Here is a 72,089-nt window from a genome sequence, read left to right as displayed (position 1 = left end):
AGAAGTATGATGAGATGAAAGCCGTCTTGGAAGCCGATCTCATCGGCTCATTCGTGAGGACCCGTTCCCATGGAGTAAGGTGGAAAGGGTTCTCCCCTGATGGTGTTCTTGACGGTGTAGACTTGTCTACCCCTTCGGAGGAACATACCAGAGCTCTGCGCCAGGAAATCAACTACATGGCAGCTCATTCTCTACACCGCTATTCTGAGAGTCTGGTGAATACTCTCGAGCGCGTCGCGGTCCATGTGGTGCAGGAGATCATGAAGCATCAATACTCCCCGTCAGGACCTACCCTAGGGACTCACCAGGGAGAAGTACCGCTCCAGATCAGGCCGCCACTACCATTCGCGCTTGCAGCACCAGAGCCGCCGGGTTCACCGGCGTACGTCGTCTACAAGGTTGGAGGCGATCCTAGTGATTGCCAGTTCCTATATGAGCCGCCTAAGGAGATCCCGCATGGGTACGTGTGCACATACGTGCCGGATCGCAATGCCCGGGCGCGCACGAGCCGGATCGCACCAACAGGGATTTCTGGAGTAGATGCTGATAAACAAGCATGGCTTGCCAAATATGCTACTGGAACGAGTCATGAAGGCTCGGTCCCTACAGCTAATACCATGGAGTAGATCATCACTATCTTGAGAGACCAATTCGGCATCCTGCCGAAGAGGAAGACAATCGGCTATTCCAAGCCGTACCCTGACGAGTATGACCTGATCCCGCTGCCACCCAAGTATCGGCTCCCCGAATTCTCAAAATTCAATGGAGCAGAAGGATCTAGCTCAATAGAGCACGTAAGCCGATATTTGGCGCAGCTGGGCATGATTTCAGCGTCAGACCAGTTACGTGTGAGGTTTTTCGCACAATCTCTCAGGGGTTCAGCCTTTGGATGGTACACGTCGTTGCCACCAAACTCAATCCGGACGTGGAAGCAAATGGAGGAGCAGTTTCACGTGCAATATCACTCAGAAGCTACCGAGGCCGGCATTGCCGATCTGACACAGGTACGGCAGAAGCGGGGGAAACGAGATCCGAATACATCCAACGTTTCAGGACTCGTCGGGAACCGATGTTACACGGTTCGTTTATCCGAGAAGGAAGCGATCGAGCCGGCAGCGATCTGAGCCTCGCAACGCCAATCAAAGATCTGACTTACCAAGCAGAGTACAGTTCATTGTCGCACATGGTGCAGAAACTCACGTCCTATGAGCAGCGGCACCCTGAATTGTACCAAGACAAGTTCAAGCGTCCGGTGGGTCTGGTTGAGATGGAAGAAACTGAAGATCCTGCACCGGACCTAGAGGTGGTCTGTAGCTGAATGGGCTCGGGGCACATCCTGTGTCCCGCAAGTGGGTAAAACCACAAGGGCCTCCAAAAGGGTTTGACTTCGATTTGAGCAAAGCTGAGCAGATTTTCGATCTATTGCTTAAGGAAAAACAGCTGAAGTTACCCGAAGGCCATAAAACCCCTACAGCACAAGAAATGAATGGGAGGCCATACTGTAAATGGCATCATTCGTTCACCCATACCACCAATGACTGCAAGGTGTTTCGTCAGCAGATCCAAATGGCAATAGAACAAGGCCGATTGCTTTTCGGACAGTTTGCCATGAAAGTAGACACACATCCGTTCCCTGGCGTCAACATGGTGGAGCCTAACCAATCCGCGAGGCGTCGACTGGATTTCTCGTGCAATGTCAACATGGCAGGGCCTGTGCGCCACCATGGCAAGGATAAAGAGGAAAGCAGTCACTCCCGCAACAAGGAAAAGGAGGAGGCCGATCCGCGCGACCGGCCCCAATATGATGACAAACGGTACCTTACCAAGGAACAAGTGAGAAGCGTGCGATACCAAAAGCCGCTCTCCACGCACCTCCTCAACAAATATGAATATCAGTATGACCGACGTCGGCAGTACTACAGAAACGACGAAAGATACAATCGGTCCGACGAGGATAAAGGAAGGTACCGTCGGCATGACACAGACAAAGGGCGCGAACACCGCGCTAAGGAGAGGTCAAGGGAACAGGAAGATATGGATAAACACTGGGACTGTCCCTTCTTTAAACACTGCTGGGACTCAGGGATGAGCCGATTGCCTACAATCGAAAACTGCCCGGAGTGTAGACGCCGGAAGAAAGATGCAGGGGAAGTTTCAGTTTTCAAGCGTCTAGGACCTCTCCCGCCACAAAATAAGCGTGCTGAGTCCTCTCAAGATGAAGACTTTGAAGAGTCAGAAGATGAAGAAGAGGATAGGTACCACCGGCCAAGGTGGTGCCCTGATGGACTCAGCCATTCCCAGAAGCGTAGGGTTCAGCGCCTACGCAGCTTGGAGCAAGCCGAAGCGCGATACTTGCACACGTTGAGGAAAGCGCGGCCCGATCTGGCCGTGAAAATTCAACAGACTTTGGACGAAGAGACACGTCCACCAAAGAAAGTTTGGCGTCCCAGGCAAGAAAAAGCGATGCGGGTACATCGGCTGGCACGAACATGGTGTTCTTCCTTCCATCAGAGTTTCGGGCCCCAGGAACTGAAGAAGTGCCGATAGCACAGTTTGACTGCGGTCCACGGCCCGTCATCTTCGAGAAGCCACGAGGAAAGGGCTACAAACACATGAAGGCCCTGTACCTCAAAGGTTATATCAATGGGCAGCCCGTCGGCAGAATGTTGGTTGATACAGGAGCGGCGGTAAATATAATGCCATATTCCATGTTACGGCGTTTGGGACGCTCCAGTGCCGATCTGATAAAGACCAACGTCACACTAAACGACTTCAACGGCCAAGCATCAGGGACGCAAGGCGTCCTGAACGTGGATCTAACCATAGGACGAAAGACAGTCCCAACGACATTCTTCATCATCGACATCAAAAGCACCTACGCTGCCCTGTTAGGAAGGGATTGGATTCACGCTAACTGCTGCATTCCATCTACAATGCACCAATGCCTGATACAGTGGGATGGAGACGATGTAGAAGTCGTGCATGCAGATGACTCGATCGACGTCTCGATAGCCGGCATGAACATTTGGGACTCGGAAGACCAAGAGCCGCTCTCTGGAATCAGTTTAGACGGCCGTGATCGCATCGAGGTGACAAAAAACGGGGTGAGGCTGGTCTTATCCACCGGCCTGATAGAGTAGCAAGAGCAACATCCATCGACACACGTGGCAAGGCCGATCCCTGCGATCGGCCCCAAAAAATAAAAAGCAAGGATCTCACGTCAAACATGTCACGTAGTCGTGGTAGGGAGGCTTCCCCCTGTAAGGGAGCGCATACAAGTTGTAAACCTTCATTGATCAATTCAATCAACATGGAGGCCGATTCCAGTAATCGGCCAAAATTATCCTCGCCATACGTTCTGCCTGTGTTCAACGTCGATCTAACGGGCGATGGAAAGCTGGGATATGGGTTTACATCAGCTGATGAGCTAGAAGAGATCGACATTGGTCCTGGGGATAAGCCACGACCAACATTTATCAGCAAAAAGTTAGATCCGCATCCGAGGGGCCCGATGATAGCTCGTTGAAAGAGTACCCGGATTGTTTCGCCCGGGATTATACGGAGATGCCCGGGCTAGACAGGAGCATCATTGAGCATCGGCTACCTCTCAAGAAAGGATTTCGGCCGTTCCGAAGAACGAGCACAGCAGATGAAGGCCGAAATTCGGAAGAAGTCAAGAAGTAGATTGAGAAGATGTTGAGCGCCGGGTTCATCAGGCCATGCAGGTATGCCGAGTGGATATCTAGCATCGTACCTGTGGAGAAGAAGGACGGCCGATGGCGCGTCGCCATAGATTTTCGCGATCTCAACAGAGCCACTCCGAAGGATGAGTACCCTATGCCGGTAGCTGAGACGTTGATCAATGCAGCAGCTGGTCATAAGGTTTTGAGCTTCATGGATGGCAACGCCGGTTAAAACCAGATTTTCATGGCCCCGGAAGATATACACAAGACTGCCTTCAGAGTACCAGGTTCGGTGGGCTTGTTCGAGTATGTGGTCATGACATTTGGGCTGAAGAATGCCGGTGCAACGTACCAACGAGCCATGAATTACATCTTTCATGATCTGATCGGCAAGTTGGTAGAAATCTACATCGATGACGTGATGGTCAAGTCTGTCTCAGTGGAAGGACACCTGGAGGATTTGCGACGTATCTTGGACCGAACTAGAAAGTTCGGACTTAGAATGAATCCAAAGAAGTGTGCTTTTGGTGTGACGGCCGGTCAATTCTTGGGCTTCCTAGTTCATGAACGTGGGATTGAGATCGGCCTGAAAAGTCAAGAGGCAGTGCGAACAATGAAGCCACCAACGACCAAGAAGGAACTCCAAAGTCTCATCGGCAAAATCAATTTTGTCAGAAGATTCATCTCTAATCTGTCAGGACGAATTGAGCCGTTCATGGGATTGGTAAAAATCAAACCTGATGAGGAGTTTCATCGGGGGCGGAACAACGACGAGCGTTTGATGAGATTAAAGAATATCTAACGAAGCCGCCCGTGTTGGTTCCGCCTCCGACAAGACAGGCCATTTTATATTTACTGTCGAGTAGCCGATACTTCTATCGCCTCGGTGGTAGTGCGGATCTATGATGGCATGGAAAGAGTTGCTTTCTACCTCAGCAGAAGGATGTTGGATGCAGAGACGAGGTACCCGGAGATCGAGAAGTTGTGCCTCTGCCTATTTTTTACCTGCACCAAGCTTCGCCACATCTTTCTGACGGCAGAAATCATCATCATCTGCAAATCAGACGTCATCAAGCACATGCTGTCGGCTCCCGTGTTGAAAGGCCGACTCGGTGATACGTCTCCGACGTATCGATAATTTCTTATGTTCCATGCCACATTATTGATGATATCTACATGTTTTATACACATTATATGTCATATTTATGCATTTTCCGGAACTAACCTATTGACGAGATGCCGAAGGGCCAGTTCCTCGTTTTCTCGCTGTTTTTGGTTCCGGAAATCCTAGTAAGGAAATATTCTCGGAATCGGACGAAATCAAGGCCCAGCATCCTATTTTTCCACGAAGCTTCCAGAACACCCGAGAGTCGCCAGAGGGGGGCCACAGGCCCACCACACATGACCCTGGCGCGGCCTAGGGGGGGCGCGCCCCCCTAGTGTGTCATCGCCCCGTCAGCCCTCCGACTCCGCCTCTTCGCCTATATAAAGGTCCCTGACCTAAAACACGATACGAAAAAGTCACGGTACGAGAAACCTTCCAGAGCCGCCGCCATCGCGAAGCCAAGATATGGGGGACAGGAGTCTCTGTTCCGGCACGCCGCCGGGACGGGGAAGTGCCCCCGGAAGGCTCCTCCATCGACACCACCGCCATCTCCATCAACGCTGCTCGTCTCCCATGAGGAGGGAGTAGTTCTCCATCGAGGCTCGGGGCTGTACCGGTAGCTATGTGGTTCATCTCTCTCCTATGTACTTCAATACAATAATCTCATGAGCTGCCTTACATGATTGAGATTCATATGATGATGCTTGTAATCTAGATGTCATTGTGCTAGTCAAGTGGGTTTTACTTATGTGATCTCCGGAGACTCCTTGTCCCACGTGTGTAAAGGTGACAGTGTGTGCACCGTGTGGGTCTCTTAGGCTATATTTCACAGAATACTTATTCACTGTTATGAATGGCATAGTGAAGTGCTTATTTATATCTCTTTATGATTGCAATCTGTTTTGTATCACAATTTATCTGCGTGCTACTCTAGTGATGTTATTAAAGTAGTTTATTCCTCCTGCACGGTGTAATGGTGACAGTGTGTGCATCGTGTAGTACTTGGCGTAGGCTATGATTGTGATCTCTTGTAGATTATGAAGTTAACTATTGCTATGATGGTATTGATGTGATCTATGCCTCCTTTCGTAGCGTGAAGGTGACAAGTGTGCATGCTATGTTAGTACTTGGTTTGGTTATGTTGATCTGTTGTGCACTCTAAGGTTATTTAAATATGAACATCGAATATTGTGGAGCTTGTTAACTCCGGCATTGAGGGTTCGTGTAATCCTACACAGTTAGTGGTGTACATCATCCAACAAGAGGGTGTAGAGTCTAGCATCTATCTATTTATTCTGTTATGTGATCAATGTTGAGAGTGTCCACTAGTGAAAGTATGATCCCTAGGCCTTGTTCCTAAATACTGCTATCGCTGCTTGTTTACTGTTTTACTGCATCTTTACTTCCTGCAATATTATTACCATCAACCACACACTAGTCCTGGACAGCAAAGCACTTTTCTGGTGCCGTTGCTACTGCTCGCATTTATTCATACCACCTGTATTTCACTATCTCTTCGCCGAACTAGTGCACCTATTAGGTGTGTTGGGGACACAAGAGACTTCTTGCTTTGTGGTTGCAGGGTTGCATGAGAGGGATATCTTTGACCTCTTCCTCCATGAGTTCGATAAACCTTGGGTGATCCACTTAAGGGAAACTTGTCGCTGTTCTACAAACCTCTCGCTCTTGGAGGCCCAACACTGTCTACAAGAATAGAAGCACCCGTAGACATCAAGCTATTTTCTCGGCGCCGTTGCCGGGGAGGAAAGGTAAAAGGCACTCATACTCCGGTCCCGTGTAAAAGTACTTTTCTCGTTGCCGTTGTGTGTGTCCTCGAAGCTATTTCCTTTAGATCCTGCAATTGCATCTTTTTGTTTCTTGTTTACACTAGTTTGGCATAATGGACAACAATGAGCTTCTTATTCTATTTCCTGATTTAAGACATGGATGGTTTGATCCAAAAATTAAAAAACCCATGGAACATATTAGCATGAATACTTTGAATACCATTGTTGCTAATGATATGGAAAATTCTAAGCTTGGGGAAGCTGGTTTTCACGATCTTTTTAGTCCCCCAAGCATTGAGGAGAAAATTTACTTTGATGATACTTTGCCTCCCATATATGATGATTATAATGATAGTAGTCTTTTGTTACCGCCTGTTATGGAGGATAAATTTGATTAAGATTACAATATGCCTCCTATATTTGATGATGAAAATAATAATGATAGCTACTTTGTTGAATTTGCTCCCACTACAACTAATAAAATTGATTATGCTTATGTGGAGAGTAATAATTTTATGCATGAGACTCATGATAAGAATGTTTCATTTGATAGTTATATTGTTGAGTTTGCTCATGATGCTACTGAAAGTTATTATGAGAGAGGAAAATATGGTTGTAGAAATTTTCATGTTACTAAAACACCTCATATGCTGAAATTTTTGAAGTTACACTTGTTTTATCTGCCTATGCTTGTTACTTTGCTCCTCATGAACTTGTTTATTTACAAGATTCCTTTTCATAGGAAGCATGTTAGGCTTAAATGTGTTTTGAATTTGCCTCTTGATGCTCTCTTTTGCTTCAAATACTATCTCTTGCGAGTGCATCATTAAAACTGCTGAGCCCATCTTAATGGCTATAAAGAAAGAACTTCTTGGGAGATAACCCATGTGTTTATTTTGCTACAGTACTTTTATTTTGTATTTGAGTCTTGGAAGTTGTTACTACTGTAGCAACCTCTCCTTATCTTATTTTATTGCATTGTTGTGCCAAGTAAAGTCTTTGATAGAAAGGTTGATACTAGATTTGGATTGCTGCGCAGCATATGCATTTCTTTGTCTGTCACGAATTTCGACCTGCCTCTTCGTAGGCAGCTCGTAAAAATATGCCAATTTACGTGCGTGATCCTCAGATATGTAAGCAACTTTCATTCAATTTGGGCATTTTCATTTGAGCAAGTCTGGTGCCTAAATAAAATCCATCTTTACGGACTGTTCTGTTTTGACAGATTCTGCCTTTTATTTCGCATTGCCTCTTTTGCTATGGTGGATGAATTTCTTTGATCCATTAATGTCCAAGTAGCTTTATGCAATGTCCAGAAGTGTTAAGAATGATTGTGTCACCTCTGAACATGTTAATTTTTATTATGCACTAACCCTCTAATGAGTTGTTTCGAGTTTGGTGTGGAGGAAGTTTTCAAGGGTCAAGAGAGGAGGATGATATACTATGATCAAGAAGAGTGAAAGCTCTAAGCTTGGGGATGCCCCGGTGGTTCACCCCTGCATATTCTAAGAAGACTCAAGCATCTAAGCTTGGGGATGCCCAAGGCATCCCCTTCTTCATCGACAAATTATCAGGTTTCTTCTCTTGAAACTATATTTTTATTCGGTCACATCTTATGTACTTTACTTGGAGCGTCTGTGTGCTTTCATTTTTCGTTTTGTTATTTTCATTCTCTGAATAAATTCATGCTTGTGTGGGAGAGAGACACGCTCCGCTGGTTCATATGAACACATGTGTTCTTAGCTTTTAATGTTCATGGCGAAGGTTGAAACTGCTTCGTTAATTGATATATGGTTGGAAACGGGAAATGCTACATGTAGTAATTGATAAAATGTCTTGGATAATGTGATACTTGGCAATTTTTGTGCTCATGCTTAAGCTCTTGCATCATATACTTTGCACCTATTAATGAAGAAATACATAGAGCTTGCTAAAATTTGGTTTGCATATTTGGTCTCTCTAAAGTCTAGATAATTTCTAGTATTGAGTTTTGAACAACAAGGAAGACGGTGTAGAGTCTTATAATGTTTACAATATGTCTTTTATGTGAGTTTTGCTGCACCGGTTCATCCTTGTGTTTGTTTCAAATAACCTTGCTAGCCTAAGCCTTGTATCGAGAGAGAATACTTCTCATGCATCCAAAATCCTTGAGCCAACCACTATGCCATTTGTGTCCACCATACCTACCTACTACATGGTATTTCTCCGCCATTCCAAAGTAAATTGCTTGAGTGCTACCTTTAAATAATTCAAAATTTATCACCTCTTATTTGTGTCAATGTTTTATAGCTCATGAGGAAGTATGTGGTGTTTTATCTTTCGATCTTGTCATTTACTTTTGACAGACTTTCACAATGGACTAGTGGCTTCATCCGCTTATCCAATAATTTTGCAAAAAGAGCTGGCAATGGGGTTCCCAGCCCCAATTAATTAACTTTCATTAATAATTCTCTCCACATGTTTTGCTCTGATTCATCAGTAAGAAACTTAATTTTGCAAATAGACACTCCTCCATGGTATGTGAATGTTGGAAGGCACCCGAGGATTCGGTTAGCCATGGCTTGTGTAAGCAAAAGGTTGGGAGGAGTGTCATCCATAAATAAAGAAAACTAAACTAAAGTACATGTGTAAACAAAAGAGAAGAGGGATGATCTACCTTGCTGGTAGAGATAACGTCCTTCATGGGAGCCGCTCTCGAAAGTCTGGTTGATGAGGTAGTTAGAGTGCCCACTACCATTCGTTGACAACAACAAACACCTCTCAAAATTTTACTTTTATGCTCTCTTTATGTTTTCAAAACCAAAGCTCTAGCACAAATATAGCAATCAATGCTTCCCTCTTTGAAGGACCTTTCTTTTACTTTTATGTTGAGTCAGCTTCACCTATTTCTCTCCATCTCAAGAAGCAAACACTTGTGTGAACTGTGCATTGATTCTTACATACTTGCATATTGCATTTGTTATATTACTCTATGTTGACAATTATCCATGAGATATACATGTTACAAGTTGAAAAGCAACCGCTGAAACTTAATCTTCCTTTATGTTGCTTCAATACCTTTACTTTGATTTATTGCTTTATGAGTTAACTCTTATGCAAGACTTATTGATGCTTGTCTTTAAGTACTATTCATGAAAAGTCTTCGCTTTATGATTCATTTGTTTACTCATGTCATTACCATTGTTTTGATCGCTTCATTCATTACATATGCTTACAATAGTATGATCAAGGTTATGATGGCATGTCACTCCAGTAAATTATCTTTGTTATCGTTTACCTGCTCGGGACGAGCAGAACTAAGCTTGGGGATGCCGATACGTCTCCGACGTATCGATAATTTCTTATGTTCCATGCCACATTATTGATGATATCTACATGTTTTATACACATTATATGTCATATTTATGCATTTTCCGGAACTAACCTATTGACGAGATGCCGAAGGGCCGCTCTCGTTTTCTGCTGTTTTTGGTTCCGTAAATCCTAGTAAGGAAATATTCTCTAATCGGACGAAATTAAGGCCCAAGATCCTATTTTTCCACGAAGCTTCCGTAACACCCGAGAGTCGCCGCAGGGGGCCACAGCCCACCACACATGACCCTGGCGCGGCCTAGGGGGGGGCGCACCCCCCTAGTGTGTCATCGCCCCGTCAGCCCTCCGACTCCGCCTCTTCGCCTATATAAAGGTCCCTGACCTAAAACACGATACGAAAAAGTCACGGTACGAGAAACCTTCCAGAGCCGCCGCCATCGCGAAGCCAAGATCCGGGGGACAGGAGTCTCCGTTCCCGCACGCCGCCGGACGGGGAAGTGCCCCCCGAAGGCTCCTCCATCGACACCACCGCCATCTCCATCAACGCCGCTGTCTCCCATGAGGAGGAGTAGTTCTCCATCGAGGCTCGGGGCTGTACCGGTAGCTATGTGGTTCATCTCTCTCCTATGTACTTCAATACAATAATCTCATGAGCTGCCTTACATGATTGAGATTCATATGATGATGCTTGTAATCTAGATGTCATTGTGCTAGTCAAGTGGGTTTTACTTATGTGATCTCCGGAGACTCCTTGTCCCACGTGTGTAAAGGTGACAAGGTGTGCACCGTGTGGGTCTCTTAGGCTATATTTCACGTAATACTTATTCACCGTTATGAATGGCATAGTGAAGTGCTTATTTATATCTCTTTATGATTGCAATCTGTTTTGTATCACAATTTATCTGCGTGCTACTCTAGTGATGTTATTAAAGTAGTTTATTCCTCCCGCACGGTGTAATGGTGACAAAGTGTGTGCATCGTGTAGTACTTGGCGTAGGCTATGATCGTGATCTCTTGTAGATTATGAAGTTAACTATTGCTATGATGGTATTGATGTGATCTATGCCTCCTTTCGTAGCGTGAAGGTGACAAGTGTGCATGCTATGTTAGTACTTGGTTTGGTTATGTTGATCTGTCGTGCACTCTAAGGTTATTTAAATATGAACATCGAATATTGTGGAGCTTGTTAACTCCGCATTGAGGGTTCGTGTAATCCTACACGCTTAGTGGTGTACATCATCCAACAAGAGGGTGTAGAGTCTAGCATCTATCTATTTATTCCGTTATGTGATCAATGTTGAGAGTGTCCACTAGTGAAAGTATGATCCCTAGGCCTTGTTCCTAAATATCGCTATCGCTCGCTTGTTTACCGTTTTACCGCATCTTTACTTCCTGCAATATTATTACCATCAACCACACACCAGTCCCGGACAGCAAAGCACTTTTCCGGGTGCCGTTGCTACCGCTCGCATTTATTCATACCACCTCGTATTTCACTATCTCTTCGCCGAACTAGTGCACCTATTAGGTGTGTTGGGGACACAAGAGACTTCTTGCTTTGTGGTTGCAGTGTTGCATGAGAGGGATATCTTTGACCTCTTCCTCCCTGAGTTCGATAAACCTTGGGTGATCCACTTAAGGGAAACTTGCTGCTGTTCTACAAACCTCTGCTCTTGGAGGGCCCAACATTGTCTACAAGAATAGAAGCACCCGTAGACATCACTCGGTAAATGGATGTTTGTGTTATCGGAATTGGATCTCCGATATCAACCTGCGAAAGCAGTCAAAGGACAGGCCTTAGCCGATCTAATCGCTGAACGGATCAACACTAATATAGCAGCACTATCTATACGTGCATGGGCCATGTTCTTCGATGGATCGGTTTGCGACGGTGGCTGCGGCATAGGCATCCTACTCGTGTCGCCCCGGGGGGCAACCTACACCTTCTCCATCAGGCTATCTACCCCTTGCACCAATAATGTTGCTGAGTATGAAGCAGTACGTAAGGGGATGGAGTTGCTAATTGAAGCCGGGGCAGAAGCAGTGGAACTCTTTGGAGACTCGAAGTTGGTGATCTCCCAGCTTACGGAAGAATACAAGTGCGAGAGCGAGTCACTCTTCCCATTATGGATGCATTGCCGCGAGCTGATGACACAGCTCGTGTACATAAACTTCAACCGGGTCCCGAGGTCGCAGAACACCGGAGGCAAACGATCTCGCACGTATGGCGTCGGCTATAAGGAGACGGTGGAAGGAGCCGATGTCCAGATACATTTCATGGAGCCGGATCGATTGGAGAGCCGATATCTTCAATTACTTGAAAGATCCGGCTCGGGGCACCTAAACGGATAAGGTACAAGGCTATGAAGTATGTCCTTATCGGAGATGACATGTTCTATAGGACCTTGGAAGGGTTACTTCTCAAATGTTTGGGGACAGCCGAGGCAAATCGGCTCTTACACGAGGTACATGAAGGCGCCCGTGGAACTCATCAATCGGCTCATAAGATGAAGTGGTTGATCGGGCGATCAGTGGTTTTATTGGCCCACCATGCTTGAGGACTGTTTCAAGTACTACAAAGGGTGTCAAGCATGTCGAGGTTTGGGAGCATTCAGATGGTACCCGCATCAGCAATGAACCCCATCATCAAGCCTTGGCCATTTCGAGGATGGGGCATGGACACGATCGGCAAAATCCATCCTGCATCGAGCAAAGGCCACGAGTGGATCTTGGCCATTACAGATTATTTTAATAAATGGGTGGAAGCCGTCCCTATGAAGTCAGTAAAATCAGAAGATGTTATCAACTTTGTGAAAGAGCATGTCATTCATAGGTTCGGGATTCCCCAGACTATCACGACCGATGGAGGTTCGGTCTTCATCTCTAAAGAATTCAGAAAGTTCTGCGATGACATGGGAATCAAGTTGATCCGATTGTCTCCATACTACGCTCAGGCGAATGGGCAGGCCGAAGCGTCCAACAAAAGCCTTATCAAGCTGATTAAGAGGAAAATCGACGAGTACCCTAGGCGTTGGCATGAGGTATTATCGGAAGCTTTGTGGGCTTATCGTATGTCATGTCATGGAGCAGTGAAAACCTCACCATACCATCTGGTCTATGGACAAGAAGCCGTGTTACCCTGGGAGATCACGGCTGGGTCGAGACGTGTCACGTTTCAGAATGACTTGACAACTGAAGAGTATGCAGCCCTGATGAGTGATAGTGTTGAGGATCTGACAGAACTCAGACTTTGGTCACTAGAGAAAATTAAGGAGAACAAGGCCAAGGTGGCTCGTGCATATAATAAGAAGGTGAAGCCAAAGGAGTTCCAGGTGGGTGATCTGGTGTGGGAAGCTGTACTGCCGTTGGGGACTAAGGACAAGGCATATGGTAAATGGTCTCCAAATTTGCACGGGCCGTACAGGGTTGACCAGGTCCTAAAGGGCAATGCATACATGCTCGAGCAATTGGATGGTGTAAAATTCCCAGTGGCCGTCAATGGCCAGCATCTCAAGAAGTATTTCCCAAGCATGTGGGATGATGGGCAGTGAGATATGGGGGGGCGATTTTAGATCGGCCAGTAAAAAAAAAATTACATCATTTTGAGCAGTGGAGTATGGGGGCCGATGTATGCAATCGGCCGATAAAAGAAATATATGTGCGAAGCAAGAGCCGATGCATGGTCATCGACTTATGAATAACACAGCCGATGTGTAGTGCTACAAAAATGTTATGAGCAGGCATCAAGTTACAGTCTGAATTGAGGAATGTTTACTTGAATCTGTCTAATTAGATCTTTGATTTGGGCCGTATGAGCATCTATTGGGGGAAGACCGATACTCGCTATCGGTCCTTGGTGCGTTGACCTACTTTAGCAATCGGAATGATTAAAATTGGAGAACCAAATCGGAGGAATATTTTTCATTGATTAACAGAAAGATCTTACAAGGTAGAGCCGATGGCTCTCAAAAGGATCATCCGATGTCTAAAGCACTACTACTACTGGTCCTGCACTACTTCCTAAATCTACGGGCCGTTGCTGCCCTCGTCATCGTCATCGCTGCCGCCGGCGCAGCTGCTGGCGGGCTCCTCGTCGCTGCTCCCGTAGCCCTCTACGGGAGCCTCGTCCTCCTCGTCGTCATCATCGTCGCCGTCGTCCCACCAGGCGCGGAAGCGCTTTGCTGGCGGATATTCGTCGGAGGAGGTGTCGTCCTCCTCTTCCTCCTCCTCGTCGGAGGAGGTGAAGTCGTCCCAGGAGAAGCGGTCGTCCTCGCTCTCCGCCTCCTCCTCCCCGTCGACGAGGAATTGGAGGTCGTCCTCTCCGTCGGTCAAGGACTTGTCATCCTCGGACCAGACGGAGGAATCGTGGTCCTCCTTGTCCCACGTCGTTGGGGCGAGGATGTCGTGCGCCGCCAACGAGCCCCACTCTGGCGTCGGCTCACGAGAGGGAGACGACACGTAAGAGAGACCTGATGTGGCCGAGGAGGAGGAGGAGGAGGAAGAAGACATGGCTACAGAAGAAGGGGTTTTTTTTGCCGATGTCTAGTACTGAGGAAGGGGATGAAGAAGCGAGTTGCTCGACGTGGTTAAATAAAAGGGGATATAGTGGAGATTTAATGCCGCGACGGTTTTCGAGGACATGGTGCCGAATCTATCAATTCACGCAGAGAAGCTGAGAAGGCAAGGCGTCATGATGAAAGATTCTGCGGCAGCTCTGTTCTGTCACGACATGACCCTTCGAAGGAAAAACAGAGTGGTTTTGAAATTATCATTGCCAAAACCAGGGGGCATGTGTTACCACCAGAATTTAGCCAAGTCTGGAGATGGGCCGTGATTAAATGGGCTTAGAAGACATACATAGAAAATATTCCCGAATCGGCCTTGTACAAGAAGTTTGGGCAAGATTGCCCGTGTATCTGTAAATATAGTAGGATACGTGTCGGTTATGATTAAGAGATAGAGTTTAGCTCGTACACGGTTGGGTTTATTCCCAAGTTAGAGAGTCTACGGACTATAAATATGTATCTAGGGTTATTGAGAAAGGAGGACAATCACGTTCACAACAAATCAATCTAGGCGCATCGCCACCCCTTGTTTCGAGGGTTTCTCCCGGGTAAGCAACATGCTGCCTAGATCGCATCTTGCGATCTAGGCAAGTATCGCTTATTCGTTCTTGGTGTTGCTCGTGCCGAAGCCTTTTTGATGGCGAGCAACACCCTTATCTTAGGTGTTTTGGGGTTGATCACAATGCTTTCACGATGCACTTGTTTAGCTATGCTTCCCCTCGATATCTAGCTGCCCTTACACCTATTTTAGGTGTAAGGGCAGCACCTTGCTTGTTCGTTATTTAGTAGATCTAATCCGTTATAGTCGCTCCTTGTTCTTCAAGGATTGGTTTGATATCCGTATGGTTAGGCCTTATAAACGGGTTGAAGGATCCGGTAGTGCGTAAGGTGTGGTTTACTAAGCTCTAGAGGGATTGTTCCGGGGATCAACTCCACATTGGTTTTTAGGCCTCTTTAGGGTTGGTTTTCCATCATCTTACGTATCTGCTAGGCTCAATTACGCATAGGATGTTCCGATTATACGGTGAAAACCCTAGACTATCGTAGATTAGCTTAGCTTGATATTGATAAAGCATGATCCCCATGTCCTTATAAATCTAACATGAACCATGGGGCAATCGGCTCTTTGAGCCGATCCACGGAATCGGTTTAAGAGCCGATCGGGGCTCGTATTTAATGTTTACGTGTTTGCCATGCAGGAAACTAGTCGAAGCAATCCATCACCTTCCTGACCAGGTATAGGTCAGGTGGCACGCCCTCGTAATCACCAGGACGCGTGTACCAGAAGGCATTGCGGGCCGTCGCCCGAGGGACCAGGGTCAGCCGCAATCCTGGGAGCCTCCCGGCTCTACGGTGTTGCCCGTCGATACTCGCCGGTGGGTTTTTGACCGCAACAGTAGGTTAAATAACGCTGCTAATATTCAAAGTGGTGCAACATACACAAATTACATATAAAAAGTTCGAAAAATATAAACAAATTTTTACACATAAAAATTTAAACTACTTCTTCTTTGATGGCCCCGTCTCGTCGTCCTCACGGTAGTGCTTCCTGCTCGTCACCTCTTCCGAACAGGCGGTGTCATCCGACGCATCGGAGGAACTTGTGTCCTCCTCCTCCTCCTCGTCGACGGAGCTCGCCGGCTGCGCCTTCTGCTTCGCTTTCGCCTCCGCCTTCGCCCGGGCCGCCGCCGCCTCCTCTTCCTCCTCCTCGGCCTCGGTCTCCTCCTCAGCCTCCCATTCCTCGGCGCTGTCCGGCGGCGTGGAATCATTGCCGCCGCTGGGCGTCCGAACTCTATCCCACCAATGGCGCCATCCTGGAGACTTGCCCTCGCTGTCGGTGTCTGATGGAAGCCCGGAGAGGTCGCTCATCGTGAGAAGCTTGGATGAATGGCGGCCGGTTGAAGATTCGAAAGCGCCTACGTACGGGTCTTATTGAGCGCGGATGAACGGGGGCACAGATATCCAAGAGACCGGCGGTTGCTCTTCCACAGAGTTCGCGCTCCATTCCGGAGGTTCGCGCGTCGATCAACGCGGTTGCCAATGTGACGGTTCCACTTCCCGGCAACTGCATCGTCCCTACGTAGGCGGCGGTTGAGCGTCCGTCCGTGAGTCGCTGACGGGTCGGCCCCGCGTCGCTTCGCCTCGCTTTTCGTTGTATCCGGCGTGCCCGGAGCGTCCCCTGTGGGGCGGGGACGGGCTCGGGGCGCCGGACACCGTAGGCCGCGCCGGACAAAAATCGGCTTTGGGAACGTTTTTTTATCCGGCGCACCCCAAACCCTTTGGGGAACGCGACTGGAGATGCTCTTATATATTATACTTCTAAGAGCATCTCCAGGAGCTCATCCAAATTTGGTCCTCTATATCTCCATATAGAGGATCATCTATAAAGATTCCTTTTTAGATGTCCCTAGTTTTCCAGCAGATCATTCATAACCAGGACATCTATATTCTCTCTCCTATATTTTAATACTATCCTATAACTATCATTTAACAGATTTCCTGACCTCACCTCCTCCAAACCTCACCTCCGCCTCCTCCATCGGCACCGGCAGGGCGACCTCCCTCGCCGTCCTCCTCTCACCACGGCCACGCCCCCAACTCTCCTCCGCGGCGGCGCCCCGGACCACAAATCCGTCCACCCCGCCCCCATGCCCTCCGCCGGCCTCTCGCTCCCCCGCTTCCTCCCGAGCCACGGCGCCCGACGGCGGCTCCCTCCCATGCCCTCCGACTCTCTCCTCGTCGCCTGCAGCTTCCGATTCGCGCGGTAGGCGAGCGGAATCGCGTGGTAGGCGAGCGGAATCGCGCGGGAGGCGCACGGGCGAGGGAGCAATGATCCTGGCTTGGTCACCCAGATGTGGAGGACGCACCCAAGAGCTGGATGGACATCTATCGACCCATGTCCATATACATGTGCTGCTGGAGACGGTTTTTTAGACTCGGTCCTCTATATGTCGTATAGATGTCCATTTGGATGATCTCCTGGAGATGCTCTAAAGGGGGAACTCATACTACTTGGTGTAAGCTTTTTGCCTTTAACTTTCCCTCCTTCCACCGAAGTCAAGTGTGAGTTCCTCTCAAGTTTTGAACATATATTTTATTTATGGTTAGATGTGGTGCCGTAAAAATTTATATTTTTGTCTATAATACTCAACTATTATATGAGTCAATGTTTTCAATATGGATGTATCTCGAACTAAAATGTGTCTAGATACATCCATATTAGAGTCAACCAGAGGGAGTATTATATCGTTAATCTTTCGTTAAGTTTGTACGCCTTATTCAACTGAACGGCGGTTGTGATTACTATAGGTTGGCAACTCTCCCTCCAGCGCAGCCCGGCTGCTAACATTTCACGAGGAGAGGCACATCTTTCATAGAGAGGTGAATGTACAAGTTCTTTGTGTCTGCCAACAGTTATTGGGCCGTCCTTCCGAATACGATGTGTGCATTGAAGATTTGGACACTAAAAACTAACTCGAAGAGGTCCCAACTGGAACTTCGTTGAATTTCTCAGAAAATAGTAGATATACAAAAAGCAGATGTTGTTATTAATATAATCTCACTGAAAAATGAGCCCGAAGAATTGGTCGAGCAGGAGTATTCTATGCGTGCAAAGACTTGTCGAGATTCAATGTTTCTCTTTCCTTCGAGAGTGGCATAGTCCCATCAATTAGTGGTAGCATATCGACAGAGACTTGCTTGACTTCAAGCATCTAGAAACTTTGCACTGATTCAAGGTTTCAAACTCCCTCGCAGAAAGAAGAAAAAAAAACAAAAGTTCAAAGTTCCAAACAGGAACGGCCGAACGGGGGCGATAAGAAATGTTTTTCCTCGCATGAGTTGCCACCGAAGTCAAGCGTATCAAACGCGGCACAAAACGAAACGAAACCAAGCTGCAATGCGCAGACATTGACCCGCCGGAGCTGCACTTATAAGACCAAGATTGTAAGACCAAGAATTGCCGTACCGAACAAAGCAGCCGCGAAAACTTGACTAGTCCCCCCGGGAAGCTCTCCCTTCTCCCTCAATGGCGTCCGCCGCGTCGTCGAGCAGAGCGGCGGTGGAGGACAAGAGCGAGCCGACGAGGCCACTGGCCATCTGGTCCCCGTCCATCTATCCCGCGGCCGGCGACGTGGATGAGGCGGAGCAGACGGCCAAGGGGTGGCGCTCCGTGCAGTACCTCCGGAAGCGCCGGCGGTGCCTCCTCTGCTGCGGCGGCTGCTGCGTCCTGACCGTCGTCATCGTCGGCCTCATCATCCTCATCCTCGCGCTCACCGCGTTCAAGGTGAAGGACCCGCGCATCACCATGAACAGCGTGTCCCTCACCGCCATCAGCTCCGGCGCCGGCGCCGGGCTCTTCGACCCGGTCGCCACCAACGCCACCTTAACCGCCGACGTCTCGATCAAGAACCCCAACATCGCGTCGGTGAGGTTCTCCCCCAGCGCGACGGAGGTTAGCTACCTGGGGCGGACTATCAGCGTGGTGTACGTGCCCGCCGGCCGCGTCGGCGCCCGCCGGACGACGCGCATGAACGTGACGCTGGACATCCTCGGCGACCGGATGGCGCGGATGTTCAACATCACCGGCCTGGTGCTCGGCGAGGTGTACAACCTGACCACCTACACGGAGATGAATGGCACCGTGAAGGCGCTGGGGATCTACAAGAAGGACCTCGAGATGAGGATGAACTGCTCCATCAGCGTCGCGGTTGGCGGCATTTTCAATGCGTCAGGGACGCCCACCGGCGCGCAGGGCGTGAGTTGTGTTGCGCGTGTGAAGCTGTGAGCTGACTAGAGTGTCTTTGCGATTTGCATGGTGGCTTTGAGGATGTTCCTTCTACTCTGCATTTTGTTTCTATCGCCTTCTTTTCTTTTGCATATAGAATTATAGATTATAGTCATGTTATATGTATGTTCTGATTCTCCATGCTCATGGTTGTTACTGACACTGCATGGAAATTGGCTCAAGTCGCTGGACGGCAACAACTCTGCAATCGATATAAAAATTGAGAAAAGAACAAGCAATTCAGAAAAAACCAAGCAACAACTCTGCAATGTTCTGATTCTCCATGCTCATGATTGATTGGCAGTTGATACATATCCAGTTCACACAAGATTGATTACCAACACTACGCCAATTTGCAGTAATTTGAAGCTAGACTCAGGGATAACAGAACAAATCAAAGACCCTACGGAAGTATCGTTGATCCAATTGATTCAATAAATAATGACAATGGTCAATCCAATTCACCCAGAAAAAACAAAGATCAAATGAAGCAACTTGCTATGACATAATTTCAAGATGTTCACAAATATAATATGAAATATGATGGGGAAACTGAATCAAAGCATGAAACACAAGACGCTGCAAAAGTAGGCTATCAATTTACTTATTATTGATTCGTCCAAATAGGTTTCTACTTGGGTCCCATAATATTCAGAAAAAACATTTCAAACTTCAACGCTATAAGCCTATAACCATAGGTGACACACTTATATTAATAATAACCAATTCAGTCTTACTAGCAATCACTGTCAGAGGAAGCTTCGGTGCCGGTTCAATGAAGTACAATAATATTACCAAAACACAGAAAGCAATCAGTGAAGAGGTATTCATTGTTAAATCAAGGATGAGTAGATAAGTAGAACACAGACCATTCCTTCCCGCCAAAACCCGCCTAAACACAAAACAATCAGTGAAGATGATGTTGTTGTTGTTCTACCACACATTTTAATCGACTTTGGAGAATCAACTTCATATGGCATAAAAAATATGCTAGTTGTCTAACTCAAATACAAATAAAGCAGTAACAAGTGAGAAATAATAGAAATAACTTATAACTCATGTCCAAAGAAAGAGAGGAAAGATTACAGTGTCATCATGAGGTGCATAGTTGTAGAAGAGATGACTCGAACTCCAGTTGCCCTGTCCAGTGGAACTGTTTTTTTTTTTTTTTTTTGCCGTTATTGGTTAGGTGGTTGTTTAAATATGCAATCAAACTGTGGCAGACCACAACTTTCTATTCGAATAATACACAAATGACTTCCCTTCTACACATCGACTTCCCGTGATACATTAAAAAACAGTTATCAATCATTATGCATGGTTGAAACTTGGTTTAGTTAAGGAAAACAGCAGTGCAGATAAACATCTTGGTACACAGAGAAGGCCAGTTCACTAACAAAAAACGTAAGAATGGCTAAGGTAGGAATCCACAGACAGAGAGAACTGAGAACAACTGAACCAATAAGGTAACATTTCAGAATCCAAGCTAATTAACAACATTACAAGTTACGCGCAAACCGAAAATAAGTACAGTTGCTCGGAATTGAATGGACATACTCCAAAGCCAGCTGTTCTGTGTACCAAGAACTGCATTATTTTGGGTCGTTATCCATAAGTAGTTGTTCAAATCTGCAACTCCCAATCAAACTGTAGCAGATCACACCTTTCTATTCAAACTATACCTTGTACATGCAACTTCCATGAGATACCAAAAAACAGATATACTAGCATGGATGTCAGGTAACGATATCAGTTATTCACAGTTGAAACTTAGTTTAGTTCAAAGAAAAGAGCAGTGCAGAACTGCAAATCAATATCTTGGTAACATGAGAAGGCAAGTTCACTAGCACAAAACATGGGCAGGTTAAGATCGAAATCTAATGACCGGAGAGGGCACTTGAACCAATCAAGGTAACATTTCAGAATACAAGCTCATGAACACCGTCACGAGTTTGTATGGGTATCAGGCAAACTGAAAACATATAGAGTCACTAGAAATTGAATGGATATAGTGTCGATGGAAACTTAGAGATATACAGCTGCACATCAAAATCATCTCGAATTAATTCTCTTGAAAGTTTAAATAACGGAACTAACGCGTTGAAAAGTCGCAATTTAAAGTAGGCAAACTAGGCATTTTAAGCAAATAACTGAAGTTGATTTCGAATGCCGACAACAACAATAATTCATTTAGACTGAAGAAATCAATGCTCTGAATTAAGAGTCAATCATCCAGGAATCAGCTGACCTGTCTATTAGCCCCAATAATACCTCGAATAACGACAACATGAGTTGTATTTAACATGGCTAGTATTAATAGTAAGAGCTCTCTTACAAATGCCGAATCAGTATGTTTCTCAAGTGACAACAGGTGTCTTTAGTTACCAAATCAAGTCTATTCAAACACTTCATGCTTTTTGTTACCAGAGGAAGGTAAGCACCAACATAGAAATGATACAGAATGCAGTTTACCATTCAGATAACTGGAGCTCAGTGGTTCAGAGACTGATGAACCACCAGATACTCCCAGATAGAAATCAATATCTTGGTAAACAGAGAAGGGAAGTTCACTAGCACAAAACATGAGCACAGTTAAGATAGAAATCTAACGACTGGAGAACTGAGAGCACTTGAACCAATCAGGGTAACATTTCAGAATACAAGGTAACTAGCACCATCACGAGTTCATATAGGTATGATGCAAACAGAAAACATGTAGAGTTGCTAGAAATTCAACGGATATACTGCCAATAGAAACTTAGGGAGTAACATATATACAGCTGCACATCAAAATTATCTAAAATTAATGTAGCAACTAGTTACTTCCGTTAAGAGTTTAAATCACGCATGCTGCTGAGAAGGTCGCAGTGTAAAGAGCTAAGTAAAGCATGCATTGCAAGCAAATAACTTGATCTAGGATGCCGACAACAACATTAACTGAAGAAATCAATGCCCCGAATTATCAATCATCAAGGAATGAGTTGTGTCTCCCAATAATACCTCGAATACCGACAACATGAGTTGTATTTAACGAGGCTTACCTTGTATTAATAGCAAGGTATGTTTCTCAAGTGACAGCAGGTGTTTTTAGTTACCAAAGCAAGGTAGCAGCCAACATGGAAATGCTAATTGAGAATGCAATTTGTCATTCATATAACTGGGATACAGTTGTTGAGAGACTGATGGATCAGATACATGTACTCTATGACCACAGGTAACATCAGTTGATATATATAGTATTAGATTAGAAGAAGGAAGGAACAATGTATATACACTGACTGTCTGCCTTGGTCCAACGAACTAGTGCTACCATACTGAGCAAAACTTTCTCCTAGCTGAACAATTGGACGATCCTACATACTAACACTTGAGACTAGTCAAACCTCTCTAGACCAACTAAATAATCGAACCCATCCTTGACAAGCAGCAGTAGCAGATGATGATGGTGCTAGAGACGAATAAATATAAGAGGGGGCGAGATGGTGCGACAGTGTATCTCCGTCAGTCACCTGTGTCGGCGCCGGTCGGCTGCGTACTGTGAGAGCGGGACGAGCTCGGAGAGGGGCGTGGCGAGCGGGGTGGAGACGGGTGTGGGGATGGGCGAGGAGCGGCAGACGGGGCATGAGGCGCTGCGTCGCAGCCAGGCGTCGAGGCACATGAGGTGGAAGCGGTGGCGGCAGTCGGGCATGGCGCGCTGCATCTCGCCGTCGCGGTACTCGCAGAGGCAGATGGGGCACGCGGTCTCGTTGGGGCCGTCGGCGGCGCGGGAGAAGGGCGCCTTGGGGTAGGAGGCGATCACGGCGGGGTCGAGGCCGACGGGGGCGGCGCCGGCGCGGGAGGAGGAGCCCGGGGAGTCGTCCTCGGCGACGAAGAGGAAGCGCGGGACTGTGATGGAGATGTGGCCGGAGCTGGAGGCGGAGGAGGCGGGGTGGTGGTGGTTGGGGTTGGGGTGGTGGTTGCGGTTGCGGCGGCGGAGGCAGTAGTGGGAGGCGAGGAGGAGCGCAGCGAGGAGGACGAGGAAGGCGAGCGCGATGGCGATGGCGGCGCCGAGGCCGAGGTTGGAGAGGGAGTCGGCGAAGGACATTGCGGCGGCGGCGGGGAGTGGGCGGTGGGGCGGAATGGCATGGCGCGGTGGGAGGGGAGGGGAGGGTAGAAGGGGAAGATTGTTGGGGTATTAGTCGTGGGTCTAGGTTTTGGGGAGGGGTGGTTGGCGGCATTAATTGCCGGGGAAGAGGAAGGAGGAGTTAATGGCGCTGCGACAGGACGGACGGACGGAGCGAGGCTGCTGCTGCCGTGCTCGTCTCCTCTCCTCTGTTCTGTTCGTCGCTGTTCTCGCCTTATCGGTGTGTGTGTCCGCCGCTGCGGAAGTTGTGTGAATTGGGCGGAGGAAACGCGTGAGGATCTTCGGGGATGGGACTGTGGAGCGGCGGGAGGTGGGCCGGCGTCGGGTCGGTAGAGTCCACGCGCAAGAATTCGCGGGTGGTGTGAAACTGGGTAGAGTGGGCCGTGCTGCTGTTGGGCTATAGAGAGGTCAGGGCATCTCCAGCGGCGTGACGCAAATGGACGCTGAGCGACTGTTTGTGTCCGCCATGACAGGAAATATGTCTGGCACCACCTCTAGCAGAGTGACGCAAAGTGACCGGGCCGTCCGCAGAGACGTAAACCTGGCACAAATATGCGCCAAGTTTGCGTCTCCGCGCACGCTGCGCGGACGCGCAAAGTGTCCGCTCGCATCTTCACCAGGCCCGTCTGGCAGCGAGTCTGCATTGAGGGCATCGCTTCGCGCGGTCAGCACTTCCGCGTCTGCGCCGCAGGCTTCGCCATCAATGGCGCGGCTGCCTGTTCTGCGCCCGCACTGGCGGGCGGCGGCTGGGCTTCCGCGCCGCCTTCAATGGCATCGTATCCCACGCGCGGTCGCCCTTAAAAGTCCACCGGCCGGCGTTCCTCCTTCGCCCACTGATGACCCACAAGTATAGGGGGTGTATCGTAGTACTTTCGATAAATAAGAGTGTCGAACCCAACGAGGAGCAGAAGGTGTTGACAAGCAGTTTCGATGAAGGATTCACTGTAAATGCTCGCAGACAAGTATTCAGGGGGTTTTGATGTAACAGATGAACAAAGTACAAGTAAGTAAAATGCGAGAGAAATAATTGCAGCAAGTGGCCCAATCCTTTTTAGCACAAAGGACAAGCCTGTTTGTTTACTTATAATGACCAAACGTTCTTGAGGACACACGGGATTTTAGTCTAGTGCTTTCGCTACATACAGCTGATTAATTTTCATTGTTTTGATAAGTGTTGTGTGGGTGAACCTATGCTAATGTACCGCCCTTGCTAGGACTAATACATACTTGTGATTATACCCCTTGCAAGCATCCGCAACTACAAGAAAGTAATTAAGATAAATCTAACCACGACCTTAAACTCGAGATCCCGCAATCCCTCCCGCATCGATATACCAACGGGGGCTCGAGTTTCGTCACTCCGGCAACCCCGCAATTGGCAAACGAGTACAAGATGCATTCCCCTAGGCCCATAAAGGTGAAGTATCGTGTAGTCGACGTTCACACGACACCACTAGAAGAATGACACCACAACTTAAATATCATAACATTGAATATTACTCAACCATAATTCACTACTAACATTTAGACTTCACCCATGTCCTCAAGAACTAAACGAACTACTCACGAGACATCATATGGAACATGATCAGAGGTGATATGATGATGAATAACAATCTGAACATAAACTTTGGTTCAATGGTTTCACTCAATAGCATCAATAACAAGTAGAAATCAATACCGGGAGAGTTTCCCCTATCAAACAATCAAGATCAAACCCAAATTGCTACAGCGGTGACGAGGTGCTGCGGTGGAGATGGCGGTGATGATGATGAAGATGATGGTGATGGCGATGGAGATGATGTCCAGCTCGATGGCGGTGACGATGGCGTCGATTTCCCCCTCCGAGAGGGAATTTCCCCGGCGGATTCCTGCCCGCCGGAGAGCTCTTTTCTCTCCGGTGTTCTCCGCCCCGCAGAGGCGGCTGTGACTCTTCGCGACCTACCCTCTGGAGTTTAGGTTTTCGGGACGAAGAGTTTCGCGAAGAAAAGGAGGCGAAAGGGGTTGTGGGGCCCCCACACCACAAGGTGGCGCGGCCAGGCCATGGGCCGCGCCGGCCTGTGGTCTGGCCCCACCTTGGGTCTTCTCGGCTCCCCTTCCGGCTCTCTCCGTCATCCGGAAAAATAGGATTTTTGGTGTAATTTCCTTCCACAGCTTGATCTTCCGAAATATTGCATCCCGACGGTGCTTTTTCCAGCAGAATCCTGGCTCTGGTGCGCGATCTCCAAATAATCATGAAACATGCAAAATAGATGAAATAACATAAGTATTGTGCCACAATATGAAATATATCAATGAATAACAGCAAATTATGATATAAAATAGTGATGCAAATTGGACGTATCACCCACACCTCCACTCGCACCACCACCGCCGCAGTACCATGGGGAAGAAGAAGAACGACTTCGAGGCGTCCTGCAGCGGCAGCAAGAGGGTGCCGCTCCCCGTCACGGTGGGGAGGCTCATGCACGGCAAATGATTGTCGTGCGACGATGCCTGGTCCGGCGTGCAACTTCCTGGCGGCTGGAGGCTCAGCTGCCGCCGGGTGCCCATCACTTCGGTCCCTGCGCGCGAGCCTGATCGGAGCGCGGACATCCGGCGAAGGAGGCGGTACCTACCGCCGGACCTCCGCGCCGATCCGGCGTACGCCATCGACTCGGAAAGTTGGCGTACGTATCTGATGTCTACGGGAGCTTCTATTCTTGTAGACAGTGTTGGGCCTCCAAGAGCAGAGGTTTGTAGAACAGCAGCAACTTTCCCTTAAGTGGATCACCCAAGGTTTATCGAACTCAGGGAGGAAGAGGTCAAAGATATCCCTCTCATGCAACCCCGCAACCACAAAGCAAGAAATCTCTTGTGTCCCCAACACACCTAATAGGTGCACTAGTTCGGCGAAGAGATAGTGAAATACAGGTGGTATGAATGAATATGAGCGAGTAGTAATGGCGCCGTAAAATAGCTTGTCTGGCGTGTGGTTGATGGTGGTAATATGGTAGCAGTAGTAACGCAATAAAACGATGAAACAAGCAGCGATAGCGATATTTAGGAACAAGGCCTAGGGATTAGACTTTCACTAGTGGACACTCTCAACTTTGATCACATAACGGAATAGATAAATGCATACTCTACACTCTTTTGTTGGATGATGAACACATTGCGTAGGATTACACGAACCCTCAATGCCGGAGTTAACAAGCTCCACAATTCAATGTTCATATTTAAATAACCTTAGAGTGCATGAAAGATCAATAAGACTAAACCAAGTACTAACATAGTATGCACATTGTCACCTTCACACTATGTAGGAGGAATAGATCACATTAATACCATCATAGCAATAGTTAACTTCATAATCTACAAGAGATCATAATCATAGCATACACCAAGTACTAACACGGATGCACACACTGTCACCATTACACCGTGTAGGAGGAATAAAACTACTTTTAATAACATTGCTATAGTAGCACATAGATAAATTGTGATACAAACACGTTGCAATCATAAAGAGATATAAATAAGCACTTCACTATGCCATTCATAAAAGTGAATAAGTATTCTGTGAAATATAGCCTAAGAGACCCACACGGTGCACACACTGTCACCTTTACACACGTGGGACAAGGAGTCTCCGGAGATCACATAAGTAAAATTCACTTGACTAGCATAATGACATCTAGATTACAAGCATTATCATATGAATCTCAATCATGTAAGGCAGCTCATGAGATTATTGTATTGAAGTACATAGGAGAGAGATGAACCACATAGCTACCGGTACAGCCCCGAGCCTCGATGGAGAACTACTCCCTCCTCATGGGAGCAACGAGCGGTGATGAAGATGGCGGTGGAGATGGCATCGGTGTCGATGGAGGAGCCTTCCGGGGCACTTCCCGCTCCGGCAGCGTGCCGGAGCGGAGACTCCGTCCCCGGATCTTGGCTTCGCGATGGCGGCGGCTCTGGAAGGTTTCTCGTACCGTGGCTTTTTTCGTATCGAGGTTTTAGGTCGAGGGGCTTTATATAGGCGAAGAGGCGGCGTCAGAAGTTCAACGGGGCGACGACACCATAGGGCGGCGCGGCCAGGGCCTGGGCCGCGCCGGCCTATCATCTGGGGCCCCTGTGGCCCCCTGCGGCGACTCTCGGGTGTTCGGAAGCTTCGTGGAAAAATAGGATGCTGGGTCTTGATTTCGTCCGATTCCGAGAATATTTCCTTACTAGGATTTACGGAACCAAAAACAACGGAAAACGAGAACCGGCCCTTCGGCATCTCGTCAATAGGTTAGTTGCGGAAAACGCATAAATATGACATAAAGTATGCATAAAACATGTAGATATCATCAATAATGTGGCATTGAACATAAGAAATTATCGATACGTCGGAGACGTATCAGCATCCCCAAGCATAGTTCTCGCTCGTCCCGAGCGAGTAAACGATAACAAAGATAATTTCGGAGTGACATGCCATCATAAACTTGATCATATTGTAAACATATGTAATGAATGCAACGATCAAAACAATGGTAATGACATGAGTAAACAAGTGAATCATAAAGCAAAGACTTTTCATGAATAGTACTTCAAGACAAGCATCAATAAGTCTTGCATAAGAGTTAACTCATAAAGCAATAAATCAAAGTAAAGGTATTGAAGCAACACAAAGGAAGATTAAGTTTCAGCGGTTGCTTTCAACTTGTAACATATATATCTCATGGATAATTGCCAACATAGAGTAATATAACAAGTGCAATATGCAAGTATGTAGGAATCAATGCACAGTTCACACAAGTGTTTGCTTCTTGAGGTGGAGAGAGATAGGTGAACTGACTCAACATAAAAGTAAAAAGAAAGGTCCTTCAACGAGGAAAGCATCGATTGCTATATTTGTGCTAGAGATTTTATTTTGAAGACATGCAACAATTTTGTCAACGGTAGTAATAAAGCATATGAGTTATGTAAATTATATCTTACAAGTTGCAAGCCTCATGCATAGTATACTAATAGTGCCCGCACCTTGTCCTAATTAGCTTGGACTACCGGATCATCGCAATACACATGTTTTAACCAAGTGTCACAATGGGGTACCTCCATGCCGCCTGTACAAAGGTCTAAGGAGAAAGCTCGCATTTTGGATTTCTCGCTTTTGAATATTCTCAACTTAGACATCCATACCAGGACAACATGGACAACAGATAATGGACTCCCCTTTAATGCATAAGCATGTGGCAACAATTATTATTCTCATATGAGATTGAGGATATATGTCCAAAACTGAAACTTCCACCATGAATCATGGCTTTAGTTAGCGGCCCAATGTTCTTCTCTAACAATATGCATGCTCTAACCATTAAAGTGGTAGATCTCCCTTACTTCAGACAAGACGGACATGCATAGCAACTCACATGATATTCAACAAAGAGTTGATGGCGTCCCCAGGAACATGGTTACCGCACAACAAGCAACTTAATAAGAGATAAAGTGCATAAGTACATATTCAATACCACAATAGTTTTTAAGCTATTTGTCCCATGAGCTATATATTGCAAAGGTGAATGATGGAAATTTCAAAGGTAGCACTCAAGCAATTTACTTTGGAATGGCGGAGAAATACCATGTAGTAGTTAGGTATGGTGGACACAAATGGCATAGTGGTTGGCTCAAGGATTTTGGATGCATGAGAAGTATTCCCTCTCGATACAAGGCTTAGGCTAGCAAGGTTATTTGAAACAAACACAAGGATGAACCGGTGCAGCAAAACTCACATAAAAGACATATTGTAAACATTATAAGACTCTACACCGTCTTCCTTGTTGTTCAAACTCTTTACTAGAAATTATCTAGACCTTAGAGAGACCAATTATGCAAACCAAATTTTAGCAAGCTCTATGTATTTCTTCATTAGTGGGTGCAAAGTATATGATGCAAGAGCTTAAACATGAGCACAACAATTGCCAAGTATCACATTATCCAAGACATTCTACCAATTACTACATGTAGCATTTTCCGTTTCCAACCATATAACAATTAACGAAGCAGTTTCAACCTTCGCCATGAACATTAAAAGCTAAGAACACATGTGTTCATATGAACCAGCGGAGCGTGTCTCTCTCCCACACAAGCATTTATTCAAACAAAAACAAAAACAAGAAACATACAGACGCTCCAAGTAAAGTACATAAGATGTGACCGAATAAAAATATAGTTTCAAGAGAAGGAACCTCATAATTTGTCGATGAAGAAGGGGATGCCTTGGGCATCCCCAAGCTTAGATAATTGAGTCTTCTTGAAATATCCAGGGATGAACCACGGGGGCATCCCCAAGCTTAGAGCTTTCACTCTTCTTGATCATAGTATATCATCCTCCTCTCTTGACCCTTGAAAACTTCCTCCACACCAAACTCGAAACAACTCATTAGAGGGTTAGTGCACAATAAAAATTAACATGTTCAGAGGTGACACAATCATTCTTAACACTTCTGGACATTGCATAAAGCTACTGGACATTAATGGATCAAAGAAATTCATCCAACATAGCAAAAGAGGCAATGCGAAATAAAAGGCAGAATCTGTCAAAACAGAACAGTCCGTAAAGATGGATTTTATTAGGGCACCAGACTTGCTCAAATGAAAATGCCTAAATTGAATGAAAGTTGCGTACATATCTCGAGAATCACTCACGTAAATTGGCTTAATTTTCTGAGTTACCTACAGAGAATTAGACCCAGATTCGTGACAGACAAAGAAATGCATGTTCTCGCGCAGTAATCCAAATCTAGTATTTACTTTACTATCAAAGACTTTACTTGGCACAACAAAACACAAAACTAAGATAAGGAGAGGTTGCTACAGTAGTAAACAACTTCCAAGACACAAATATAAAACAAAGTTCTGTAGCAAAATAAACACATGGGTTATCTCCCAAGAAGTTCTTTCTTTATAGCCATTAAGATGGGCTCAGCAGTTTTAATGATGCACTCGCAAGAAATAGTATTTGAAGCAAAAGAGAGCATCAAGAAGCAAATTCAAAACAAATTTAAGTCTAACATGCTTCCTATGCATAGGAGTCTTGTAAATAAACAAGTTCATGAAGAGCAAAGTAACAAGCATAGGAAGATAAAACAAGTGTAGCTTCAAAAATTTCAGCACATAGAGAGGCATTTTAGTAACATGAAAATTTCTACAACCATATTTTCCTCTCTCATAATAACTTTCAGTAGCATCATGAGCAAACTCAACAATATAACTATCACATAAAGCATTCTTATCATGAGTCTCATGCATAAAATTATTACTCTCCATAGTAGGTGGCACCAAAAGACCACTATCCTTATAATCATCATAAATATGAGGCAAAGTATCATCAAAGAAAATTTTCTCCTCAATGCTTGGGGGACTAAAAAGATCATGAAAACCAGCTTCCCCAAGCTTAGAACTTTCTATATCATTATCAACAATGGTGTTCAAAGCGTTCATACTAATATTACTACCAGAGCATGCAAATAAGATTCCATAGGTTTTTTAATTTTCGCATCAAACCATCCATGTCTTAAATCGGAAATAGAATAAGAAGCTCACTCGTTGTCCATTATGCCAAACTAGTGTAAACAAGAAACAAAAAGATGCAATTGCAGGATCTAAAGGAAATAGCTTCGAGTACTTACAACGGCGAAAATAGCTTAGTAGCCGAGATCCGGAGTGTGAGTACCTTTTACCTTTCCTCCCCGGCAACGGCGCCAGAAAATAGCTTGATGTCTACGGGAGCTTCTATTCTTGTAGACAGTGTTGGGCCTCCAAGAGCGGAGGTTTGTAGAACAGCAGCAACTTTCCCTTAAGTGGATCACCCAAGGTTTATCGAACTCAGGGAGGAAGAGGTCAAAGATATCCCTCTCATGCAACCCTGCAACCACAAAGCAAGAAATCTCTTGTGTCCCCAACACACCTAATAGGTGCACTAGTTCGGCGAAGAGATAGTGAAATACGGGTGGTATGAATGAATATGAGCAGTAGTAATGGCGCCGGAAAATAGCTTGTTGGCGTGTGGTTGATGGTGGTAATATGGTAGCAGTAGTAACGCAGATAAAAAGTAAACAAGCAGCGATAGCGATATTTAGGAACAAGGCCTAGGGATTAGACTTTCACTAGTGGACACTCTCAACTTTGATCACATAACGAGAATAGATAAATGCATACTCTACACTCTTTTGTTGGATGATGAACACATTGCGTAGGATTACACGAACCCTCAATGCCGGAGTTAACAAGCTCCACAATTCAATGTTCATATTTAAATAACCTTAGAGTGCATGAAAGATCAATAAGACTAAACCAAGTACTAACATAGTATGCACACTCGTCACCTTCACACTATGTAGGAGGAATAGATCACATTAATACCATCATAGCAATAGTTAACTTCATAATCTACAAGAGATCATAATCATAGCATACACCAAGTACTAACACGGATGCACACACTGTCACCATTACACCGTGTAGGAGGAATAAAACTACTTTTAATAACATTGCTAGAGTAGCACATAGATAAATTGTGATACAAACACATTGCAATCATAAAGAGATATAAATAAGCACTTCACTATGCCATTCATAACAGTGAATAAGTATTCTATGAAATATAGCCTAAGAGACCCACACGGTGCACACACTGTCACCTTTACACACGTGGGATAAGGAGTCTCCGGAGATCACATAAGTAAAATTCACTTGACTAGCATAATGACATCTAGATTACAAGCATTATCATATGAATCTCAATCATGTAAGGCAGCTCATGAGATTATTGTATTGAAGTACATAGGAGAGAGATGAACCACATAGCTACCGGTACAGCCCCGAGCCCCAATGGAGAACTACTCCCTCCTCATGGGAACATCAGCGGTGATGAAGATGGCGGTGGAGATGGCAGCGGTGTCGATGGAGGAGCCTTCCGGGGGCACTTCCCCGCTCCGGCAGCGTGCCGGAACAGAGACTCCTGTCCCCCAGATCTTGGCTTCGCGATGGCGGCGGCTCTGGAAGGTTTCTCGTACCGTGGCTTTTTTCGTATCGAGGTTTTAGGTCGAGGGGCTTTATATAGGCGAAGAGGCGGCGTTAGAAGGTCAACGGGGCGACGACACCATAGGGCGGCGCGGCCAGGGCCTGGGCCGCGCCGGCCTATCATCTGGGGCCCCTGTGGCCCCCCTCTGGCGACTCTCGGGTGTTCTGGAAGCTTCGTGGAAAAATAGGATGCTGAGTCTTGATTTCGTCCGATTCCGAGAATATTTTCTTACTAGGATTTCTGGAACCAAAAACAGCAGAAAACATGAACTGGCCCTTCGGCATCTCGTCAATAGGTTAGTTCCGGAAAACGCATAAATATGACATAAAGTATGCATAAAACATGTAGATATCATCAATAATGTGGCATGAAACATAAGAAATTATCGATACGTCGGAGACGTATCCGTATCTATCGACCGAGACGGATAGGAAAAGAAGGGCGGGCTTCATGGGCGACATGGATTTTCCCTTCGCGGCTGCACAACCGACTCGTCCACGAAGACAGGAGGCGCTGACGCGTCGTCAGCATGCGCTGACGCGCGCGCAGTACAACGACGACCGTGACGACCACGACGACGACGCCTACGACGACGAGGACGACTACATCGAGGCCCTCACCTACCACAACAAGGAGGTGAAGGACGACAGCGACGACTACGTCACGGCCGTCTTCCACGAATGGCAGCAGGCCATGGCGGAGGGCCGCAATTTCGAGTTCCCGGAGAACATGACGCACGACGAGATGGTGAAGGTCGGCGTCCTCGTCTCCGAGAACGACGCGCCTGTGCAGCCGCCGCTGCCCCGCTACGCCACCGTCGTCATGCCGCCGGGCCTGTCGGAGGATGAAGCCCTTTGACGGGCGCTACAGGACTCTGCGGCGCAACAACCGCCGCCGTACAACCCCTGGGCTCCTCCTCCACCGCCGCCACAACCGTATCCCTGGGCGCCTCCACCGCCGCCACAGCCGTATCCCTGGGCGCCTCCACCGCCGCCACAGCCGTATCCCTGGGCGCCTCCACCGCCGCCACAGCCGCAGCCCTGGGCGCCTCCGCCTCCACCTCCAGCACCGCCGGCGCGCCCCGCGTACGCTCCCCCGGATGGCAACTGGCCGTGGGTGATACCGGAGCTCATCGTGCTCGACAGCGACGACGCGCAGCAGTAGGCGTTTCATGTTTTAACTATGTAAATTATGTTTCATGTTTAAAAAAAATGATCAGCCAAAAAATGCGTCGTGCCGCTGGAGCCACCCCAACGTAAATGGACGCCCGATCGGTTTCGACCATTTTAACCGACGCAAGCGGACGCTAAAATCAGCTTGTACGATTTGCGTGTCCGTGTTGAAGCTACGTGCTGTGGGCAGGCCTACGATGGGGACAGTACGGGCATGGCGTAATGAAGGGGCAAGAGAGTTTTTAGACTTTAGGCATGCGGTAAGCACAAAAAATAACGCCGTTGCCGGGGATCGAACCCGGGTCACCCGCGTGACAGGCGGGAATACTTACCACTATACTACAACGACTTTGATGCGCTTCCTTTGGCCTGCTCGTATATCATTTGACACAGCAAAAGACTGGCAGCAAAAATACACTACCCAGCAAAACAGAATGAGAACAACGGTTAAGAGTGCTTCTGATTTCTGAACATTCCAATGAGAGCGGAAAAACAACGAAATAATCTCTAACCAAAATTTCCAACATGGAGGTGAGTATATGTAGATACTTATGACTGTCTGCTAATGTACTGTGTTACACGAAAGAAAATGTGTTTAGCCATGTCAACACCGTCCAACAATTCAATCAAGGATACATGTTTCTGTGTGAGAGTACAAGAATGGGGAGAGGTGGGAGAGCCGAGGGGAAAAAAAGAGAGTGGCATCGCCTTCTTAATTGATCCAACCTTATTTTTGGCAAACAGTACATGTATTATACTACCTTTGCTTTTAAATAGACGTCTAAGATTTATCTAAATCTAGATATATGTAGATGCTACTCGATGTTTAAATACATTCAGACACTTCAAGCATCTATCTATTTATAGACGGAAGGAGTATTAAGTATGAAACAGAAGGTGGAACTAGAAAGTCCTACTTACATATTCATCCTCAACAGTAATTATTCGGTCTCTCCTATCTCCGGCACACTGTTCACGCGCGGCACACCGTTCACGCGCGCATATACAGTTTCCCATGAACAATGCACACATGTTACAATAATCTATTAACTTGAATTTTAATTATTTGATGGCAATTACTCGTAGTCACTGTTCAGGAATTCAGTAACTAGTAACAGCTCGGTCGGCCACTGAGTAGCGATTAATCGGTGAATCGGCCGATTAACTGGATTAATCGGTCGACCATTAATCGGTTGAGAAAACAGGACATAGCAAATATTTTGCCAACATATATATAGTTTTTTTTGAATATTATTTCGTACTCCCATGTTCCCAATGCAATTATAATCAAATATGCTACTGTAGACATAAAGGCATAGACAAGACTAAGAGGTGTAGAAATGGTACCAGGACGCCCTAGTCTGGTTGTCGATGCATCCAAACCTACAAAATGATAAACATACGACAGGTCGGGGATGGAGGGCGATGGGGGGCAGCTGAATGGGAGGGAATGGGGAGGAAGAAGGGAGGGCGGCGGTGGGTGGAGATGCCGGAGTTGGCCGGTGGTGGCTGAAGCCGCCGTAGATGCCAGCCGCCAGCAGCTGATACATCTCCGACGTATCGATAATTTCTTATGTTCTATGCCATATTATTGATGATACCTACATGTTTTATGCACACTTTATGTCATATTCGTGTATTTTCCGGAACTAACCTATTAACAAGATGCCGAAGTGTCGGTTCTCGTTTTCTGCTGTTTTTGGTTTCGTAAATCCTAGTAACGAAATATTCTCGGAATTGGACGAAACGAAGACCCAGGGGCCTATTTTTCCACCGGAGCTTCCGGAAGACCGAAGAACATACGAAGTGGGGCCACGAGGTGGCGACACCACAAGGCGGCGCGGCCCGGGGGGCCCGCGCCGCCCTATGGTGTGGCCCCTCGTCCGGCCCCCGACTCTTCCCTTCCGCCTACTTAAAGCCTCCGTCGCGAAACCCCCGATGCGAAAAACCACGATACGGAAAACCTTATCGAGACGCCGCCGCCGTCGATCCCATCTCGGGGATTCTGGAGATCTCCTCCGGCACCCTGCCGGAGAGGGGATTCATCTCCCGGAGGACTCTACACCGCCATGGTCGCCTCCGGAGTGATGAGTGAGTAGTCCACCCCTGGACTATGGGTCCATAGCAGTAGCTAGATGGTTGTCTTCTCCTCATTGTGCTTCATTGTTGGATCTTGTGAGCTGCCTAACATGATCAAGATCATCTATCCGTAATTCTATATGTTGTGTTTGTCGGGATCCGATGGATAGAGAATACCATGTCATGTTAATTATCAAGTTATTACATATGTGTTGTTTATGATCTTGCATGCTCTCCGTTACTACTAGAGGCTCGGCCAAGTTTTTACTTTTAACTCCAAGAGGGAGTATTTATGCTCGATAGTGGGTTCATGCCTGCATTGACACCGGGACAGGTGACGTAAAGTTCTAAGGTTGTGTTGTGTCTGTTGCCACTAGGGATAAAACATTGGCGCTATGTCCGAGGATGTAGTTGTTGATTACATTACGCACCATACTTAATGCAATTGTCTGTTGCTTTGCAACTTAATACTGGAAGGGGTTCGGACGATAACCCGAAGGTGGACTTTTTAGGCATAGATGCGGTTGGATGGCGGTCTATGTACTTTGTCGTAATGCCCAATTAAATCTCACTATACTTATCATGTCATGTATGTGCATTGTTATGCCCTCTCTATTTGTCAATTGCCCGACCGTAATTTGTTCACCCAACATGCTTTTATCTTATGGGAGAGACACCTCTAGTGAACTGTGGACCCCGGTCCATTCTTTTAATACTCGAAATACAAATCTGCTGCAATACTTGTTTTTCTATTTTCTCTCGCAAACAATCATCTTCCACACAATACGGTTAATCCTTTGTTACGGCAAGCCGGTGAGATTGACAACATCAACTGTTTCGTTGGGGCAAAGTACTTTGGTTGTGTTGTGCAGTTCCGCGTTGGCGCCGGAATCTCCGGTGTTGCGCCGCACTACATCCCGCCGCCATCAACCTTCAACGTGCTTCTTGGCTCCTCCTGGTTCGATAAACCTTGGTTTCTTTACGAGGGAAAACTTGCTGCTGTGCGCATCATACCTTCCTCTTGGGGTTGCCCAACGAACGTGTGAAATACACGCCATCAAGCATATTTTCCGGCGCCGTTGCCGGGGAACTGAAGAAAAGCTACACCACAAAGATCTCTAACTCCCACGTCAACTACACGCCAGCATATTTTCTGGCGCCGTTGCCGGGGAGATCAAGACACGCTGCAAGGGGAGACTCCACTTCTCAATCTCTTTACTTTGTTTTTGTCTTGCTTTATTTTATTTACTACTTTGTTTGCTGCACTTATATCAAAACACAAAAAAATTAGTTGCTAGCTTTACTTTATTTACTGTCTTGTTTGCCATATCAAAAATACAAAAAAAATTAGTTACTTGCATTTACTTTACTTATTTCATCATGTTTCCTTTCAATTTTACCACAAAAAACATACCGGTAGGACAAGGGTCTATAATTGGGAGGAACAATATAGAAGAATTTTTCACCCATGTTAGTACCATTGAAGATTTTGAAGATAGACACTTGGTAGAACTTGCTCCTACCTATGAAATTGCTGCTGCTGCTTTAGTTCGCTTATTGGAAACTAAATTTGTTAATCTCAATCCTATAATCCAACACATGTTCCTTACACTTAGTGATTTGGAAGAGGGGGAAAAGAAAGATTTTGTTTTAGAAACCCTTCTTAGAGAATTTGGTGGTCTAGCAAGAGAAGCTAGAAAAGTCTTCGCTAAATTTAATATGCTTGGTTCTCATACTAATTTTGTTAGTCTCCTTGAAAAAATGGATATGGATAGGATAAGGTACACTAATAATGCTAATGATGGTGGGGATATCAAAGCACCAATACCATGTAAACTCCTAGCTATGAATGATGCATTAGAACATAACTATGCTTGGCTTGTTCTCGAAAATTTGTTTGATGAGAGTAGCAAGCCCAAGACTAATGAAAAGGGAGACGCTGAAACTTATGTATCTAATATACTATGCATGGTTGAGAAAACTCCAAACCCCGCTGTAGATGCACCACCCTTTGATAATACTTGATATACACTTTCGCGCCTAGCCGAAAGGCGTTAAAGAAAAGCGCTTATGGGAGACAACCCATGTTTTTACTCCAGATATTTTTGTTTTATATTTGTGTCTTGGAAGTTGTTTACTACTGTAGCAACCTCTCCTTATCTTAGTTTTATGTTTTGTTGTGCCAAGTAAAGTCTTTGATAGAAAAGTAAGTACTAGATTTGGATTACTGCGCAGCTCCGGATTTCTTTTCTGTCACGAATCTGGGTCTATCTCCCTGTAGGTAGCTCAGAAAATTAAGCCAATTTACGAGCATGATCCTCAGATATGTACGCAACTTTCATTCAATTTGAGCATTTTCGTTTGAGCAAGTCTGGTGGCCTAATAAAATCCATCTTTACGGACTGTTCTGTTTTGACAGATTCTGTCTTTTATTTCGCATTGCCTCTTTTGCTATGTTGGATGAATTTCTTTGATCCACTAATGTCCGAGTAGCTTTATGCAATGTCCAGAAGTGTTAAGAATGATTGTGTCACCTCGAACATGTGAATTTTTATTATGCACTAACCCTCTAATGAGTTGTTTCGAGTTTGGTGTGGAGGAAGTTTTCAAGGATCAAGAGAGGAGTATGATGCAATATGATCAAGGAGAGTGAAAGCTTCTAAGCTTGGGGATGCCCTGTGGTTCACCCCTGCATATTATAAGAAGACTCAAGCGTTTAAGCTTGGGGATGCCCAAGGCATCCCCTTCTTCATCGACAACATTATCGGGTTCCTCCCCGAAACTATATTTTTATTCCGTCACATCTTATGCACTTTGCTTGGAGCGTCGATTTGTTTTTGTTTTTTTGTTTTGTTTGAATAAAATGGATCCTTGCATTCACTTTATGGGAGAGAGACACGCTCCGCTGTAGCATATGGACAAATATGTCCTTAGGCTCTACTCATAGTATTCATGGCGAAGTTTCTTCTTCGTTAAATTGTTATATGGTTGGAATTAGAAAATGCTACATGTAGTAACTCTAAAATGTCTTGGATAATTTGATACTTGGCAATTGTTGTGCTCATGTTTAAGCTCTTGCATCATATACTTTGCACCCATTAATGAAGAAATACTTAGAGCTTGCTAATTTGGTTTGCATATTTGGTTTCTCTAGAGTCTAGATAACATCTAGTATTGAGTTTTGAACAACAAGGAAGACGGTATGGAGTCTTATAATGTTTACCATATGTCTTTTATGTGAGTTTTGCTGTACCGTTCATCCTTGTGTTTGTTTCAAATAACCTTGCTAGCCTAAACCTTGTATTGAGAGGGAATACTTCTCATGCATCCAAAATACTTGAGCCAACCACTATGCCATTTGTGTCCACCATACCTACCTACTACATGGTATTTATCCGCCATTCCAAAGTAAATTGCTTGAGTGCTACCTTTAAAATTCCATCATTCACCTTTACAATATATAGCTCATGGGACAAATAGCTTAAAAACTATTGTGGTATTGAATATGTACTTATGCACTTTATCTCTTATTAAGTTGCTTGTTGTGCGATAACCATGTTTCTGGGGACGCCATCAACTATTCTTTGTTGGATATCATGTGAGTTGCTATGCATGTCCGTCTTGTCTCGAAGCAAGAGAGATCTACCACCTTCATGGTTGGAGCATGCATATTGTTAGAGAAGAACTTTGGGCCGCTAACTAAAGCCATGATTCATGGTGGAAGTTTCAGCTTTGGACACATATCCTCAATCTCATATGAGAATAATAATTGTTGCCACATGCTTATGCATTAAAGAGGAGTCCATTATCCGTTGTCCATGTTGTCCCGTATGGATGTCTAAGTTGAGAATAATCAAAAGCGAGAAATCCAAAATGCGAGCTTTCTCCTTAGACCTTTGTACAGAAGTGCATGGAGGTACCCCATTGTGACACTTGGTCAAAACATGTGCATTGCAAAGATCCGTAGTCCAAGTTAATTAGGACAAGGTGCGGGCACTATTAGTATACTATGCATGAGACTTGCAACTTGTAAGATATAATGTACATAACTCATATGCTTTATTACTACCGTTGACAAAATTGTTTCATGTTTTCAAAATAAAAGCTCTAGCACAAATATAACAATCGATGCTTTCCTCTTTGAAGGACCATTCTTTTACTTTTATGTTGAGTCAGTTCACCTATCTCTCTCCACCTCAAGAAGCAAACACTTGTGTGAACTGTGCATTGATTCCTACATACTTGCATATTGTACTTGTTATATTACTCTATGTTGACAATTATCCATGAGATATACATGTTACAAGTTGAAAGCAACCGCTGAAACTTAATCTTCCTTTGTGTTGCTTCAATACCTTTACTTTGATTTATTGCTTTATGAGTTAACTCTTATGCAAGACTTATTAATACTTGTCTTGAAGTACTATTCATGAAAAGTCTTTGCTATATGATTCACTTGTTTACTCATGTCATTACCATTGTTTTGATCGCTGCATTCACTACATATGTTTACAAATAGTATGATCAAGGTTATGATGGCATATCACTTCGAAATTATCTTTGTTATCGTTTTACCCGCTCAGGACGAGCAGAAACTAAGCTTGGGGATGCTTGATACGTCTCCGACGTATCGATAATTTCTTATGTTCTATGCCATATTATTGATGATACCTACATGTTTTATGCACACTTTATGTCATATTCGTGCATTTTCCGGAACTAACCTATTAACAAGATGCCGAAGTGCCGCTTCCTGTTTTCGCTGTTTTTGGTTTCGTAAATCCTAGTAACGAAATATTCTCGGAATTGGACGAAACGAAGACCCGGGGGCCTATTTTTCCACGGAGCTTCCGGAAGACCGAAGAACATACGAAGTGGGGCCACGAGGTGGCGACACCACAAGGCGGCGCGGCCGGGGGGCCCGCGCCGCCCTATGGTGTGGCCCCCTCGTCCGGCCCCCGACTCTGCCCTTCCGCCTACTTAAAGCCTCCGTCGCGAAACCCCCGATGCGAAAAACCACGATACGGAAAACCTATCGAGACGCCGCCGCCGCCGATCCCATCTCGGGGATTCGGAGATCTCCTCCGGCACCCTCGCCGGAGAGGGGATTCATCTCCCGGAGGACTCTACACCGCCATGGTCGCCTCCGTAGTGATGAGTGAGTAGTCCACCCCTGGACTATGGGTCCATAGCAGTAGCTAGATGGTTGTCTTCTCCTCATTGTGCTTCATTGTTGGATCTTGTGAGCTGCCTAACATGATCAAGATCATCTATCTGTAATTCTATATGTTGTGTTTGTCGGGATCCGATGGATAGAGAATACCATGTCATGTTAATTATCAAGTTATTACATATGTGTTGTTTATGATCTTGCATGCTCTCCGTTACTAGTAGAGGCTCTGGCCAAGTTTTTACTTTTAACTCCAAGAGGGAGTATTTATGCTCGCTAGTGGGTTCATGCCTGCATTGACACCTGGGCCAGTGACAGAAAGTTCTAAGGTTGTGTTGTGTTGTTGCCACTAGGGATAAAACATTGGCGCTATGTCCGAGGATGTAGTTGTTGATTACATTACGCACCATACTTAATGCAATTGTCTGTTGCTTTGCAACTTAATACTTGGAAGGGGTTCGGACGATAACCTCGAAGGTGGACTTTTTAGGCATAGATGCGGTTGGATGGCGGTCTATGTACTTTGTCGTAATGCCCAATTAAATCTCACTATACTTATCATGTCATGTATGTGCATTGTTATGCCCTCTCTATTTGTCAATTGCCCGACTGTAATTTGTTCACCCAACATGCTTTTATCTTATGGGAGAGACACCTCTAGTGAAGCTGTGGACCCGGTCCATTCTTTTAATACTGAAATACAAATCTGCTCGCAATACTTGTTTTACTATTTTCTCTGCAAACAATCATCTTCCACACAATACGGTTAATCCTTTGTTACGAGCAAGCCGGTGAGATTGACAACCTCACCTGTTTCGTTGGGGCAAAGTACTTTGGTTGTGTTGTGCGGGTTCCGCGTTGGCGCCGGAATCTCGGTGTTGCGCCGCACTACATCCCGCCGCCATCAACCTTCAACGTGCTTCTTGGCTCCTCCTGGTTCGATAAACCTTGGTTTCTTTCTGAGGGAAAACTTGCTGCTGTGCGCATCATACCTTCCTCTTGGGGTTGCCCAACGAACGTGTGAAATACACGCCATCAGCAGCAACGCAAGGGGCGGGAGGAGAGGCCAAACCCTAGCGATTTGGGAGTGTCGAGCGGGAGGCGCTGGTTGGGGTCACGGGCCAAGATATAAGCCAGCCCATACCCTTTCAGTTAAATGGTTTTGCCGATTATTCGGCCTGACAAGCGATTAATCGGTCTGACAACCAATTAACTGCCATTTAATCAGGGTGACCAGTTAACTCACCGAATACATGCTATTCGCGTCAGTAAGCCTCCGAGTAGCGATTAACTGGCCATTTAATCGGTGATTCGGCCGAATTCGTGAACAATGCTCGTAGTGCACAAACGGTGATTTTTCAGCGGTGTTTCTTCGATGCAAATCTTTAACTTCAACAATAATTCTCTGATTGTGGTTACCCAACAATAGTACTTTACCGAAAAATCCCAACAATGTTCCTTCGACGGTGCATGATCAGTTATCTCTAGATGTATTTTCTCGATGTTACCTCTTTAGCGTTAACTGCCTTCTTCCACGGGTATATTCAGAGTTCTCTTACTGTAACTTGGATACCCCACGTCAAAGCTAAGGCTTAGTCATCCAAAAATCTTCTAACAAACAAGAAGGTAGATAGAGGACTTTGTTGCTCACTCTTGTGGATCGGTTTCCGTCTGGCATACTAGATCACCCATAAGATCACTGCCATTCCTACAAAATCCATGTGATCAAGCGAATCAAGCATGGTAAAGATCCATTGCTTTGCAGCCGGTAACACACATGCTCAAGTGATGTCTGATCTCATCATCGACTAAGGACCAAACACATCTGGGCATAGTGGAGTCAATGAGGAAGTGCCTCCACGAATCCTCTGCACCACAAACATAGTGTCTATTTCTCTCTACAATATTTCTGTGATGGCAAGCATCGCCTTTCGAGAGGGATTGGTGTGCAAGCGCCAAAAGAAAATTCGTAGTTTAGAGGGCATTTCAACCTACCACATATTTGTCCAAAGCTTCTCCTCTTTCCCTTGGGTTGAGATCGCATGCATATTCTCAAGCCAATCTTCTCTTCTTCGTGCTATCTAGAAGACAATACACATATCACATTAAAAGAATGCCCGATCGCTCATAATGCCAAACCCATCATCATCGTGATACCGTAATCTCGACAGGATGCCATATGTTTTCTCAACATCCACCGGGAAACAAATATTCATCAAGAGTTGGTATGTTCCAAGAAGCCGATCCGTTGTTGATAAAAACAATCACTGGCCTGAACCGGAGGATTAATCTTCTTACAACCAGTAGGGCGTAGCATGTGATCACGCTGAATCTAATTATGTTCCAAGCATGTGTATTCTCTCCTGTTCTGATTCTTCGAATTAAACCCTACATGATAACGTCTCTTCTTTCTATCAAAGAATGCCAAGCCTACGAAGGGTGTGATCCAACTTGTGCTTCAAGAATATAGATCGATGGAAAATAGATAGCCTTGAGTATCTTTGCATAGAGAGTGCTTGGGTTTTGTAGAATACACCATGCCTATTTAGCTAGCAAGTCTAAGTTGAAAAGTTCAATACATCACGGAAACCCAATCCTCCAGAAGATTTCGTTGAGCACATGACTTCCCAAGAAACCAAACGTGTTCCCCGTTTGCCATCAATGCAACCCCACTAGAAGTTTCGAGTCAACAAATTAATGTGTAGACATAAACCCCTCGGTAGCATGAAATGTGACAGAGAAAGTCGGAATAGCATGGGCCACCGACTTTATGTGCACTTCCTTTCCTCCTACCGATAGCAATTAATGTAATAGCGAGCCTTGAATTCTTTTCTAAACTATGTCTTTGAGATACTTTGGCGCCATGCATTAAGGGAGCGGCCTACATCCGAAGGCATTCTAAGATACTTCTCATCTAGTGTTCAATTGGCACCTGAAGAGTACTCTTGATAGCATGGGCCACCGACTTTATGTGCACTTCCTTTCCTCCTACCGATAGCAATTAATGTAATAGCGAGCCTTGAATTCTTTTCTAAACTATGTCTTTGAGATACTTTGGCGCCATGCATTAAGGGAGCGGCCTACATCCGAAGGCATTCTAAGATACTTCTCATCTAGTGTTCAATTGGCACCTGAAGAGTACTCTTGATAGCATGGGCCACCGACTTTATGTGCACTTCCTTTCCTCCTACCGATAGCAATTAATGTACCAACGAGCCTTGAATTCTTTTCCGAACTCTGTCTTTGACATACTTTAAAGACGCCATGCATTAAGGGAGCAGCCTACATCCGAAGGCATTCCAAGATACTTCTCATCTAGTGTTCCATTTGGCACCTGAAGAGTACTCTTGATAGCTTGTTGTGTGGCTTCTACGCATCCTTTGCTAAAGAAGACGAATGACTTATCCAGATTCACTTGTTGACCTGATGTTGCACAATATTTCTCTCTGCCGGCTGGTTGTGGGCGCCACCTGTATACTTTCAAGGTGTGATGATTGACGGATTTGTTTTAGGAGGCTTGAAGGGCCATCTACTGCTATCAAGAACAAATAGGGGAGATTAGATCGCCTTGATGAATCCCTCAAGATGGACGGAATTCCTCTAATGGTGTACCATTGAAAAGAATCGAGAAGGAGACCGATGTTACCATTCTCATAAATGTATGTACCCATCGGTTATGAAATCCCACAAGGAGCATAATTGCTTGTAGGTAGTCCCATTGTACTCAATCTTACACAAATGTATGAAAGCGGAATGCTCCTTCAAAATGTTCTTCGGTAGTATGATTTTGAGCCTATTCGCTAACACCTTCGAAGCAATTTTACAGATTACGTTGCATATGCTAATTGGGCGGAATTGGCCAAGATCCTTTGGTTGTGCTACAACATAGTGAAGATTTGGTTGATGTTCTCATGACTGTCTTCTCTTCTCGAAATTTTCATAACAAACCGAGTCACCTCGTGTCCACGCAAGTGACTGGAGACTAGAAAGAAGAGTTCATGCTGTGGCAAGAGGTGTTTCGGCTCGCAGTGTCGATGCTGGTGGGTGACGGCCATAGTGCTGGTGTTTCGGCTAGCAACGACAACAGTGTTGCTTGATTTGGCTCATTTCATCCATACATTTGTGTAAGATTTGTCGCTACTTCTTCTAGACTATGCTGCTTTTGAACCAAGCACTATTGTCAAATTAAATTATCCATGTTCAAAGTTCAAAAAAAGTTGACGCATCGGCTAAAAACCCTAACAAATTGAGTTCTTGTTTTACGACAGTTTATGCATGGTGTGTTGTGCCTTGACAAAAGCTATGGAGTAAAACAAGTCTGATGATGATCGCAAGCTTGTGCTTCCAAGCGTAAAATAAATATGAGACATCTTTTTTAGAACGGAAAGAACATCTCTAGTTTTCCAAAACATGAAAAGTAAAAAAAGAAAAGGAAAAGCGTCTTCGTGTACCCAAGTTGTCATTCACATGTGAAGCAACCGTCTCCCCACGAAACCTTGGCGTGCTACTCACGAAGGTGAGCTATGATGAGCTATCCGAAATCTCCGAGAAAAATCTCTGTGGAAAATTTTCAAAACATGACCAAAGGCCTCGTACTCCAAGAGGAAATTGCACAAACCACCACCATTTGCTGTCTTCGTTGCGTAAAACACCACCTTTACATGTTTGTTGCAGAGAACACCACCTTTTGATGTAATATGTTGCACAGAGGTCCAAATCTGATATTGGAGTCAGATTAAGCTAATTAACTTCAAATTTGACAGCTGGCCCCATAAAACAGAGATGATGTGGCGTCCACCATATCATCTAGTGTGTTTTTAAACTATTTTGAAAAAAGAAAATCCAATAATTAAAAAAATATTAAAGAATAATTCTGGAAAAGTTTGAAACGAATATAACACGCCGTGTGAAATTTGTGTCACATTTTTAGATTCGGTCAACATTTGATGAAATTTTCAAAAAAAAAACAATATAAATATTCTAGCAATTAAAACAATATGACCTGAATAATTTGAAAAATAATGACATAATTTAGAGAAGTAAATCAGGGAGAAGATGAAGTTAAAGGTCTTTCATATTCACATATCTAGGGTCAGACGATAGCGTTTGAACCTAATTATTTACGATTGTGTTCCCTGTAAAAAAGACAAATTGCGATGCTATATTTTCATTACAGACAAGACACTGTTTTATCTTTTTTATCCAAGTCACAAAAATTGTTCTTTCATGCCGAAAATTTAGTGGGCCAACATAGAATATTCAAACATACAGGTGAATGTTTTCTCATATTTTTTTGAAAATTTCATCAAACACTAATCGAATCTAAAAAAATTGACACAAATTTCAGACGACATGTTAGATTCGTTTCAAACTTTCCCAGAATTATTCTTCAATAATGATTTAATTATTGGATTTTCTTTTTTTTAAAAGTTTGAAAACACACTAGATGACATAGTGGACGCCACATCATCTCTGTTTTATGGGGCCAGCTGTCAAATTTGAAGTTAATTAGCTTAATCTGACTCTAATATCAGATTTGGACCTCTGTGCAACATATTACATCAAAAGGTGGTGATCTCTGCAACAAATATGTAAATGTGGTGTTTTGCGCAACAAAGACAGCAAAAGGTGGTGATTTGTGCAATTTCCTCCGTACTCCAAACCTGGAACGGAGCCGACGCTCTTCCAGAAACTTCCAACCCCGTCCTAGACCGACGGATGCCACGGGCCCGCCACGCGTCGGCACGGCGACGGCTGGCCAACCTCGCGATCTCCACCCATCCCCATCCATCACCGCGTACGGGCCCACGACAAGAATGACAACCTCCCTGTCACGGCCGTTGCCCAGCGGCAGTAAACATCCCGTGCACCCACCCCGCACCTCTCCACACTCGCTTACAGGTGGGGCCTCACACGGCCGCGCACAGAACACGCGGCCCCGAACCACGGGAAAGGGGAGCGGCGGGCGACGGCAGAAAAGGCGTTGCTGAACAGAAGCGCTCGAGCAAACCCATAGAGGAGAGAGACGACAGCCATGGCGGAGCACAAGGAGGAGTCGGTGATGGACAAGATCTCGGAGAAGTTCCACGGGTCCTCCTCCTCCTCGTCGTCCGACTCGGACGGCGAGGGCAAGTCGGCATCCGCCGCGGCCGCCGTCAAGGCCAAGATCTACCGCCTCTTCGGCCGCGAGAAGCCCGTCCACTCCGTCCTCGGCGGCGGCAAGCGTGAGTACCCCACACCCCACCTCACCTCACCAGGCCCTTGCTGGTTACCTCTTGTTTTGCGCCGATGGGGTTTTTGTGGGACGCCCGTGTGGTGTGGAATCTGTAGATCCGGCCCGGCCGCATCGGGGTTTTGCCCGGCTTGTCTGAACGTGAAACTGCTCGTCCGTTGGCGAGCTTGCTTTAGTTCCCTCTCGATCGGAAACAGTTCCCTCATTAGCGCACACCAAACGTCCCGATCTGCGATGTTTCCCTCGATTCAAATTTCAGCGGCATTGTAGGAGGCCAGGATGGGGATACTACACTGGCAGATTGCTTCGATTTGTTCATGCCATGTAGCCTCCGTTCCTAAGTTGTTCTGAAGCGATTGTGGGGCTGCTCTCTAGGGTTTGAGCTGCAAAGCTCTATGCTTTCTGCGCTTCAACCTTGGACCAGATTCTTCGTTTGTCTGCTAGATACCCCTCTTAATTCGGGCCTTTTCTCTGCTGTGTGTGCTTATGGGTGTATGCTTTGCAGCTGCCGATCTCTTCCTGTGGAGGAACAAGAAGATCTCGGGCGGGGTGCTCGCGGGCGCCACCTCCATCTGGCTGCTCTTCGAGGTCCTGGAGTACCACCTCCTCACCCTCTTCTGCCACTGCCTCATCCTCACCCTCGGCACACTCTTCCTCTGGTCAAACGCATCTGCGTTCATCAACAAGTGAGCTTCTTTTAACTTCCCCTATTATTTGCACTGGTACTAGATATAGCATAATTCTCTTGTAATTCACACTGAGATCAGATATAGTAATATGATAATGCCTCATTACTACAACCTGAATATCTGTTTGGCTTATGTGTATTTACACTGAGCAGATGATCCTCTTTTTTTGCCTTGAATTAACTTGTTCCTAGTCCTAAATATCTATAAATGGTACAACAGGTTTTAAATCACTGCTTGCATTCAACTTCTGTTGCAATTCACACTAAAATCAGATATAGTAATGTGACAATGCCTTGCCGAACCTGAATATTGGTTTGGCTTATGTGCAATTACGCTGAGCAAATGATCCTCTTTTGCCTGGAATTAACTTGTTCCTAGTTCTAGATATCTGTAGATGGTATACAGATTGATTGTGGCTGTAAATCTCTGCTTGCATCTACTTTCAGGGCCCCTCCTAACATTCCCGAGGTGAAGATCACGGAGGACCTGGCTGTCAATGTTGCCCGCTCGCTGAGATATGAGATCAACAGGGGCTTCGCTAGCCTGAGGGCGATTGGTCAAGGCCGTGACCTAAAGAAATTCCTGATTGTACGTTTAATTGGTTGCATGACTTTGTTCTGTTTAGCATTCGCTGTTTGTGGCTTCGTTATGTGACCAAAGCACTTGCTATGTTGTCTCTTTGTTCTCAGGTGATTGCAGGTCTGTGGATTCTCTCTGCTCTTGGGAGCTGCTGCAATTTCCTGACCTTGTTCTACATAGGTAATGTTCTTCGCTACTACACCCTAAACTTGCAGATGTGCAATAACTGTTCTACATAGGTAATGTTCTACATAGGTAATGCTTTACTCATTATCGCTTTCTTGCTTGCAGTCTTCATGGTGCTCTACACTGTGCCGGTTCTGTACGAGAAGTACGAGGACAAGATCGATGCTTTTGGAGAGAAGGCCATGGTCGAACTGAAGAAGTACTATGCCATCTTCGATGAGAAGTGCCTGTCTAAGATTCCCAAGGGTCCGTCGAAAGACAAGAAGCATTAGAGTGGTGGAGAGAGTATCTGCGCAGATTTATCTTCTCTGCTGATCACTACTCCTCGGTTTTCAAGGATGGTTGTGATTCCATATCTGTAGTTGATAGTAGGTACCTGTTTGGTCAAATCCTGGCACGGTCAGTAGTCAACTAGTCGTGACCGTGCCTGCTTCTACGAACTTATGTTATGCCAGCTTTTGCTCTATAACCTATCTTGGGAGTGGTTTAAGGTAGCATCCTCAATTGCAACTTGTCTGTGTTAGAATGCTACTATCAGTGGGAGTCATGTTAGTGGTATGAGGAGACTTGCTATAATGTGGTTCTTTGGTGCTAGATATGCATGTTACCCCTGGGGTTTAAATTATTCGTTGTTTTTGTGCATCTCTTTGGCTTGACATGTCATGTCTTTGTGCCAAAGCTGCTGGTTTAATTTTCTCACGTCAACATGCAGTCCCTCTGTAGTTATAATACTGACAACGGTATTGTAGCAGAACATTTACGTTTTCATCCGAATTGCAGTCCAAAACTTACTCAAAGATGTGAAGCGCACTTCAAAATGATCTGTACACGTTGCTTGGTGGAGACTCAAATAGCAAACAAAGTATCGAGTGGAAGGCTTGGCGGCTACTTTGGGGTTTGATCACGCTTTTGGTGTGGGAAGCTGTGGTCGTAGTATATCTTCAGAATTACTATCTGTATGAACAGTAGCTCTTGTTCTATTGACAACATCATTGTAGCAGAAGGTCCAAGTTTTCGTTGAGCTTTTCTCCTACTAGTAGTGAATTACAACAGTGCGTCTAAGCATACAACTTAAGAAACCACCAGAAATTCAAATGGTATACAGAGAAGGCTATGACACATTTACATGCCAACTCACTCAACATGAGAATTCCAAAACCGTCTGGGCACATTATCTTCAGAATCACTATCTTTATCATCATTATCGGATGATGAAGATGGCTGATCATGAGCATTCAATATGTAACAAGCAACCTGGCCCGTGAAAGAGTGAAATCAGATTATTAAATGTACAACAGAATATCAGATGAAAGAGCAGAGCAAAATGGTGTAAAAGTAACAATGACTCGATTGATCAATCAGAAAATGGCTATTACGGTTAGCAAGTTTCTAACGCAATGTTTAATGGTAAACAGAAAATAAAATCTATGAACCATTTATGTGTAAACTTAAACCGACCACACAAACAAAGTATTGACCATACAAGGTAGAAACACTTACTGCATAGGGTAATAGAGGCACTACTTTTACTTCATCCTTTCCATTTTTGAGACAATGGTGTGGAGCGGCGCATGTCAAGCTGCTCAGCCAAAGAATTGAACGACATTGTCGACATATTGCTCTATTTGATGCAGAACTCCAGTTTATATATTCTGTAGTAACAATAATTCAGCCATGTTTAGAGGGGATCATTATAAAATCGTGAGTGCAAATTACATCGAGAATACTAGAATAAGAGAGAATCACCTGCATGCTTCTTGTGGAAAACCTCTTTCCAGTTCAAATTGGGATCATGAAATACTGGATCGGCGCTACTCTGCACAACAAGACCATGACTGTTCTGTACACTGGATATAGGCATGCTGCCGGAACTCACGTCGGATATGCTAAAGAAAAGGGAGTAGTTCATTTTCCATAGTTCATTGTCGTTTGCCGATGAATTCCATGACCTTCTAGGAGATAAGAAAGTGTCAATGACAGAATTAGCGAATGTTTGGAAATAGTATATGTACAGGAGAGAAGAAAAGAATACCAGCAAACGAGACCAGCTGCTACCAGAGAACGCATGTCCAGAAAACTGAAGATATGAACAAGTACATCATGTGGTATGTGTGGAGGACCTGTTTATGAGGTTCAACATAAACATCACGATGACTAGTTATTAATAAAAATTTGTAAGCGCATCCTGCTAAATATTGACAGGAAGCTGCAGCTTAAGATACATATAATATGAGGATAATGATCAGCTTTAACTTAAGCTGGAGTTTATACTTGTGAATTATATCATCCTTGAAAAATATTCAAACATAATAGTTGAGTGAAGCACACAGTAGGCGGATGCCATTTTCATTGCAGTATTTCAGCACAAGATAAAATCATAGTAGCCATGTTTCCGGTACGATAGGAACGAGGGACGGGAACGAGGGACGGGATTCGAAGGCTGGGAAAAATAGGAAACGGAGGGGGTAGACATCTCTGATACGTTCGGTTCATGGCCGGGACGCGACTCTGACAGTTCCGGGACGACGACTCTGGAACGATAGACGGGATCGAGCAACTACTAACCGAGGAAAGAAATCAAACTGGGCCTATATTACTCATGCGTGATTCCTATACCAGGGATATTAGTTCTGGACTTCTGACTGAACCTGTACGGGCCTTAACAGCCATACCAAGCCCAGGAAAATAATACATCTGCCATACTTCACCGATCCAATCTCCTTTGACTCTGTTGCGGCCGAACAAGACTTACGTGAATCCCTCTCGTTCCTTGATTTCTGGAGTCAGCGTTCCCGGTAAGAATCGTGCCGTCTCCTGCACCGTCCCCGACTCTGAATCCGGGACGACGATCCCGAGTCAGGGAACGGCCCACCGTACTGCGTTCCCGGCTACTATGGATAAAATAAGTAGCGAGCGCAGTAGTTCCCTACATTTATCTATGGTCCTCTGCTGGTGGTTTCTACTTGCAATTTTACTAAGCAGGGAGACATTAATGCATTTGCACATCTGAGAAGGAACCTAACATACCTGGCTCCTCTTGAACTCTAGCACGTCTTTTGTGTGCAATAACAGAGCACTTGAACTCTGAAACAGCTTGTGACTTCTTTTGCTTTGGTAGTGAAACTTCTACAGCTTGGAGAAGACCATTGGCTGCCGCTAATGCATATCCTGTCTGCACACTATGGGAAATAACGTGTTACTACGGAAAGATAAAGTCAAGTCGAAAACAAAACACACCATGCTAGTAACAATAAATGGCAATGGAGTCATAGAATAAAGTTTGATGTGAGACTTCCACCTCAATTCCATGCATAATTTAATGACACAGATGACTGTAATCTTTATTGTACAATGAGGCAACTATATACTACAATAGAGTAACACACTGATTGCATACCATAGATGACTGTAATCTTTATTGTACAATAAACCAATATATGCAACATATAACACACTGATCGCATACCATAGATTAGATTATGACCATAACAAAGAGAGCCTCATGAATCATAAGATATTTCCAAATTACAAAACATGGATGAAGAGTGACAATATTACCAACTGAACATAATCCAAACTACAATGACACCAAAAAACGTTTTTGAACAGCACAAATAAAATCGAGAAGATAACTTGAGCCAATTTTAGTTATTAAGCCACCTCCCCCCTTCTCATGGTCCATGTGTGTTTTGGGTTTCCGTTCTATTCAGATTGATTCCAAGACAGTTGGGCATGTCTATTCCCTTGGACAAACTTTGCTTAGAATCAATAGTCCATTATGCACCAGACGAATTTAAAAGCCAGTGCAATGTTGTCTACAAAACATAGACTATCAAGTATCAACACTAATGTTGCCTACAAACATAGATTATCAAGTATCTACACTACCTTTATTTTTCATATCACTGTGGGTTCATTTGTTACCCGAGCTCTATAAATTTCCAGCTACAATTTGCTCATGATAAGACATTGCCCGCATAGAAAATTCCACCAACAGTTAATTTTTTTTTTTGAAACGAGGCAAAAGCTTTGCCTTTCATTGATATAGGAGAAAAGAGTTGGCCCGTTTATGAGGAAAACTGGCCGAAAAAACCGTTACAACACGACACCACACGCCAGCCCCGAGGCTGCGCTCCACACGGGTCGACGACCATCCAGGTCGACACCACACCTCAACGCAACAGGCGGAGGCGAAAGACCGGAGCCACCGCTCCAACTACCACGCCGGCCCCAAGGCCGCGCCCCGCCTGACCGAAGACGAACCCGACTCCGCCGAACCACCAAAACACTCCACAAGTCCCTCTGTCCGGTGGACATCCAAAGCGAGGCCCCAAGAGGCAAAGCGACACGAGAGCGCCGCCCACGCCCGATCCCGCGAGGGGTCTAGAGTTTCCCCCGGAGAGCCCGAGTGGAGAACAAGAAACTCCCGCTTCGACGACGCCTTCAAGAAGTATGTGGCGCCCACGGGCGTCACCGTCATCGGTCCTGGCCGGCCGCCAAGACAGAGCTTTCGCCCAGCAAAGAGTTCCAAGACCTCGCGCCCGCCCAACAGTTAATTACAGAGCTATTCGAATGTTCGCACATAATTGAAATATAGCTAAGAGGATAGCCGCACAAAGTTAATCTCAGAGCGATTGCCGAAATTTACGCGCATAAATAGCCCTGGACAGGAGGACAACATCGAATTAGCATGCAGAGTTCCACAATTGGAAGTTTGGAACGGAATCATCCGGGCCTATTCAAGGGAGCAAATCCCAATTTCTCCACGCGATAATCCGCCGTCAATCGCACCGGCGGATCCGCGAGGGAAGAGCGCACGAAATTCGACGGAATTGTGCACATCTGGGGGCGCGAGAAGAGGACTTACACAGGGAGGAGGCGAAACGCGATTAGCACGTCGCCGGCGACGAGGGCCTGGGCGGCCTTGGGGAGGTCCGCGTACCCGTGGCGCAGGAGCTCGGCCAGCTCGCAGCACGCCGTCGGGTAGTCCCACGGCCGCGACAGCGCGGCCGCTATCCCCATCTCCGTGTACCTCTTCACCACCGCCGTCTCCTGTCGCCGCGCCACCAACCGCTGTGGCGCCCGCCTCCGCACCGGCATCGCCGCTCAGAACACGGGGCCCTTGCCTGTGAATCCGCCACGGCACCGGTGGCCTGAACAGTGACACGACCACGGCCTCCGCCTCGCGTGCAGCTGGGCTGTACGCCCGTTTTGGGAATCGGGTAGTGAAACTATATTGGGGTGCCCGTATACCGCGCTCAGTAGCGTGTCCGAAGGACGCATCGCCTTCAATCCCGGTGAGCCGGTCCATTAACTGTTCGCTCGCAAAAGGAGTAGTATAATGTTTATTCGTTTTGTACACTATCTACTCCATCCCTCCGTGCAGAATTATAAGACGTTTAGGATTTCAGGTTCAACTTTTTCCATGTTACGAAATAATATGACTTTCCTGTTTTGTCCTCGCCGCGTCGCGCATGGACGACCACGTTCCCCACTCTCTCCCCTCTCAATCATTCCCCACCCTCGTTTCCACTCTCCTCGCTCGCTCCTCCATGTCGCAGCACCCCATCGCCGGCATCATCTTTCGATCGCGCCCCACCTCATCGCCGGTGTCTTCTTCCTCTTGTGCCCCCGCGGCGCCGCCTTGCTCCCCACCACCCTGTTTCCTCTCGCATCCCACCCTCAACGACGCGGGTAGTCAGAGCTCAAAGGTTGCATTTTTTCTCTGGCTACGTTCTCCTGGGTGAAGAGGCACTACTCCGGCGTAGATCTGCGTGCGCCAGCGATGTATTGCTGGGCGGGAGGCCCTGGATTTGTGTGCGCCAGCAACGTATTGTTGGGCGGAAGGCCCTGGATTTGCGTGCGTCGACGATGTGCTGGAGCGCAAGGATGAGTCTCCTTCGTAGCTTTGTTTCACTTCTCCTATCCAATCCGGCAACAACTTGCTCCTGGATCCGCCTCAGGAGCAACTGGAGCACAACACGTCGAAACCGCAGGAGGGTGGCGGTAGAGGGACTGTGGGAGATCTCAAAGGTGACCCGCATAGCTGAGGCAAGGCGAGGAAGGAGGGAGAGACCGTCGCGGATGCCATCGGCGGCCGCGGAAGATCTGGCTGGTGTTCTCGGACGTGGGGTTCGGTTTCTCGTCCTAGTCGCCGCCGGGTACTCGCCTGCCTTCTCCATGTCGCATGCTGGTGCCGTCACTGCCTGCCGGTGCAGCCTACGACGCCATCCACGCCCATTTGGTGAGTACCTCTGACTCTCTCCCCTCCCACTTCCTTGGGCCCCTTTAGTTTGGTTCTCCTACTTCTTGCGCCATGATTTTAGCATAGTTCGATCTGAGACCTTTTTTTTCCACCATACTTATGTATCGTCTTTGTTCCTACAGTTTCTGCAGCTTCTGATGGTGTCAAGGCGTGGGAAATACTGAAAGAAAAATCATTCAAGATAGACCTTGTTCTAACTGAAGTCGAACTTCCTTTGATGTCTGGGTTCTTGCTACTCTCCACGATCATGGAGCATGACGCTTGCAAGAATATCCCTGTTATAAGTATGTGCTCGATTTATGTCGTGTTTGATGAGGCGTGCTTCAATGTCCCCCCTCCCAACCAAATTTGAAGGGGTAAATGTGCGTTTAAATATAGATGATTTCATCCCAAAAACCGAATATTTCTGAGAAAGGCTGGACCATATAATCCGTGAATTTCATGACTAATCTCACCAATCACCTGAGAATCCATGACCGTCGATGCGACTCTGATACCTGCCACAGTCGTATGTGTGGCTCCCCAGCTCGGCGGCGGCGGCCACCATGTCGCGGCGAGCGGTGGGCTTGCTTTTCCGCGTGGCTCCCCAGCTCGGCATCGACGGCCTCCAGAACGCGGTGAGCGGCGGGCTTGATTTTCAACGTGGCTCCCTAGCTCGGCGGCAGCGGCCTCCATGGCGAGGCGAGCAGGGAGCTTGCTACGTCTGCGTGATACTCAGTCGACAGAAACGACCTCGCTAAATACGTGCGGGCGGTGACCTTGCTAGGCACGGTAGGCGGCAGCCCCGCTAGGTCCGGCCTCCGCCATGAAGGGAAAAGGACCCGTTAATTACATATTAACCGATGTGTTAATGGCATATTTATCCTTTTCTGTTAATCGTTAATTAAACATATTGTATCCCATCACACCCTGTACATGTTTGCTCATGAACCAAACACACACGTTAAGTCAACCCACGAAGGGATATCACCGTCCAAATAGAACAAAGTATACAGGGGGGGGGGACACCGGAGTGTTTGATTGAAAAAGTGGCGGCCGGCAGAAATGGGGAATGCAGTGAACAAGAAAGTTATGCTCAACTAAGTTTCAAAAGTTAATATAATTTTGTCCGAACTTATATATGTGCTTGCTGCTGCTTTGCGTAGACTAAATACTGAGAATTTCCTCTTTGCACAGTTCTTGTACAAGGTCAGAAGTGGAAGCTGAGAGTAAGCATGCCGACAGTTTCTTGGAGTTTAAGCAGATAACAGGAAGACAATCATCTGCAGTCCCCAAGAGTACCAAGGAAAATGGAGGGACCAACACTCAAAGTAATGATATTTCTGGTTGTCGTATTTCTTTAGTAATCATTTTTCTGCTGGTGCTTTTACTAATTATACCTGTTTCTGATTTTGTGGCACTGCCAGGTTTCTGATTTTTTATTAGACACTTAATGGCCCATACTAGATTTCAGATTTTCCTATAAATCTCAAAGCCCACATAGTGGAAGTCTTGTGAGTTTGAGCCCAAGTTGGTGGCAGCTCACTAGGGAGTGGCAAGAGGTGGGAAGTTTAGTCCCACATGGAAAGTTGGGAGTAAGTTAGACCACCTTATAAGGTGGGTTGTTCCACCACTAGTAAGTGAGTGAGAAAAGGAGTGCTACACGCGCGCGCTCCTTCTCCTCCTCCTCCTCGCTCGTCTCGACGCGACGCGACGCGACGCGACGCGCGCGCGCCGCGCTCGTGGTGATGATTTCATTGTGTACCTTGTGGATGATACTCTCACGTCCATTGCAGAGGCATATGCATCTCCAGATGCAAATGACTGGAAAGAAGCTGTCCATAATGAGATGGACTCGATTCTTTCTAATGGAACTTGGGAGCTATCAGAACGACCCCATGGATGCAAGCCCGTGGGTTGCAAATGGGTGTTTAAGAAGAAGCTAAGACCTGATGGTACTATTGATAAGTACAAGGCGCGGCTTGTAGCTAAAGGCTACACACAGAGAGAAGGCGAAGATTACTTCGACACCTATTCACCTGTAGCTAGACTTACCACCATTCGAGTACTACTGTCCATGGCTGCCTCCTATGGTCTTATCGTCCATCAAATGGACGTAAAGACAACTTTTCTTAATGGAGAGTTGGAAGAGGAAATCTATATGGATCAGCTCGATGGGTTTGTAGTAAAAGGTGAAGAAAGAAAGGTGTGCAAGTTGCTGAAATCTTTATATGGCTCGAAACAAGCATCTAAGCAATGGCATGAGAAGTTTGACAGAACTTTGACTTCGTAGGCTTTGTTGTCAATGAGGCCGACAAGTGCGTTTACTATCGCCATGGTGGGGGCGAAGGTGTTATACTATGTTTGTATGTGGATGATATTCGATATTTGGTACAAACATGAAAGTAATACTCGAGGTCAAGTCTTTCTTGTCAAAGTGCTTTGATATGAAAGATCTGGGAGAAGTTGATGTGATTCTGAACATCAAGCTTATTAAGAACGAGAGTGGGATTACTCTAACACAATCTCATTACGTTGAGAAGATCTTGAGCCGGTTCGGCTATATTGATAGCAAGTCTTCTCCAACACCTTATGATCCCGAGTGTGACATTACGCAAGAACCGGAGGATTGCCGTAGATCAACTGAGATACTCTCGGATTGTTGGCTCACTCATGTACTTAGCGAGCGCGACTAGACCGGACATCTCTTTTGCCGTTAGCAAGTTGAGTAGGTTCATGTCAAACCCGGTACTCGATCATTGGCATGCACTTGATAGGGTCATGCGCTACCTATGTGGTACAATGAGTTATGGGATTCACTATTCGGGGCACCCAGCTGTGCTTGAAGGATATAGTGATTCGAATTGGATCTCAGATGTAGCTGATCTGTACGCCACAAGTGGGTATGTATTTACCTTTGGAGGTGGCGCAGTATCATGGAGATCTTGCAAGCAAACCATATTGACGAGGTCAACTATGGAATCAGAACTTACTGCTTTAGACACAACCACTGTTGAATCAGAATGGTTGCGTGAGCTCTTGATGGACTTGCATGTAGTTGAAAAACCTGTTCCGGCAATCCTTTTGAATTGTGACAATCAAACTGTAATTGTCAAAGTGAACAAATCTAAGGATAACGCGAAGTCATCAAGACACGTCAAGAGACGTTTGAAGTCTGTCAGGAAATTGCGAAACTCCGGAGTAATAACTGTTACATATATTCAAACAGGACAAAAACCTGGCGAGATCCCTTTACAAAGGGACTATCACGTAATGTGATAGAAAGTGCATCGAGGGAGATGGGTTTGAGACCCGTTGATGTTACACCATAGTGGTAACCCAACCTTTGTGATCGGAGATCCCGTGAATTGGGACCTGGGAAGAACAAACTAGTGGTTTAATTGAGGAGAGTATTATGTAACCCTCTCTATGTGAAGATGCACAACTCTCAATTGTTGTAAGGCAGGTTGGCAAAAGCCTTAATGTGTTTATGTTGGCTATTTTAGCAAAGATGATGTCCTACAGAGCATTCTTGAAATAACACACCTATATGAGTCCGATTGTTAAACGTCGCAATCTATGAGATTTGGGTGATCTCTAGTAAACTCATGAAGAGACCACGAAGTATGACGCATATGCTTCACCCGCGGGGTAGGCTACCGGCAGCCATGTACCGGTCATGACTTTGAGTGAAACCCTGTTCACGCAAACTTGCAATTCAAGGCTTAGTCTATTGTTCAAGTGTGAATGGATGTAGCTTAAGGTTCTAGGCGGAAGTTCAACTTAACGAGTCTCCGCTGAAACACTCGGTATATAAACAAGCGGTGAGTATTGGTAAATCTCTAAATGGGGATTTGAGATCCGGTGGGGGATTGTTGAAATATTGGGCCTACACTTAATGGCCCATACTAGATTTCAGATTTTCCTATAAATCTCAAAGCCCACATAGTGGAAGCCTTGTGAGTTTGAGCCCAAGTTGGTGGCAGCTCACTAGGGAGTGGCAAGAGGTGGGAAGTTTAGTCCCACATGGAAAGTTGGGAGGAAGTTAGACCACCTTATAAGGTGGGTTGTTCCACCACTAGTAAGTGAGTGAGAAAAGGAGTGCTACACGCGCGCGCTCCTCCTCCTCCTCGCTCGCTCGTCTCGTCTCGTCTCGACGCGACGCGACGCGCGCGCCGCGCTCGTGGTGAGTGGATTGAGCCTCGAGCCGAGACTTTCCTTACTTTTTGCAGCTCAGGAAAACGAACAGAGTCCTAGACGGACGCATCGCAGTTAGTCGGTTCGGGTCGCTCCCGGATCGTGCGACGTGGGCGTGGCCCACGTTGCCTAGGGTTTTCTGAGCCTATATAATCTCTTGCCCGGGTACCACAGAAACATACTGAATACACGAGTTAGGGTTTCCACCTCTCTCTGCTTGCGCCGCCATCGTAGCCTACTCCATCGCGCGCGCCGACGTGCATCGGCGGACGGGAGAGCAGGTCTCCGGAACCGCTCGTCCTTGCGATCCTGTACGGGAGAGGGCGAATTAGGTTTTTGAGAAGCGCTCTGCGCGACTGCTCAAGCTCTTCATCACGGGTCGCCTTCCGTCCAAGTCGGGCGGTGCTGCCTACCGCCGTCTACTACGACCCGTCGTCCCCGTCATCAACAACGTTGTCATCAACAACGTTACTGCTGCAACATCGTCTGCTACACCTTCACCGCCACCTCCACCAGATCGGTACGTGCGACATATCTCGATCTGTTTAGCGATGGATGTTGTACTGTTTGCTCTGCTACTGTTCATGTTGATTACTGCATCTTGTATGTTCGCGTTTCACATGTTAGTAGTTACTTTCGTCATGCTTAATATTCTGGAATTAATCATGGAAATTGTACCTAATTATCCAACAATCCAAAAGCCTAATTGTAGGCAATTTCCTGAGTTAACAATGGCTGGTTTTTCCGATGCACTGAGGCCGGATAAGTTTACCGGTGTACACTTTAAGAGGTGGCGAAGTTAAGGCCATGCTCGGCTTACTCATCCGAAAGTGTTCGAAGTTACCGATGGTTTACCCGAAGGAACTATATCGACCAAGATCGGAACAAGTTCAAGGAAAACAATACTCTCTTCGTCGGATGCGTTCTAAGTATTCTTGCTGACCGTCCGTGCGATGTGTACATGCACATAACGGATGGTAAAGAGCTCCGGGATGCACTCGAATGCTAAGTTCGGTGCAACCGATGCAGCAATGAACTCGTACATCATGTAGAGCTTCCATGACATCAGGATGGTTAACAACCGTTCTGTAGTCGAACAAGCTCATGAGATACAGTGCATTGCGAAAGAGCTTGAACTCCTTAAGTGTGCCTTACCTGACAAGTTTGTGGATGGATGCATCATCGCTAAGTTGCCCCCTTCATGGAGGAACTTTGCCACAACTCTCAAACACAAGAGACAGGAGATATCAGTTGAAAATCTGATAGCATCTCTTGATGTTGAGGAGAAAGCTCGGGCTAAGGATAATACCGAGAAAGGAGAGGGTCAGTCTAGCGCCAACATGGTGCAGAAGAAACCCTACAGCAAGAACAAAGGGAATAACAAGCCCTCCTTCAATAAGCCTATGAAGACTACAACCTTCAAGAAGAAGAAGATGATAAACAAAGCAGATCTGAGCTGCTTTACATGTGGAGAGACCGGCCACTTTTCTAAGGATTGTCCGGAGAGGGCAGACCGCAAGAAAAAGGCGAGGCAAGTCAACACGGTGACCGCTAGCAATGCCGATGGGTACGGTAATCTCTTTACTCGTTCTTTCGGTATTTCAACCTCCATGTTGGTGGATTGATACCGGTGCTAATGTTCATGTGTGTGCTGACATATCCATGTTCACTTCTTACCAGGTCGCCCGGGATTCTTCCGTCTTGATGGGGAATGGGTCACATGCTTCTGTTTGTGGTGTTGGCACGGTAGATCTGAAGTTCACTTCGGGGAAGATCGTGCAGCTGAGGAACGTGCAGCATGTCCCTACTATGAACAAGAATCTCGTTAGCAGCTCCCTTCTATGCAGAGATGGGTTTAAGGTTGTTTTAGAGTCGAATAAAGTAGTTGTTTCCAAGTTTGGACAATTTATTGGTAAAGGCTATGAGTGCGGAGGCTTGTTCCGCTTTTCGCTTTCTGATTTCAGTAATAAGTCTGTGAACCATATCTGTGGCAATGTTAGTGATGATACCAGTGTTTTGCATTCTCGTTTATGTCACATTAATTTTGGTTTAATGTCTCGGCTATCAAGTTTAAGTTTAATTCCGAATTTCACTATTGCCAAAGGTTCTAAGTGCCATAGTTGTGTGCAATCGAAGCAACCTCGGAAGCCTCACAAGGCGGCCGAGGAGAGAAACTTGGCACCTCTAGAACTCATACATTCTGATTTATGCGAGATGAATGGTGTGTTGACAAAAGGTGGATAGAGATATTTCATGACATTGATTGATGATGCGACTAGATTTTGCTATGTTTATTTGTTGCGAACTAAAGATGAAGCTTTAGACTACTTTAAAATTTATAAGGCCGAAGTTGAAAATCAACTAGAGAGAAAGATCAAGCGTCTCGAGGTCGGATCGTGGTGGCGAATATTTTCCTAAAATCTTTGATGAATTCCGTGAGGAACATGGCATTATTCATGAGAGGACGCCTCCCTATTCACCCCAATCAAACGGGGTTGCCGAGAGGAAAAACCGCACGCTGACCGACTTGGTGAATTCCATGTTAGCCACTCGCTGGTTTATCAAAGGCATGGTGGGGGAGGCTTTGTTGACTTCATGTCATGTCCTGAATAGAGTTCCTAACAAGAATAAAGATAAAACCCCTTACGAGGAGTGGGCTGGGAGAAAACCATCACTTTCGTATTTGCGCACATGGGGATGTTTGGCGAAAGTCAATATTCCAATCACTAAGAAGCGCAAACTCGGACCAAAGACAATGGATTGTATCTTTCTAGGTTATGCTCCGCGGAGTGTAGGATATAGATTTTTAGTAGTTCAATCCGAGGTACCGATATGCATGTTGATACTATTATGGAATCTCGTGATGCAACATTTTTTGAGAATATGTTTCCTATGAAAGATATGCATAGCATTGCTAGAATTTCTATCGAGATAATTCCCGAGTCTAGTACATCTAATGAGTATTTTGAACACTCACATGAGAATGTTACTGAGAAGGATGACAATGAAGCTCCTAAACGGAGCAAGAGACGAAGGATTGAAAAATCCTTTGGTGATGATTTCATTGTGCACCTTGTGGATGATACTCCCACGTCCATTGCAGAGGCATATGCATCTCCAGATGCAGATGACTGGAAAGAAGCTGTCCATAATGAGATGGACTCGATTCTTTCTAATGGAACTTGGGAGTGATGCGTGCAGTTGACACACGTCCGTTGGGAACCCCAAGAGGAAGGTGTGATGCAGACAGTAGCAAGTTTTCCCTCAGAAAGAAACCAAGGTTTATCGAACCAGGAGGAGCCAAGAAGCACGTTGAAGGTTGATGGTGGCGGAATGTAATGCGGCGCAACACCGGGGATTCCAGCGCCAACGTGGAACCCGCACAACACAACCAAAGTACTTTGCCCCAACGAAACAGTGAGGTTGTCAATCTCACCGGCTTGCTGTAACAAAGGATTAACCGTATTGTGTGGAAGATGATTGTTTGCAGAAAACAGTAAAACAAGTATTGCAGTAGATTGTATGCAATGTAAAGAATAGGACCGGGGTCCACAGTTCACTAGAGGTGTCTCTCCCATAAGATAAAAGCATGTTGGGTGAACAAATTACAGTCGGGCAATTGACAAATAGAGAGGGCATAACAATGCACATACATGATATGATAAATATAGTGAGATTTAATTGGGCATTACGACAAAGTACATAGACCACTATCCAAGCATGCATCTATGCCTAAAAAGTCCACCTTCGAGGTTATCATCCGAACCCCTTCCAAGTATTAAGTTGCAAAACAACAGACAATTGCATTAAGTATGGTGCGTAATGTAATCAATAACTACATCCTTAGACATAGCATCAATGTTTTATCCCTAGTGGCAACAAGCACATCCACAACCTTAGAACTTTCTCGTCACCGTCCTGCATTTAATGGAGGCATGAACCCACTATCGAGCATAAATACTCCCTCTTGGAGTTAAGAGCAAAAACTTGGCCGCAGCCTCTACTAATAACGGAGAGCATGCAAGATCATAAACAACACATAGGTAATAACTTGATAATTAACATAACATAGTATTCTCTATCCATCGGATCCCGACAAACACAACATATAGTATTACGTATAGATGATCTTGATCATGTTAGGCAGCTCACAAGATCCAACAATGAAGCACAATGAGGAGAAGACAACCATCTAGCTACTGCTATGGACCCATAGTCCAGGGGTGAACTACTCACTCATCACTCCGGAGGCGATCATGGCGATGAAGAGTCCTCCGGGAGATGAATCCCCTCTCCGGCAGGGTGCCGGAGGTGATCTCCGAATCCCCCGAGATGGGATTGGCGGCGGCGGCGTCTCGCAAGGTTTTCCGTATCGTGGCTCTCGATGCGGGGGTTTCGCGACGAAGGCTTTAAGTAGGCGGAAGGGCAACACGGGGGCCACACGAGGGCCCCACACGCCGAGGGCCGCGCGGCCAAGACCCGGGCCGCGCCGCCTGTTGTGGCGGTGCCTCGTGGCCCCACTTCCTTTCCCCCTCGGTCTTCTGGAAGCTTCGTGTGAAAATAGGACCCTGGGCGTTGATTTCGTCCAATTCCGAGAATATTTCTTTACTAGGATTTCTGAAACCAAAAACAGCAGAAAACATCAACTGGCTCTTCGGCATCTTGTTAATAGGTTAGTGCCAGAAAATTCATAAATACGACATATAATGTGTATAAAACATGTAGATATCATCAATAATGTAGCATGGAACATAAGAAATTATCGATACGTCGGAGACGTATCAGCATCCCCAAGCTTAGTTCTGCTCGTCCCGAGCAGGTAAACGATAACAAAGATAATTTCCGGAGTGACATGCCATCATAACCTTGATCATACTATTGTAAGCATATGTAATGAATGCAGCGATCAAAACAATGGTAATGACATGAGTAAACAAATGAATCATAAAGCAAAGACTTTTCATGAATAGTACTTCAAGACAAGCATCAATAAGTCTTGCATAAGAGTTAACTCATAAAGCAATAAATCAAAGTAAAGGTATTGAAGCAACACAAAGGAAGATTAAGTTTCAGCGGTTGCTTTCAACTTGTAACATGTATATCTCATGGATAATTGTCAACATAGAGTAATATAACAAGTGCAATATGCAAGTATGTAGGAATCAATGCACAGTTCACACAAGTGTTTGCTTCTTGAGGTGGAGAGAGATAGGTGAACTGACTCAACATAAAAGTAAAAGAATGATCCTTCAAAGAGGAAAACATCGATTGCTATATTTGTGCTAGAGCTTTTATTTTGAAAACATGAAACAATTTTGTCAACGGTAGTAATAAAGCATATGAGTTATGTAAATTATATCTTACAAGTTGCAAGCTTCATGCATAGTATACTAATAGTGCCCGCACCTTGTCCTAATTAGCTTGGACTACCGGATCATCGCAATACACATGTTTTAACCAAGTGTCACAATGGGGTACCTCCATGCCGCCTGTACAAAGGTCTAAGGAGAAAGCTCGCATTTTGGATTTCTCGCTTTTGATTATTCTCAACTTAGACATCCATACCGGGACAACATAGACAACAGATAATGGACTCCTCTTTAATGCATAAGCATGTAGCAATAGTTAATGTTCTCATATGAGATTGAGGATATATGTCCAAAACTGAAACTTCCACCATGATTCATGGCTTTAGTTAGCGGCCCAATGTTCTTCTCTAACAATATGCATGCTCCAACCATTAAGGTGGTAGATCTCTCTTACTTCGGACAAGACGGACATGCATAGCAACTCACATGATATTCAACAAAGAGTAGTTGATGGCGTCCCCAGGAGCATGGTTATCGCACAACAAGCAACTTAATAAGAGATAAAGTGCATAAGTACATATTCCATACCACAATAGTTTTTAAGCTATTTGTCCCATGAGCTATATATTGAAAAGGCGAATGATGGAAATTTAAAGGTAGCACTCAAGCAATTTACTTTGGAATGGCGGAGAAATACCATGTAGTAGGTAGGTATGGTGGACACAAATTACTTTGGAATGGCGAATGTTGGCTCAAGGATTTTGGATGCATGAGAAGTATTCCCTCTCGATACAAGGTTTAGGCTAGCAAGGTTATTTGAAACAAACACAAGGATGAACGGTGCAGCAAAACTCACATAAAAGACATATTGTAAACATTATAAGACTCTACACCGTCTTCCTTGTTGTTCAAAACTCAATACTAGATATTATCTAGACTTTAGAGAGACCAAATATGCAAACCAAATTTTAGCAAGCTCTATGTGTTTCTTCATTAATGGGTGCAAAGTATATGATGCAAGAGCTTAAACATGAGCACAACAATTGCCAAGTATCAAATTATTCAAGACATTTTAGAATTACTACATGTAGCATTTCCCGATTCCAACCATATAACAATTTAACGAAGAAGATTCAACCTTCGCCATGAATACTATGAGTAAAGCCTAAGGACATACTTGTCCATATGCAACAGTGTAGCGTGTCTCTCTCCCACACAATGAATGCTAGGATCCATTTTATTCAAACAAAAACAAAAACAAAAACAAACCGACGCTCCAAGCAAAGCACATAAGATGTGACGGAATAAAAATATAGTTTCAGGGGAGGAACTCGATAATGTTGTCGATGAAGAAGGGGATGCCTTGGGCATCCCCAAGCTTAGAAGCTTGAGTCTTCTTAGAATATACAGGGGTGAACCACCGGGGCATCCCCAAGCTTAGAGCTTTCACTCTCCTTGATCATATTGCATCATACTCCTCTCTTAATCCTTGAAAACTTCCTCCACACCAAACTCGAAACAACTCATTAGAGGGTTAGTGTACAATAAAAATTAACATGTTCAGAGGTGACACAATCATTCTTAACACTTCTGGACATTGCATAAAGCTACTGGACATTAATGGATCAAAAAATTCATCCAACATAGCAAAAGAGGCAATGCGAAATAAAAGGCAGAATCTGTCAAAACAGTAACGATCCGTAAAGATGTATTTTATTGAGGAACCATACTTGCTCAAATGAAAATGCCCAAATTGAATGAAAGTTGCGTACATATCTGAGGATCACGCAAGTAAATTGGCATATTTTTCTGAGCTACCTACAGAGAGGCAGATCGGAATTCGTGACAACGAAAGAAACTGCTATCAGCGCAGCAATCCAAATCTAGTATTCACTTTACTATCAAATACTTTACTTGGCACAACAAAGCACAAAACTAAGATAAGGAGAGGTTGCTACAGTAGTAAACAACTTCCAAGACTCAAATATAAAACAAAGTACTGTAGTAAAAACATGGGTTGTCTCCCATAAGCGCTTTTCTTAACGCCTTTCAGCCTAAGCGCGTAAAGTGTAAATCAAGTATTATCAAAAGATGATGCATCTTCAGCGGGGTTTGGAGTTTTCTCAACCATGCATTGTATATTATCTATGTAAGTTTCAGAGGCTCCCTTTTCATTAGTCTTAGGCTTGCTATTCTCATCAAACAAATTTTCAGGAACAAGCCAAGCATAGTTATTTTCTAACGCTTCATTCATCGCTAGGAGCTTACATGGTATTGGTGCTTTGATCTCCCCACCATCATTAATATTATTAGTGTACCTTACTCTCTCCATGTCCATCTTTTCAAGGATACTAACAAAATTGGTATAAGAACCAAGCATTTCATATTTAATAAAGACCTTTCTAGCCTCTCTTGCTATACCACCAAATTCTCTAAGAAGGGTTTCTAAAACAAAATCTTTCTTTTCCCCTTCTTCCATATCACCGAGTGTAAGAAACATGTGTTGGATTATAGGATTGAGATTAACAAATTTAGTTTCCAACATGCGAACTAAAGCAGCAGCAAGTAATTTCATAATTAGGAGCAAGTTCTACCAAGTGTCTATCTTCAAAATCTTCAACGGTACTAACATGATTGAAAAATTCTTCTATATTGTTTCTCCCAACTATAGACCCACGTCCTACCGGTATGTCTTTTGTGGTAAAATTAAAAGGAAACATGATGAATCAAGTAAAGTAAATGCAAGTAACTAATTTTTTTGTGTTTTTGATATAGAGTGCAAGACAGTAAATAAAGTAAAGCTAGCAACTAATTTTTTTGTGTTTTGATATAATGCAGCAAACAAAGTAGTAAATAAAATAAAGCAAGACAAAAACAAAGTAAAGAGATTGGGAAGTGGAGACTCCCCTTGCAGCGTGTCTTGATCTCCCCGGCAACGGCGCCTGTAAAAGTAGCTTGATGCGTGCGGCTGACACACGTCCGTTGGGAACCCCAAGAGGAAGGTGTGATGCAGACAAGTAGCAAGTTTTCCCTCAGAAAGAAACCAAGGTTTATCGAACCAGGAGGAGCCAAGAAGCACGTTGAAGGTTGATGGTGGCGAAATGTAATGCGGCGCAACACCAGGGATTCCGGCGCCAACGTGGAACCTGCACAACACAACCAAAGTACTTTGCCCCAACGAAACAGTGAGGTTGTCAATCTCACCGGCTTGCTGTAACAAAGGATTAACCGTATTGTGTGGAAGATGATTGTTTGCAGAAAATAGTAAAACAAGTATTGCAGTAGATTGTATGCGATGTAAAGAATAGGACCGGGGTCCACAGTTCACTAGAGGTGTCTCTCCCATAAGATAAAAGCATGTTGGGTGAACAAATTACAGTCGGGCAATTGACAAATAGAGAGAGCATAATAATGCACATACATGATATGATAAATATAGTGAGATTTAATTGGGCATTACGACAAAGTACATAGACCGCTATCCAGCATGCATCTATGCCTAAAAAGTCCACCTTCAGGTTATCATCCGAACCCTTCCAGTATTAAGTTGCAAAACAACGCACAATTGCATTAAGTATGGTGCGTAATGTAATCAATAACTACATCCTTAGACATAGCATCAATGTTTTATCCCTAGTGGCAACAAGCACATCCACAACCTTAGAACTTTCTCGTCACCGTCCCGCATTTAATGGAGGCATGAACCCACTATCGAGCATAAATACTCCCTCTTGGAGTTAAGAGCAAAAAACTTGGCCGAGCCTCTACTAATAACGGAGAGCATGCAAGATCATAAATAACACATAGGTAATAACTTGATAATTAACATAACATAGTATTCTCTATCCATCGGATCCCGACAAACACAACATATAGTATTACAGTATAGATGATCTTGATCATGTTAGGCAGCTCACAAGATCCAACAATGAAGCACAATGAGGAGAAGACAACCATCTAGCTACCGCTATGGACCCATAGTCCAGGGGTGAACTACTCACTCATCACTCCGGAGGCGATCATGGCGATGAAGAGTCCTCCGGGAGATGAATCCCCTCTCCGGCAGGGTGCCGGAGGTGATCTCCGTGAATCCCCCGAGATGGGATTGGCGGCGGCGGCGTCTCGCAAGGTTTTCCGTATTGTGGCTCTCGCATCGGGGGTTTCGCGACGAAGGCTTTAAGTAGGCGGAAGGGCAACGCGGGGGCCACACGAGGGCCCCACACGCCGGGGCCGCGCGGCCAAGACCCGGGCCGCGCCGCCCGTTGTGGCGGCGCCTCGTGGCCCCACTTCCTTTCCCCCTTGGTCTTCTGGAAGCTTCGTGTGAAAATAGGACCCTGGGCATTGATTTCGTCCAATTCCGAGAATATTTCTTTACTAGGATTTCTGAAACCAAAAACAGCAGAAAACATCAACTGGCTCTTCGGCATCTTGTTAATAGGTTAGTGCCGGAAAATGCATAAATACGACATATAATGTGTATAAAACATGTAGATATCATCAATAATGTAGCATGGAACATAAGAAATTATCGATTCGTCGGAGACGTATCAGGGAGCTATCAGAACGACCCCATGGATGCAAGCCTGTGGGCTGAAAATGGGTGTTTAAGAAGAAGCTAAGACCTGATGGTACTATTGAGAAGTACAAGGAGCGGCTTGTAGCTAAAGGCTACACACAGAGAGAAGGCGAAGATTACGTCGACACCTATTCACCTGTCGCTAGACTTACCACCATTCGAGTACTACTGTCCATGGTTGCCTCCTATGGTCTTATCGTCCATCAAATGGACGTAAAGACGGCTTTTCTTAATGGAGAGTTGGAAGAGGAAATCTATATGGATCAGCCTGATGGGTTTGTAGTAAAAGGTGAAGAAAGAAAGGTGTGCAAGTTGCTGAAATCTGTATATGGCCTGAAACAAGCACCTAAGCAATGGCATGAGAAGTTTGACGAACTTTGACTTCTGTAGGCTTTGTTGTCAATGAGGCTGACAAGTGCGTTTACTATCGCCATGGTGGGGGCGAAGGTGTTATACTATGTTTGTATGTGGATGATATTCTGATATTTGGTACAAACATGAAAGTAATACTCGAGGTCAAGTCTTTCTTGTCAAAGTGCTTTGATATGAAAGATCTAGGAGAAGCTGATGTGATTCTGAACATCAAGCTTATTAAGAACGAGAGTGGGATTACTCTAACACAATCTCATTATGTTGAGAAGATCTTGAGCCGGTTCGGCTATATTGATAGCAAGTCTTCTCCAACACCTTATGATCCCAGTGTGACATTACTCAAGAACCGGAGGATTGCCGTATATCAAATGAGATACTCTCAGATTGTTGGCTCACTCATGTACTTAGCGAGCGCGACTAGGCCGAACATCTCTTTTGCTGTTAGCAAGTTGAGTAGGTTCATGTCAAACCCGGGTACTGATCATTGGCATGCACTTGATAGGGTCATGCGCTACCTATGTGGTACAATGAGTTATGGGATTCACTATTCAGGGCACCCAGCCGTGCTTGAAGGATATAGTGATTCGAATTGGATCTCGGATGTAGCTGATCCGTACGCCACAAGTGGGTATGTATTTACCTTTGGAGGTGGCGCAAGATCATGGAGATCTTGCAAGCAAACCATATTGACGAGGTCAACTATGGAAGCAGAACTTACTCGCTTTAGACACAACCACCGTTGAATCGTAATGGTTGCGTGAGCTCTTGATGGACTTGCCTCGTAGTTGAAAAACCTGTTCCGGCAATCCTTTTGAATCGTGACAATCAAACCGTAATTGTCAAAGTGAACAATTCTAAGGATAACGCGAAGTCATCAAGACACGTCAAGAGACGTTTGAAGTCCGTCGTAGAAATTGCGAAACTCCGGAGTAATAACCGTTACATATATTCAAACGGACAAAAACCCGGCAAATCCCTTTACAAAGGGACTATCACGTAATGTGATAGAAAGTGCATCGAGGGAGATGGGTTTGAGACCCGTTGATGTTACACCATAGTGGTAACCCAACCTTTGTGGTCGGAGATCCCGTGAATTAGGACCTGGGAAGAACAAACTAGTGGTTTAATTGAGGAGAGTATTATGTAACCCTCTCTATGTGAAGATGCACAACTCTCAATTGCTGTAAGGCGGGTTGGCAAAAGCCTTAATGTGTTTATGTTGGCTATTTTAGCAAAGATGCTGTCCTACAGAGCATTCTTGAAATAACACACCTATATGAGTCCGATTGTTAAACGTCGCAATCTATGAGATTTGGGTGATCTCTAGTAAACTCATGAAGAGACCACGAAGTATGACGCATATGCTTCACCCGCGGGGTAGGCTACCGGCAGCCATGTACTGGTCATGACTTTGAGTGAAACCCCGTTCACGCAAAACTTGCAATTCAAGGCTTAGTCCATTGTTCAAGTGTGAATGGATGTAGCTTAAGGTTCTAGGCGGAAGTTCAACTTAACAGCCTCCGCTGAAACACCGGTATATAAACAAGCAAGTGAGTATTGGTAAATATCTAAATGGGGATTTGAGATCTGGTGGGGGATTGTTGAAATATTGGGCCTACACTTAATGGCCCATACTAGATTTCAGATTTTCCTATAAATCTCAAAGCCCACATAGTGGAAGCCTTGTGAGTTTGAGCCCAAGTTGGTGGCAGCTCACTAGGGAGTGGCAAGAGGTGGGAAGTTTAGTCCCACATTGAAAGTTGGGAGGAAGTTAGACCACCTTATAAGGTGGGTTGTTCCACCACTAGTAAGTGAGTGATAAAAGGAGTGCTACACGCGCGCGCTCCTCCTCCTCCTCGCTCGTCTCGACTCGACTCGACTCGACACGACACGACACGACGCGCGCGCCGCGCTCGTGGTGAGTGGATTGAGCCTCGAGCCGAGACTTTCCTTACTTTTTGCAGCTCAGGAAAACGAACAGAGTCCTAGACGGGCGCGTCGCAGTTAGTCGGTTCGGGTCGCTCCCGGATCGTGGGCTACCTGTAACCGACTCAAAACGTTCGTGTGACGTGGGCGTGGCCCACGTTGCCTAGGGTTTTCTGAGCCTATATAATCTCTTGCCCGGGTACCACAGAAACATACTGAATACACGAGTTAGGGTTTCCACCTCTCTCTGCTTGCGCCGCCATCGTAGCCTACTCCATCCCGCGCGCCGACGTGTATCGGCGAACGGGAGAGCAGGTCTCCGGAACCGCTCGTCCTTGCGATCCTGTACGGGAGAGGGCGAATTAGGTTTTTGAGAAGCGCTCTGCGCGACTGCTCAAGCTCTTCATCACGGGTCGCCTTCCGTCCAAGTCGGGCGGTGCTGCCTACCGCCGTCTTCAACGCCGTCTACTACGACCCGTCGTCCCCGTCATCAACAACGTTGTCATCAACAACGTTACCGCTGCAACATCGTCTCGCTACACCTTCACCGCCACCTCCACCGGATCGGTACGTGCGACATATCTCGATCTATTTAGCGATGGATGTTGTACTGTTTGCTCTGCTACTGTTCATGTTGATTACTGCATCTAGTATGTTCGAGTTTCACATGTTAGTAGTTACTGTCATCATGCTTAATATTCTGGAATTAATCGAAAATTGTACCTAATTATCCAACAAGTTCTATCAGCCTGCAATTACTTTTAATCCTTGTTTGTCTCTGCACTTATTTAACTCAATGATTTGCTGTGGGATGCACCTTCTATGGGATGCTATAGTTAGCTACTCCAAGTAACTTTTATCCATGCAAATTTTAATAAATAAAATCAAAATAATAACCAGGGAAAAGATACTGAAAACGTTTGCATCCTGTGATCAATTTGTGTA

General features: G+C 45.5%; 4 protein-coding genes and 1 non-coding gene across 5 annotated transcripts; 2 read left to right on the top strand and 3 right to left on the bottom strand.

Annotated features, from left to right (window-relative positions):
- The first annotated feature begins 18,479 nt into the window (after nt 1-18,479).
- Nucleotides 18,480-19,323, top strand: LOC124706114. Its single transcript, XM_047237774.1, has one exon. The coding sequence runs from the start codon at nt 18,480-18,482 to the stop codon at nt 19,236-19,238; it is 759 nt and encodes a 252-aa protein (XP_047093730.1). The 3' UTR covers nt 19,239-19,323.
- A 3,420-nt stretch (nt 19,324-22,743) lies between these two features.
- LOC124706313 (RING-H2 finger protein ATL67-like) lies at nt 22,744-23,328 on the bottom strand. Its single transcript, XM_047237968.1, has one exon. The coding sequence runs from the start codon at nt 23,320-23,322 to the stop codon at nt 22,744-22,746; it is 579 nt and encodes a 192-aa protein (XP_047093924.1). The 5' UTR covers nt 23,323-23,328.
- A 10,534-nt stretch (nt 23,329-33,862) lies between these two features.
- On the bottom strand, nt 33,863-33,934 carry TRNAD-GUC. The gene has a single exon. It is a non-coding gene; the product is annotated as a tRNA-Asp (tRNA).
- A 12,934-nt stretch (nt 33,935-46,868) lies between these two features.
- Nucleotides 46,869-49,143, top strand: LOC124649090 (reticulon-like protein B1). Its single transcript, XM_047188764.1, has 5 exons — nt 46,869-47,058; nt 47,572-47,752; nt 48,202-48,343; nt 48,445-48,514; nt 48,626-49,143. Exons 1-5 carry the CDS (start codon nt 46,869-46,871, stop codon nt 48,790-48,792), a joined length of 750 nt encoding a protein of 249 aa, XP_047044720.1. The 3' UTR covers nt 48,793-49,143.
- A 369-nt stretch (nt 49,144-49,512) lies between these two features.
- Nucleotides 49,513-53,620, bottom strand: LOC124649344 (F-box protein At5g52880-like). The gene is made up of 6 exons (XM_047188993.1): nt 53,388-53,620; nt 51,548-51,699; nt 50,553-50,640; nt 50,267-50,469; nt 50,021-50,172; nt 49,513-49,774 (listed from the first exon to the last, which is right to left on the bottom strand). Exons 1-6 carry the CDS (start codon nt 53,618-53,620, stop codon nt 49,655-49,657), a joined length of 948 nt encoding a protein of 315 aa, XP_047044949.1. The 3' UTR covers nt 49,513-49,654.
- Nucleotides 53,621-72,089: the final 18,469 nt, after the last annotated feature.

Source organism: Lolium rigidum, chromosome 4, assembly GCF_022539505.1.
Source record: "Lolium rigidum isolate FL_2022 chromosome 4, APGP_CSIRO_Lrig_0.1, whole genome shotgun sequence".
Classification (NCBI taxonomy): domain Eukaryota; kingdom Viridiplantae; phylum Streptophyta; class Magnoliopsida; order Poales; family Poaceae; genus Lolium; species Lolium rigidum.
Note: the sequence above shows the minus strand (reverse complement) of the source record. Positions and strands in the feature narration are given on the sequence as shown.

Excerpts from the sequence above, each read along its gene's own strand:
- LOC124706114 (XM_047237774.1), top strand. The coding sequence starts at position 18,480 with ATGGCGTCCGCCGCGTCGTCGAGCAGAGCGGCGGTGGAGGACAAGAGC.
- LOC124706313 (XM_047237968.1), bottom strand. The coding sequence starts at position 23,322 with ATGTCCTTCGCCGACTCCCTCTCCAACCTCGGCCTCGGCGCCGCCATC.
- LOC124649090 (XM_047188764.1), top strand. The coding sequence starts at position 46,869 with ATGGCGGAGCACAAGGAGGAGTCGGTGATGGACAAGATCTCGGAGAAG. Across the intron at positions 48,344-48,444 it reads ACCTAAAGAAATTCCTGATT|GTGATTGCAGGTCTGTGGAT; the intron begins GTACGTTTAATT and ends CTTTGTTCTCAG. Across the intron at positions 48,515-48,625 it reads CCTGACCTTGTTCTACATAG|TCTTCATGGTGCTCTACACT; the intron begins GTAATGTTCTTC and ends TCTTGCTTGCAG.
- LOC124649344 (XM_047188993.1), bottom strand. The coding sequence starts at position 53,620 with ATGCCGGTGCGGAGGCGGGCGCCACAGCGGTTGGTGGCGCGGCGACAG. Across the intron at positions 51,700-53,387 it reads GCGTTTCGCCTCCTCCCTGT|TGTGCAGACAGGATATGCAT; the intron begins GTAAGTCCTCTT and ends TATTTCCCATAG. Across the intron at positions 50,641-51,547 it reads TAGAGTTCAAGAGGAGCCAG|GTCCTCCACACATACCACAT; the intron begins GTATGTTAGGTT and ends CCTCATAAACAG.